Source organism: Lactuca virosa, chromosome 8 (assembly GCF_052849685.1).
Source record: "Lactuca virosa cultivar CGN04683 chromosome 8, Lactuca_virosa_CGN04683_v6, whole genome shotgun sequence".
Lineage (NCBI taxonomy): Eukaryota > Viridiplantae > Streptophyta > Magnoliopsida > Asterales > Asteraceae > Lactuca > Lactuca virosa.
The window spans coordinates 75,988,480-76,060,568 of record NC_136433.1 but is presented as its reverse complement, the minus strand read 5'-3'; the positions used below and the strand labels follow the sequence as shown (position 1 = coordinate 76,060,568).

At 35.6% G+C, this 72,089-nt stretch overlaps 3 protein-coding genes across 3 annotated transcripts; all 3 read right to left on the bottom strand.

Annotated features, from left to right (window-relative positions):
* Positions 1 to 13,567: 13,567 nt before the first annotated feature.
* On the bottom strand, positions 13,568 to 14,745 carry LOC145128969 (HMG-Y-related protein A-like). The gene is made up of 2 exons (XM_079063732.1): positions 14,640 to 14,745; positions 13,568 to 14,245 (listed from the first exon to the last, which is right to left on the bottom strand). Exons 1-2 carry the CDS (start codon positions 14,691 to 14,693, stop codon positions 13,769 to 13,771), a joined length of 531 nt encoding a protein of 176 aa, XP_078919858.1. The 5' UTR covers positions 14,694 to 14,745; the 3' UTR covers positions 13,568 to 13,768.
* A 16,807-nt stretch (positions 14,746 to 31,552) lies between these two features.
* LOC145133878 (cysteine-rich receptor-like protein kinase 43) lies at positions 31,553 to 34,683 on the bottom strand. Its single transcript, XM_079068834.1, has 6 exons — positions 34,406 to 34,683; positions 34,144 to 34,274; positions 33,631 to 33,838; positions 33,118 to 33,352; positions 32,335 to 32,485; positions 31,553 to 32,239 (listed from the first exon to the last, which is right to left on the bottom strand). Exons 1-6 carry the CDS (start codon positions 34,464 to 34,466, stop codon positions 31,802 to 31,804), a joined length of 1,224 nt encoding a protein of 407 aa, XP_078924960.1. The 5' UTR covers positions 34,467 to 34,683; the 3' UTR covers positions 31,553 to 31,801.
* Positions 34,684 to 60,152: 25,469 nt separating this feature from the next.
* LOC145129644 (myosin-binding protein (Protein of unknown function, DUF593)) lies at positions 60,153 to 63,814 on the bottom strand. Its single transcript, XM_079064419.1, has 4 exons — positions 62,612 to 63,814; positions 62,390 to 62,542; positions 61,128 to 62,290; positions 60,153 to 60,679 (listed from the first exon to the last, which is right to left on the bottom strand). Exons 1-3 carry the CDS (start codon positions 63,708 to 63,710, stop codon positions 61,149 to 61,151), a joined length of 2,394 nt encoding a protein of 797 aa, XP_078920545.1. The 5' UTR covers positions 63,711 to 63,814; the 3' UTR covers positions 60,153 to 60,679; positions 61,128 to 61,148.
* Between the last annotated feature and the right edge of the window lie 8,275 nt (positions 63,815 to 72,089).

Here is a 72,089-nt window from a genome sequence, read left to right as displayed (position 1 = left end):
TGAGTTCGGAAAATATTTGTATAGTTTCAAGAAAATCCGATATTTTCCTTAGCGAAAATGTAGTGTTACCAGTTCTGTAATAAACCATGAATATCTGTATGTTTCCAAGAAAATCCGATATTTTCTTTAGTGAAAAGGTAGCGTTATCGATTTCGTATAAGACCATGAATGTTCGTTACTGAAAACTGTAGTGATAAGCGAATATACTACCTCATGAGACTAGCTAAAGCTAATTATGAAGTATATTTTGAATGCATAGCCATAGCGTAAAATGGTTTTGTTTGAAAACCCTGGCCTGGCCAGTATACGTAGTGTGTTTTAGTTCTATTTAGTAAAAATAAAACCGTTGAAGAGTGTCAGATTTGTAAACTAAAGGTGATTTATACATAATGTGAGTCGTATAACCATGCTTGATATGACTAGTGACCTTTCCAACGTTCTTCAGGCGTCGAGTTAAATGACATTTGTACATCTCAGGCGTGCCCGCCTAACTGTAGCTAGCAGTCCAGATGTGGGATTGTCAGTCCCGAATAGATCTATTCACAAATCTCACGCTCTCCCTCCAGGAGACTCTGGTTATACAGTGGTAGGATTTATCCTTGTACACCTAAGGATACAGTAGTGAAGTAGCGCCTCACAGTATCGTACAATCTAGTTTACATGTAGTGTAGTAGCGTTCTACCGTAGTGAAAATCCGTATGTATACCGTATATAATGATAATTACAGTTATGAAAAAAAAACCATGATAAAGTGGTGATGTAACTGTAAACTATTTCTGTCTTCGTGCATATGGTTAATAGTGAAAGTTTCTGTACTCGTGATGTTTAGAAAATCCCAAACTATACCGATTATAGTTTGCATGAATAGTGAATAGCGTGTCCGAAAAACTATGCAAATTTTTGTGAAAACGTCCCTTATGCTCAACACAGTACAAAAGGGTTAAAGTATGAGATTTGCATAAGTTTTGAAAACATTTATGTTTAGCTTGTATTCCCCCCCTGAAAACATTGAAAATATGGAAAAATGTAGGGGTATGAACTCACAGTTCTTGTTGTGAAATCGTTGACTGAAATGAAGATCCTCGAGTTGTTGCACGCGACACTTAACGGAATCCTATTATCAAATAAATATGTATATGTATCTAAATTAGCGATTTCGTTAGATAACGTGTTAGAGGTACACTTGAATTCGGTTGAGGAATGTTACCGGGACTTGATCGAATCGAAGAAGGTGAGTTTTCAGTCAAAAACACCACTTGAAAGGTGCTTACGGTCGAAGAGGAGTTTACGGTTCTTGAAGGCTTGGACCGTAAACTCAAGAACAGAGTTTACGGTTTTTGAAGGCTTGGACCGTAAACTCAAGAACAGAGTTTACGGTTTCTGAAGGTTGGACCGTAAACTCAGGAAAAATGGTTCAGATTGCTGATTTCGAAGAGATAATCGTTTCCAGGCGTTCCCAAGTGACTCCAAACGTGGTTTCTCGATGATTTCCGAAGTTTGAAGGCGTTTTGAGTGTTTACGGTTAAGGTTCTTAGAGAGAGAATGAGAGAATTTTTGGCCAGATATGTTCTAATAAAGGTGGAGGCATCGTATTTATAGGGGTGTTGTGGGGGGTCCACTATTCACTGACCGTAAACAGGTTTACGGTCGTAAACGAGTTTACGGCCGTAAACACGTTTACGGTCGTAATCTCATTTAGACCGCAATTGCTTGATTTTTTTGAGATATTCGGGTTACCGCGCGATTTTTGGTTCCAACTCGTAAATAATTTAATTAAATATAACTAGATTATTTTCTAAACCAAAAAGTTTGACGGAAAAGTTAACAAATTCGAAATTTTATTAACGAAACTCGCGCAACGCAAACGGACAAAGTTTCGGGTTGTCACATCATCCCCCCGCTAGAGGGAATTTCGTCCCAAAATTTGAACGAAGAACACAAATCATGGATTAGGAAAGAGATGCGGATATTTCTGTTTCATATGATCTTCGCGCTCCCAAGTGAATTCGGGTCCCCGCTTGGCATTCCAGCGAACCTTCACTATCGGGATGCGACTTTGTTTCGTTCGTTTGACTTCCCGATCAATGATTTCGACAGGTTCTTCCACGAAGTTGAGGTTCTCGTTGATTTCAATCTCGTCGAGAGGCATCACAAGTGTCTCATCGGACAGACACTTCTTTAGGTTCGACACGTGGAAGACAGGATGGATGTTGCTGAGCTCTCGGGGTAACTGAAGTTTGTATGCCACGGGACCGATCCTAGCAAGGATTTCGAACGGTCCAATGTACCTTGGGTTTAGCTTTCCACGTTTCCCAAAACGTATCATGCCTTTCCAGGGTGAGACCTTTAGAAGGACGCGGTCACCAACATGGAACTCCAAGGGTTTTCGTCTCTTATCGGCGTAGCTCTTTTGTCTATCTCGTGAGGCTTTCAGTCGTTCTCGGATTTGTATAATTTTCTCAGTTGTTTCTCGGATGATCTCAGGACCAGTGAGAGTACTGTCGGGGGTTTGACCCCTGGCTAGCTGCGTGTCACCCACCTCAGCCCAGCACAGAGGGGATCTGCACTTACGCCCATAGAGGGCTTCAAATGGCGCAGCCTTGATGCTGGTATGGTAGCTGTTGTTGTAGGAAAATTCAACCAAAGGAAGATGAGTGTCCCATGACGCGCCGAAATCGATGACGCAGGCTCTCAACATGTCTTCCAAGGTCTGAATTGTTCTCTCACTCTGTCCATCAGTCTGCAGATGATAAGCCGTGCTCATATCCAATTTAGTTCCAAGAGCCTTCTGTAGTGATTGCCAGAATCTCGAGGTAAACCTGCTATCTCGGTCGGAGATAATAGATGCAGGTACCCCATGAAGGCGAACTATCTCTTGAATGTAGATTCGGGTGAGTCTCTCCATCTTGAAGTTTTATTTGATTGGCAGGAAGTGAGCGGACTTTGTTAATCGGTCGACAATTACCCAGATGGCATCGTGCCTACTCGGAGATCTGGGTAACTTGGTGATAAAATCCATGGTTATCCTTTCCCACTTCCACTCAGGTATTTCTGGCTGTTGAAGTAGACCTGAGAGCTTCTGATATTCGACCTTCACCTTGGCGCAAGTCAGGCACTTGCCCACGAAGGTAGCGATCCCTGCTTTCATGTTTGGCCACCAATAGAGCTGTTTGAGATCCAAGTACATCTTATCCAAACCTGGGTGAACGGAGTATTTCGTCTTGTGAGCCTCATTCATGACAACCTCTCTGTACCCGCCGAACTTTGGGGTCCAGATCCGGTTCATGAAATAGTACGCTCCGTCTCCTTTGACCTCCAAGTTCTTGTCCATTCCTCGCAGTGACTCATTTGCCACGTTCTCGGGTTTTAAGGCTTCCAGCTGAGCCTCTCTGATTTGCGCGGTTAAATGGGAATGGATGGTCATTGTTAGTGCCTTCACCTTACGTCCTGAATACTCCTTTCGACTGAGGGCATCTGCTACCACATTGGCCTTTCCGGGATGATAGCGAATTTCGCATTCGTAGTCAATGAGTAACTCTACCCATCGCCGTTGTCTCATGTTTAACTCCTTTTGATCGAAAATATGTTGCAAGCTCTTATGGTCGGTGAAGATAGTGCACTTGGTTCCATAGAGATAATGTCTCCAGATCTTTAACGCAAAGACCACTGCTCCCAACTCTAAATCGTGAGTTGTGTAATTGACTTCGTGTGTTTTCAACTGCCTCGAGGCATAGGCGATGACGTTTCCTCTCTGCATGAGCACACACCCTAGGCCCTGATTGGATGCATCACAGTAGACAACGAAGTCTTCTGTCCCTTCGGGCAGGGACAAGATAGGTGCGCTGCATAGGGCCTGCTTCAATGTTTGAAACGCAGTGTCTTGCTTGACTCCCCAACTAAAGGTTACCCCTTTTTGCGTCAGGGTAGTTAAGGGCTTAGCGATTCTGGAGAAGTTCTGGATGAACCTGCGATAATAGCCCGCGAGACCCAAGAATTGCCGGATTTCTGTGGGTGTATTTGGTGCAGACCAGTTCTCAATCGCCTTGATCTTGGAAGGGTCCATGTATATTCCTTCCTTGCTAATCACGTGTCCAAGGAAATTCACCTTCCTGATCCAGAATTCGCACTTCGAGAATTTCGCGTATAGTTTTTCTGCCCTTAATGTTTCCAACACTTGCCTTAAGTGCTGTCTATGGTCATCCTCACTCCGCGAATAGACAAGTATATCGTCGATGAACACAATCACAAACTTGTCTAAGAAAGGGTGGCACACCCGATTCATCAGGTCCATGAATATTGTCGGTGCGTTGGTTAGACCAAAGGGCATTACTACAAACTCGTAGTGTCCATAGCGAGTTCAGAATACTGTTTTGGGCACATCATTCTCATGAACTCGCAACTGATGGTACCCTGATCTTAGATCTATCTTTGAGAAATAACTGGCTCCCTGAAGTTGGTCGAAGAGATCGTTGATTCTGGGTAAGGGATATCGGTTCTTGATGGTAAGCTTATTCAGCTCTCGGTAGTCAATGCACATCCGAAAGGATCCATCTTTCTTTTTCACAAATAAGATCGGAGCTCCCCAGGGTGAGGAACTCGGCCTTATGAATCCTTTGCTGATCAGCTCATTGAGCTGACTGGATAATTCTTGCATTTCCGCTGGCGCTAAATGGTAAGGAGACTTAGCTACGGGAGTAGCTCCGGGGATCAAGTCGATACGAAACTCGACTTGGCGTTCGGGAGGGATTCCTGGAAGATCTTCGGGAAAAACATCAGGAAAGTTACAGACTTCGGGGATGCTCTCGAGGTCTCTAACTCCTTGCGTCACGTCTATAACGTGAGCTAGAAATGTCTGGCACTCCTTTCGCAGATACTTCTGGGCTTTGATGCACGAAATGATACGGAGGTTCGAGCCAGGCTTATCTCCGTAAATCATGAGAGCTTCGTCAGAGGGAAGATTGAGACGGATAGCCTTCTCGAAGCAAAGAATATCAGCACGATTGGAGCTTAGCCAGTCCATGCCGATAATGACGTCGAAACTCTTGATGGACACAGGCATAAGATTGATAGGAAAAGAATAATTGTCTAGGGTAAGAGTACAGCCTATGAATATGTCGTTAGTGCTCTCCTTCTTTCCGTTAGCCATCTCGACGGTAAATGTTTCGGTTAGAGGTTGGGATTTACATTTGATTAGATGTTTGAATGTATGACTAACAAAACTCCTCTCCGCACCAGAATCGAAGAGAATGCATGCATAAGAGTTGTCAAGGAGGAACGTACCCGTAACAACGGTAGGATCAACAACTGCTTCCTCCTGGCCCATCACCAGAACTCTTCCTGTATTGCCACCAGTTGTTGCCTTGGGGCAGTTTCTCCTGAAGTGCCCAGCCTCTCCACATCCATAACAAGTTTGACCAGCGCCCGCTCCCGGAGCCTGGTTGGTTGGTTGAGCTGGTGTCTTGCAGTATCGAGCTGTGTGTCCTTTCCTTCCACAGTTGTTGCAACTCAGCTCACGGCAGGGTCCGTGATGATGGAAGTTACACTTGTTGCACAGAGGTAGTTTTCCAGCATAACTACCGGTAGGAGATTGGGTGGTTGGAACAGCAGTGGGAGCAGCAGCAGGAGCAGTAACAGCATGAACTGCCACTATTTATTGTTTCTTGGAGGGCTCCTGCGAAGACTGACCCTTTCGTTTGCTACCAAACTTCTTCTTCTTCCCACCGCTTTCCTTTTGTGGTTCAGAGACAGCTGCCACTTCATCCAGATCGATTCCATGATCGATCAGAGTCTGTGCCAGATCCTTGGCGCTTTCAAATGTGGTCGGTCTCACAGCCAAGACATTTCCTTTTGTTGGTTGTGTCAGTCCCCAGATGTACCTATCGATTTTCTTGCTCTCCGGGGTGACCATTCCCGGACAGAGGAGGGCCAGATCACAAAATCTCGCGGTGTAGGCAGCGATGTCGGAACCCTTCATCTTCAAGTTCCAGAGTTCGTGCTCCAACTTTTGCACTTCGCCCCTCGGGCAGTACTCAGCGAGCATGAGCTCCTTCAATCTTTCCCAACCCATGACATTAGCCACTGGCAGGGTTAGGGTTTTGACCCGACCATTCCACCAGGTCAAGGCTCTGTCGGTGAAGGTACAGGCGGCGAACTTCACCTTGTTCGCTTCAGAACAAACGCAAATTTCGAAGATGGATTCGATCTTCTCGATCCATCGAGTTAGAGCGATGACACCTCCATTTCCGTCGAAGGACTTGGGTTTCGCAGTCATGAAGTCCTTGTAGGAACACTCCTTTTGATGTCCCTGACTTCCATATTGTCTCTGTGGGTCCGTTCCACCTCCAGCCCCACCAGCATTCACTTGTGCCATTGCTGCAGTCACGACGGCTGTAACTGCTGCCTGGAACATGACAGGGTCGAACTGAGGGGGTGGTGGTGGTGGCGGAGTGTCGTCGTTCCTTCTGATGGGTCTTGGTCGAGGAGGCATCTTGTTCTAGAAACAATTAGGAAGAAGAGGATGGTAAGTCCTCGAGATATAAAAACAAAATACCTCTCATCCTGATAATGAAAGTATTCTACCGAGCGATAAACACAGAAAGGTTACTAATACAAGTAAGTTATCGCTTAAGGAAGGAGAGGTAGCAACACTTAGAGTGAATCTGTATACTGAGTTTGATTCTAGCGAAAATACTCCTATAATATTTTATGTGAGATGATTTTGGTAAGTTTTAGGCCTGCTGTAGCACCACAGTCACTCCCAAACACATGTCGGTCATGTCTCGACTGAATATAGTTGATCAGGCTATATTCACCCTAGACATGATTACATAACTGCCCAGGTTTAACCGCAGTGTTCCAGCATCCAAATACTTTTGTTATTTTCTACTAGCGACATGAATTTTGTTATGTATTCATGCTCGTATACTTTTTACAAAAATACTTTATATTTTGAAAGTATACTTTTAGCGTAGAGCACTTAGGCCCCTTAGTGTTTATAGTTGTATACCACGTAAGGTTCGGTATACTAGTTCGCTATAAACAAGGGCTCTGATACCAATCTGTCACACCCCGAAACCGATGGCGGAAACGTTCCGGGGCGGAGGACGTCATGTGTAGCATCACAACCAATGAATAATAGCAACCATAGCAACACAACCAGTACAGTGCATACTAAAATAAAAATGTTTACATCAGTTCTGAAACTTGTTTGAATTACATCATATAACTTGTATGAATATAAACATTAAACTCTTATTGCTTCAACTCTTCAAAAACCCAGCAGGTACCTGTCTACTGATTTCCTGAGAATACAAGCAGTTTAAAAGAGTATCAACATAAAGCTGGTGAGTTCATAAGCGGTGGTTTGTAGTGAAAATCATTGATGAGTTCGGAAAATATTTGTATAGTTTCAAGAAAATCCGATATTTTCCTTAGCGAAAATGTAGTGTTACCAGTTCTGTAATAAACCATGAATATCTGTATGTTTCCAAGAAAATCCGATATTTTCTTTAGTGAAAAGGTAGCGTTATCGATTTCGTATAAGACCATGAATGTTCGTTACTGAAAACTGTAGTGATAAGCGAATATACTACCTCATGAGACTAGCTAAAGCTAATTATGAAGTATATTTTGAATGCATAGCCATAGCGTAAAATGGTTTTGTTTGAAAACCCTGGCCTGGCCAGTATACGTAGTGTGTTTTAGTTCTATTTAGTAAAAATAAAACCGTTGAAGAGTGTCAGATTTGTAAACTAAAGGTGATTTATACATAATGTGAGTCGTATAACCATGCTTGATATGACTAGTGACCTTTCCAACGTTCTTCAGGCGTCGAGTTAAATGACATTTGTACATCTCAGGCGTGCCCGCCTAACTGTAGCTAGCAGTCCAGATGTGGGATTGTCAGTCCCGAATAGATCTATTCACAAATCTCACGCTCTCCCTCCAGGAGACTCTGGTTATACAGTGGTAGGATTTATCCTTGTACACCTAAGGATACAGTAGTGAAGTAGCGCCTCACAGTATCGTACAATCTAGTTTACATGTAGTGTAGTAGCGTTCTACCGTAGTGAAAATCCGTATGTATACCGTATATAATGATAATTACAGTTATGAAAAAAAAACCATGATAAAGTGGTGATGTAACTGTAAACTATTTCTGTCTTCGTGCATATGGTTAATAGTGAAAGTTTCTGTACTCGTGATGTTTAGAAAATCCCAAACTATACCGATTATAGTTTGCATGAATAGTGAATAGCGTGTCCGAAAAACTATGCAAATTTTTGTGAAAACGTCCCTTATGCTCAACACAGTACAAAAGGGTTAAAGTATGAGATTTGCATAAATTTTGAAAACATTTATGTTTAGCTTGTATTCCCCCCCCCCCCCCCCTGAAAACATTGAAAATATGGAAAAATGTAGGGGTATGAACTCACAGTTCTTGTTGTGAAATCGTTGACTGAAATGAAGATCCTCGAGTTGTTGCACGCGACACTTAACGGAATCCTATTATCAAATAAATACGTATATGTATCTAAATTAGCGATTTCGTTAGATAACGTGTTAGAGGTACACTTGAATTCGGTTGAGGAATGTTACCGGGACTTGATTGAATCGAAGAAGGTGAGTTTTCAGTCAAAAACACCACTTGAAAGGTGTTTACGGTCGAAGAGGAGTTTACGGTTCTTGAAGGCTTGGACCGTAAACTCAAGAACAGAGTTTACGGTTTCTGAAGGCTTGGACCGTAAACTCAAGAACAGAGTTTACGGTTTCTGAAGGTTGGACCGTAAACTCAAGAACAGAGTTTACGGTTTCTGAAGGTTGGACCGTAAACTCAAGAAAAATGGTTCAGATTGCTGATTTCGAAGAGATAATCGTTTCCAGGCATTCCCAAGTGACTCCAAACGTGGTTTCTCGATGATTTCCGAAGTTTGAAGGCGTTTTGAGTGTTTACGGTTAAGGTTCTTAGAGAGAGAAGGAGAGAGTTTTTGGCCAGAAATGTTCTAATGAAGGTGGAGGCATCGTATTTATAGGGGTGTTGTGGGGAGTCCACTCTTCACTGACCGTAAACAGGTTTACGGTCGTAAACGAGTTTACGTCCGTAAACACGTTTACGGTCGTAATCTCATTTAGACCGCAATTGCTTATTTTTTTGAGATATTCGGGTTACCGCGCGATTTTTGGTTCTAACTCATAAATAATTTAATTAAATATAACTAGATTATTTTCTAAACCAAAAAGTTTGACGGAAAAGTTAACAAATTCGAAATTTAATTAACGAAACTCGCGCAACGGAAACGGACAAAGTTTCGGGTTGTCACACCAACAATAACTTTTATGAAGAGGAACTAGCTATATCAATATTCTAAAACATGTACTTTTAGTAGAAAGAATTATATATAGCAAAATTAGAGCATGAGATACATCCTCATGACGCGGATTTCACCGTTGTCGAGTGGTAACCAGAGTCTCCTGGAGGGAGAGCGGGCATTGTGTGTATAGATCTATACGGGACAGACCATCCCACATCCCGACTGCTAGCTACAGTCCCGGCCGACCAAGCCAAGGGGTGACAAATGTCACATTTATTTCGACGCCAGCAGGTCGTCGTGTTTACATCAGTCAATCAGTATGGTTACGAGTATCTTCACATTTACCTTATAATTCATGGCCTTAAGGTAATTAGTACCCCGATAGTTTCTACATATAAAACTACGGTACTATAATATTTTCCCTAATACATTAAACTTAGAACGTTTTTGATATAAAACGATAATGTAAAACTATATTTTGATAATGATAGTAACATTTGGGAAAATGCTCTTTAAACATGAAACAGTCGGGTCTTGGTAGAAGAGTGCTTTTAGTAGAGAAACTCTTTCTTTAAACATGAAACAGTCGGGTCTTGGTAGAAGACTGCTTTTAGTAGAGAAACTCTTTCTTTAAACATGAAACAGTCGGGTCTTGGTAGAAGAGTGCTTTTAGTAGAGAAACTCTTTCTTTAAACATGAAACAGTCGGGTCTTGGTAGAAGACTGCTTTTAGTAGAGAAACTCTTTCTTTAAACATGAAACAGTCGAGTCTTGGTAGAAGACTGCTTTTAGTAGAGAAACTCTTTCTTTAAACATGAAACAGTCGGGTCTTGGTAGAAGACTGCTTTTAGTAGAGAAACTCTTTCTTTTAAACATGAAACAGTCGAGTCTTGATAGAAGACTACTTTTAACAGAAAATATAGGATTTTCTGGAAGGAATTCAAATACTCTATAAACTTTTGTGAGATTATTTTGAGGAAAAACATGTATTTATATCAATGTCATTAAAATACTTATGAACTCACCAGCATTAAAATGTTGATCCTCTCTTTCAAAATAACTTGTATTCTCAGGTCGTCAGTAGACAGGTACACTCCGGGAGCTTTTGCGAAGTCAGCCTTGTACCGAGCTGCATCTTATGTTATTCTCTATATCTATTTTTGATGTTGTTGCTAAATGTAACCTATGTAAAAACTTATACTATTAATGCAATGGTTGTTGTACTTTGATTACTATACTGCACGTGTTGTGATACTTGACATGACGTCCTCCACCCCAGAACGTTTCCGCCGTTCCGGTTTTGGGGTGTGATAGACTCCATTATAGAGGCGAGCTCCGCATGCGAGGTTCAACACCCTTGCCTTGAGTCGCCTGACTTCTCAGCCCGACTTCATTATAGCGGCGAGCTCCGCATGCGAGGTCCAGTACCCTCGCCTCGAGTCGCCTGACTTCTCAGTCTGACTCCATTATAGCGGCACACTCCGCATACGAGGTTCAGTACCCTCGCCTCGAGTCGCCTGGCTTCTCAGCCCGACTCCATTATAGCGGCGAGCTCCGCATGCGAGGTCCAGTACCCTCGCCTCAAGTCCCCTGGCTTCTCAGCCCGACTCCATTATAGCGGCGAGCTCCGCATGCGAGGTTCAGTACCCTCACCTCGAGTCGCCTGGCTTCTCAGCCTGACTCCATTATAGCGGCACGCTCCGCATGCGAGGTTCAACACCCTTGCCTTGAGTCGCCTGACTTCTCAGCTCGGCTCCACCATAGCGGCATGCTCCGCCAACGAGGCTCAAAGGCTCGCAACCTGCCTATATGAATCCACGCGATGCTTTCCCGTGTGATGTACTTACGATCGCTGGCAGCCAAGCCCGATCCATTCCGCGCGATGCTCTCCTACGTAACTTCTCCATGATCGTTGGCTGCTAAGCCCAAGCTATTCTTCAAAGTTGCGCAACATAAGTCGCGCATCGTCGCGCACCATAAGTCGCGCATCAGAAGCCTATTCCACGCCTAACACCGCGCTCTCGGTGGTTCCTCTCTCATAATCATCATGGTTCTCTTGTGCTCCGACGATTGATGAAGCGTTTCCCACACTACATCCTGCTATAGCGAGGTTATTCTCCAACAAGAAGGTTATCAAGACAGCATCCCTGCAACCTACAACCTCTCAGCATCTCTGTTGCCTGGCCCTCGGTAATGGCCTCGTTGCGCAACCCTTACCTGTAGCCTCGTCACGTATCCCTCAGCATCTTCGTTGCCTGGCTCTCGGCAACAGCCTTGCTGCGCAACCCTTATCTTTAGCCTCGACGCGTATCCCTCAGCATCTTCACTACCTGGCTCTCGGCAACAGTCTCGTTGTATATTTCCTACCAATAGCCTCACTGCCTACCCTCAACAATTCTATTGTCTGGTTATCGGCAATAGTCTCACTGCGTGACCCTCGCTAGCAATTGCACAGCTCTTAGAATCTCTGCCACTTATATTATGGTCAACAACCTTACGGTTTATTGGTTTGACAACATAGTCTGATGCGGCTACCTATGCTACCCACATCAGACCGGGGGGAATCTAGCTAGGTGTAGCCCAAGCAAGAAATACCTTCAAGACGGTTATTAATACAGACTATGTATATGGATATCGGTGACATTCCATATGCGCATGACTACCACAACAATCGTGTCGAATAACAGTCTCAGAGACTGAATGGCGAGCTTACGCTCCTTAGCTACCCCGGCCCGACACTTTATCGACATCAGTGCCACGTAACACTCTTTAGCAGCCTCGGTCCGCATGATCACATCAACAGTTACGTCGCATCGCGTCGATCTACTCGCACTCAAATCAAAAAAGGAGTATCAAGTCAGTTCAAGCTGCATAAGTAATGCTTGGCTCTTCGCACAACCCCACGACTCTCGTGGGCGAGGTTCGGTCATTTCTCTTTATTATTTATTGTATTGGTGCTTTATCTAGTCTGACCCGATTGGCAGCAACCCAATCACATCAGACTAGGGGGACTTGACGACGCACAATTTATTTGACTAAGTCCAGTCCGATATCATTGGCCGCATACCAATAACACCGGACTGGGGGGACTTGATGATGTATGGTCCATTAGCATGACCTAGATAGCTCTGGCACGCCAGCCTCGCCTGGCGCTCCTTTGCCAGCCTTGCTGGGGACTCCCTTGCCAGTATCGCTGGGGACTCTCCTGCTGGTTTATATGACTTAGTCCAGTCCAATGTCATTGGCCGCGTACCAATAACATCGGACTGGGGGGACTTGATGATGTATGGTCTATTAGCATGACCTAGGCCACTCTAGCGTGCCAGCCCTGCCTGGTGCGCTCCCGCTAGCATCGCTGGGGACTCCCGTGCCAGCCTTGCTGGGGACTCCCCCGCCGGCCCGTCCTGGCGCTCCCTGGCCTGGCTCTCCCTTGCCAGCCTTGCTGGGGACTCCCTTGCCAGCCTCGTTGGGGACTCTCCTGCCGACCCAGCCTGGCGCTCCCTTACCAGCCTTTCCTGGTGCGCGCCCGCCAGCCTTGCTTCGTGCACGCTCGCCAGCCTTGCCCGACGCCTCCGGGCGGCCTCGCCCAGCTCCTTGCTAGCTGGGCCTGAATTGGGCTGGCCCAAGGCCTGACCTAATTCCCATTGACCTAATTGTCCCCTATATAATGAACAGTACCTCCTCCATGGAGAGGGATCTTCCCCTTGGCTCAGCCGCAGCCCTATACTCCGCCCGGGTGGCTCAGCCGCCACACGCCGCCGACAGCCACCATACACCACCACCAGCACCAAGATGGTCATCTCTAGCTAAAGAGAACCATCTCAGATCTACCAAATGATCTAACTTGACCGTCGGAGTCCGCTCCCGGGGCACAGTCCCTGGGGTGGCTCTAACGGACTTGTCTGTTGTAACCTTGCAGATCCGTCTCCGGCGTAGAAGCACCCGTTCAGGGCAAGTGGTCGGAGCCGAAGTCGCATCAATATATATATATATATATATATATATATATATATATATAATCACCTCAAAGCTTCTTAAACTTTAATCTTATTAACGAACCAATTACAAAGATTATTTTGTAAATTTTTACTGGTTTCAATGGTTAAATTGCAAAGAAAAAATTAGGGATAATTTTTTTTATCATAGAACCAAAATATAAAGGGTTTTTTATAGATTTTTTTATATATAATGTCACCAATTAAATAGTAATAAAGACAAAAAAAGTAAATTAACTTAGCCAAACAAACATGTTAGTAATTTACGCCAAACTTAAATTTTAATTTAAACATCTCAAAATATTACATAAAATAGCTTGTAAAACCTTAAAACAGTTACCACTAAACAATTTACACACACACATAATAATAATAATAATAATAATAATAATAATAATAATAAATTCAAAAATCAAAAGAACAATTAGCACTAAAATCCCCTAAAATTAATTTTGTATTTCAATCAAGCCCCAACCGGAGCAGCTACCAGTGCTTTCACCTTAGGTGGACGTCCTCTTCCCGCTCGTTGACCACTCGCCGAAGGTGTAGCCTTCACAGTTGAGCTCCCTAGCTTCGGTGGACGTCCACGTTTCCGACCGCTTACGGACGGAGTAACTGTCATCGGAGCAAGAGGGTCTCTCGGTTTTGGTGGACGACCTCTGGGTTTTACCGGAGAAAGGACGGTATCTGGCGGAAGAGGTTCCTTGGCTTTCGGCGGCCGGCCTCGGCCTCGGCGGAGGGAGGCGTCTGCTTCGGGCTTAATGTAGTTGTTCTTAACCATGATGAGTTGACCGGCGGCTTTCATTTTGTGGAGGTGGTGGGTGAGGAGAGTTGAGTGCGCCGCCGGGAGGTTGCCGTAGGTTGCTTCGATGTGCTTCGAAATCGCCGATTTGTTAGCTCCGTTCTTCTTGTCTATAACCTCGATCGCAGCAACGATTAACTGAAATTTTGTGAAATTAAGACGAATTAATAGGTACCCAGATCATAAATCAAGCTTAATTTTGACCAAATCTGTTGAAATCAACGAATTTCGAGAAACAATCATGTATAGAACAAAACCCAAATAGATAATCAAGTTCAATTTCATGATCAGAAACCAAAATGCTGCATTTAGTTGGTAAAAAGAGTGTTAAACGAAAAATGAAGCTTAAATTTAGAAAATAAAACCAAATTTCATCAGATACAATCAAAAGGAAAGTGTGATATTAAGTTCCATAAGCTTATAACTCATGAAGATTGTTGGATAATCAACAAAACCCAAGTTGACATTTGAAAATTAAGCATAAATACGATTTGCATCAGTAAAAATGCAACAGATGTTTCGATTATATAACCTCAGGGTACTGAGGAAGAGACAAGGGAGGAGCAGCAAGTTCTTGAGTAGCCATGGCGGTTTTGTTTGGGAAGAAAAAGACGGTGAATTGAAAGACTAGGGTGGGAAGGTATATAACAGAGTGAAAAGAGAAAATTAATTAAAAAAAATTAAAAAAAGTTAATTTAATACATTTTTTTTATAATTATTAAATATATTTTTAAGAACATGAACATATAATTGAATTGAAGAGTTAAATAAAATGAAAGTTTTAGTTGACATGATTAAATCCAATAATTATGGGATGTAACGTTGAAGTTCCAAGGATATATAGCCCAATGCTAATTGCACTTTTCAATTGTAATAACATAACATTTTAATTTTAAAATAAATGTTATGAATTAGGTTTTATAACAATAATTATTTTTTTAATCAGATTTATTTAACTATATAAAATTTAATGGATTATAGGGAAAATAAATAATAGATCTGAATGAAAAATAGAATCATAATGTAACAATTCCTTAAGAAATACATATTTAGTAGACCATCCATTATATCCACCACTAACTATTATAGTGGTGGGTGTCATATCAGTACTACTAACTACCACTAAACTTAAAGGATACTCACCACTATCACTCCACTCCACATCGTCTTTTTAATTAAAAAAAACAATAAAATTATATTTTTAAAAATAAAAATAATATTGAATTTTTTTTAACTAGTTTTTTATTAATTGTAAAAATAAAAATACAACTTCAAACCACATTACTTAATTAACCTAAAATTAAAAAAAAAACATTATATTACTTAAATAACCTATAGTTTAAAAAACAAACAAATATAAGTAGAAAAATTAATCTTCGTTAATGTTGAGTTGATACAAATGCTCTGTGACATCTTCTCGAAAATTGAAACACGTTTCACTGTTATGAATTTCAACAACTCGTGTTATAAATTCAGTCATTCTAAATACGAACTCTTCAATCGGGATGATGACGTCGTTTGGATCATACGTGCAGATCGTTCGACCTTGATCTTCAGTGATCATATTATGCATTATAATACATGCTTCGACCATTCGTTTAATTCTATCTTTATCCCAGAGTCGTGTAACGTATTTCATTACATGTCATGTCTGCTTGAGGACTCCAAATGCCATCTCGATATCCTTTCTCGTTGATTCTTGCCCTTTTGTGAACAACTTTGTCTTTTTACTTCGAGGAACCGAGTATGCTTTCATAAATGTTGAATAATCATGGTATATCCCATTATAAAGGTAGTAACCCTATTTTTACGAATGCTCGTTCACCGTGTACAACATATTATATACTTTCTCGGTCCAAATATCATTGAAAATAGGAGACTGGCCAAGAACATTAATGTCGATGCTAGACCCCACAACTCCAAAAAACACGAATGTCATATCCACAAATCCTGAGATGCAACAACTTCTAGTATTATAGTTGGCTCACCTATATCACCTCACGTAAATTGACCGCGCCACGCATTTGGACATTTTTCCCAAGCCACATCCGTACAATCTAGACTACCAAGCTTACCCGGAAATCCAGGCCTCTCTTCATCAGCCAAATATAATCTCTCAATATCACGTGGAGTAGGTTTACACAAAAATTCTTTGTGAAAAACCTCATACACACATGCACAAAACCGATCTACACAATCAATAGCGGTCCTCTCGGATACCTTTAAGTACTCGTCGGATGCGTTAAATGTTATACCGTATCCCAAAAATCTAAGCGCAGCCGCACATTTTTGTATACTAGAAAAACTTATTCTTCCTCTAGCATCGGGTTTTTGTTTGAAAAAATCATAACGGACCTCTAAAGCATTACTAATACGTAAAAATATAGCCTTATTTAGACGGAAATGACGTTCGAACTGTTAGTGTAAGGACTTCGTTTTCCTCTTGAAAGTTTCCTGTAAAGAAAAGGTTAGTAGCAAAACGTGGATCCCTTAAAAAGATTCGTCGTCTGTTCCCAGGGTACAACAACCTTAACAGTGGTGTACTACTACAGAGAAGGAGGAGAAAGAAGAGTATTTTCATTTGTGTGTTGAATGAAATGGTAAGTGCCCGAGTTTTCGGAGCTGCATTCGTGTCCGTAGGTCGCGCTCATGCACACGTTTGGTGTTTTTGTTCTACGAAATCCAAGATTTGCACCCCCCCCTGCGCGCGGGTAGGAATTGTAGTAAAACCATATACACAAGCTTGTAAGCCTTTCATGCATTCAAGCTTATAAACTTTGTTGAGTTTGGTCTTTCTACCAATGTGGGATTCATTCCCACATTCATCCCTTTTTGCTAAACTTATTCTCAAATACCCTTCTTTGAGTATCGATATCTCATTCACATATACTCCATTTTGGACATATAATATATCGTTTCGAAGTCCTCGTGGAGGAGACCACACAAACCCACTTAGAGTTAGTTATATATACAACATATGTATATATTTATATATGTCCAAAGTTAGTAAAAATCTAAATATTTATACTAAATTTTCCAACACGAACGAGTCCTCATTGTAAAGACAATTATCGACAAAGTAATCACGTACCAATAAGTCATGTGCGGCTTGGCGATCACGATTGACGACCACTCTCGAACGCGCAACATTCGAACTTTCTTCATCGTGAAAGTGTTGCACAATGTTGAAGAAGGTCGAGATGAATTCTCCGTCATCATCTGAGTCAAAATCTTTAAAGAAATCTATGTGTTTTTTGGTTTAGAGAATAAGAGTGTAAAATTTGATGAAAAGTGAGGGTTTTATTGTGTTTATATAGGTATTGAGTTTGAAAAAAAAAACTACAAAAAATGACCGTTGAATCCAAGCCTCGAAATTCAATTGGTCGTCCGTCTCCGTCGTAGCCATCACGAATAGCCACAAGCACGATGACACATCAGGACGGTGTGCACGATCGTGATTCGTGGCCATGTATACCACGGATCGTTTCGTGCTTTGTATACCGTTTGACAATGTCCTACAATGAAACTAGAATTATATATAACAACAGTTAATGTTAGTAATATTTCATCAAATGGAATTAAAGAAATTTTATTATCATATTTAATGTATTATTAAATAGAAAACATAAAAGATTGTTGATTAACCCCAACTGATTCAGCCAAATATTATAAATTTAAAAGGTTTGTGTTCTCATGATTTTAACGAACTAAAAGGGAAAAGGGAAAATTTTAAAAATACATAAAAAAAACTTTTATGTAATTTATGTTTTCAAACTACCGAAAGAAAAATCATTTCTATTAATGTCACAAGTTGGAGGGGAAAAATGCTAATAGCTTGACAATTTTAATTTACTGCATAACTATTTTGATAATTGTAAGTGATATAAACACAAATAAAATATGATGAATTTTTTTTACTATTATGTTTTTGACATTGTAATTTGAAAAATTAACCCATTTATAAGAGAAAAATATGCTATATATTTGGATGATATTGAGACAGCTGGATAAAATTTTCAAAATAAATTATTTTAACAAAAGACATAAAAGTAGTATGCTATAATAACAATACAAGAATAACAAATAAAAATCATGTTGTTATTTCTTGCATTATGGCACAACGAGAACTTGAAGCAATACAAGAATAACAATCTACTCTAATAAATAAAAGTTTTTTTGCCACATGTCCTCTTCTCCTTCATTTGAACACATGACATTTTCTAAAATTTTTAAATTTTCTATTTTCCACTTGTCATTTTATTGTATTTTTCATTTTATTAAATTAAAATTTCACATTTAATATGTAAAGTAATATATATGTAAGGTATTTATTAGAAAGGTTTATATATGTAATGTATTCAATAAATTAAAGTCTCATTAATTTTAATAATTCAAAAAATTTCTCATTTTTCTTATAAATTCAAACTTTTCAAATTGTTAAAATTTTATATTTAATTGTTTTTAAATAAACCCATGTAATACATGTGATGAGATGTCAAGTCCACCAAGCAAATTACACCCTTTGTTTGCAAATAAAACGTAATATAATGGTAAAAAGGGGTATCGATCCTCGGGGAAATGGTTGTATTCAATCACCAATGCAATCTAAAAGAACTATTGTAAATAAACTAACTAACTACAATTAAACTAAAAAGGGGGGGGGGGGGGTGTTATGATTGCTTGAAAACGAAAAGACTTGAATAACTAAAAACTTGCAATTAAGCAAGATAGTGAGATGCTCAAATGTTGGGAACAATTGGTTAACCAAGGCAATTCAACACAATGAACATTTGTGTGTTTATCATTAGGATTCAACATGAAGCTTATCATTCATCCCAAATTGGTTATAACAATCATGAAGCATGATATGCCAAGATTCCTCTTAGATAGTATGGAGGTTGGGGAAGCCCACAACACACCTTCTTAATCAAGATCAAGGGTTTAATTGAAGCAATTGAACCCAAGAAGTTAATTAGCCTTAAGAAAGAAGGAATCCCCAATTCCTAGAGGATGTCAATGCTTACACATCCATAAAGGAGCTATGATTCATAAACTAGAGATGATTTTTACCATCATAAAGCCCTTGTTCTAAGTTAATTCAATGATTCAATGCAAAACCAAAGAAATAAACTAACAATAGCTCATTCAAGTGCGAAGCTCATGATCAAAGCATTAAACAAGCATAAGAAATATGATCTAGAACCATAAACATAAGATAATTGATAATCTAGCATGAATCCTTCAAAAACCCACAAACATTCAAAGGTTTTAACCAAAGTTAACCAATATAAAGAGTTTAGCCACTCATGGCAATAGAACAACAATCACAAAAGTCTAATTGCATAAAGAAACTACCAAAAATCTTGGAAAGATGAAGAGAAATGAGTCTTGAGCTTCAAAAATCGCCTCCTCTAGGTCTCCAATGGTGTCAAATCGAAGTTATGGCTGCTAGATCTGATCCCCCAAGGTTATGGTGAGCTAAATGACCAAAATGCCCAAACTGGGCAGTTGCGCGGGTACCCGCGCGACGAAAATTTCACCCGCGCAAATGTTGTTGTAATGCTATTGGTCCTTCATTCCACCACTCCACCCTTCCACTACCAAAGATTCCTTTGGTCCCCTCCATATCCATGTGATTCAAATCAACCAATCATCTTTTAGCTTCAAATGTGGATGCTCCAAACCCAAAATTAATTATCCATGATCCATCTTCACAAGCCCACTTCATCCAAGCCTTTATCTTTTTAAGCCCAAATCTTCTTTGGTGGATTCGCCAAGCCCAATAGTGCCTCATGAGCCCACAAGTCCGTCTTCACTCTAATCCATAATCGCGATAAGCTCCAAAACCCTGCAAAATTCCTCTTGCAACATAAAAAACACCGGTACGATCCATACTAAAGAAAAATATATAAAATACAATGCAATAATGATAAAAAGATCTAAAAATCTAAAATAAACTAATAAAAATAAGGAAATAAAATAAGCTATCAAATCACCCCAAGCTTAAACCTAACTTGTCCTCAAGTTAGAACAAGACTAAAATGAGCTCGGGATGAGCTAAACTAAAAAGGAAAAAGAAAGGTACCATAGAACTTGGTCAACATCAGTCAACATGGTCAGAATTAGTCCTTCATGGACCCTAAGCATCCTCAAAAATGTTCCCCGCTTTAGAGCCATAAACCACATTCTCAACCACTTGATGGGCGAATAGATCACGGCTGGATGTAGTCGCGGTGTGCAAGACAAAGGAAACAGAGATGAGCCCAGTGGGGGAACTTTAAATCACCAATGTAGACCATAATGCACGAAGGAAAGGCGCCTCTTCACACACTATGATTCCTACATTTGTCAGGATAAAGTGTATAGTACGAAATAGGGCTTTGCAGCGCGGCCTCCGGGCAAACATCCGGTTTCAGAAGTTTCTCCCTTGTACTGTCCTTTACAGTTTACCGTCTCATCGTCGGGGCCTTTTCTCACCAAAAATCAAAAATAAAATAAAATAATAAAAATTCTACTTAACCTAAATCTAAACCTAACAACCTAAATCTTCAATCTTGAACTTCTTTTATTTGGTCTTCAGTCTTCTTTGCTGCCTGATATTCAGCTTTCTCGTTTTTTTTTGCATGAATCTTGAACTTGGATTCTTGTTCTTCTTTTTGTGTTGCTCTTTTTCTTCATTTTTCTTCTTTGTTTTTGTTGCTTTTCTTGAATCTTTTTCATTGTTTCTTTTTGTCTTCACTTTTCCAATTTCTTCATTTTTCTGTGTTTTCTTCTTGGAAGGTCTAAGGAATTTCACCGTGTAACATAGGATGGAGGCTAACATGAGCACCTAATGATCATTGACAATGTGCCAAGGTCAACTAAAAAGGGTGGGAAATGACTAAAAATGGGTGTTACCGAAAAGACTTGGTCCCAAAAGATGTGAATTGGGGGACCCACTTCAAAGTTCATCAAGCACCTTAATGCAAGGTGTGATAAACAAAATCTATCTAACTATCTACTCTAGACTCCTAAAAAAATAACCTATCTTAAAAAGGTGGTGAGAATCTAACTAAGTAAGGCTCGGACGAGACTCGGGAGTACTAAGGGGTACTCCCCCCAAGACCAAGATGCGAGTCTTCAATATCTTCAATGTCTTCAAAATACCTTACCGGGCTAATCTTTGCTCACACACATTGGCTTGACCAACCACATCCCTCCGCACCTAGACCCAATCAAGCTACCTGCATCTGAACCCCACACAAGCGGTCTTAAAATGGTCTGTGAGGCTCAAAACGTATCCCACTTATCAAACACAAGGAATTCCATATCAAGACCCGAGACCAATCTATGATTCAATACTTATGACTCGGCGCTATGGTACCTGTAGGGATGAGAAGACAAGAGAGAACAAAAATGCATGAACTTAAACTAGGATGCATCTAAAAAGCATGAAAATTAGAAAAGAAAGAAACAAAATATGCAATATTTTTGAATTTTTATGCAATTTTTATGAATGACCTAAATGAGTTACTCTAAATGCAACTATATACAACCTAAATGCAATAAAAATAAAATATAAGAATACCTCACCCCAAGCTTAAAATTAAGCATTGTCCTCAATGCTTAGGATGAGAGTAAAGAAGGATCATACCGGGATCAAGATGGAGGAGGCCCGCGAGGACGGTATGGAAGCAACACATGGGTCGTACAATGATGTGTGGATGGAGTTCTTGGATGCCTAAATACACATGGATGAAAGCTTGGTCGCGCAAAGGAAGCATATGAAATGACTCAAAATTTTCTTATGAAGTTGCAAATTTGCGCGGGTACCCTCGCAAACTTTGCGCAGGCGATGGCTGGGTCGCGCAAATAAAGAATTAGCAGCATTGGTCTCGCAAAGAAGGGGAAGGATTTGGTCTTGGCCGCGCAAAAATCTGCGAGGGTGGAAGGCAGCCGCGCAAGTAGGTTGCGAGGGTGGCAGCCAGTCGCGCAAACATTTACGCGGGTGAGGAACCGGCCGCGCCCAGCAATCAGATGGCATCCCATGTGGGGGTAATTTAGTACTCGGAATCTGCGCGGCTGGGGGTCGGTCGCGCAACGGCTGCACGGGCACCCGCGCAAGTTGCAGATTTTGACATTTTTTTTCAAACTTCACCAAGATCATTGCTAAACCTCAAGATGCTTATTTTTAACCAACTTCAAGCTTAGAAACACCAAAACTTCAAGCAAGATTATTTATTTACAATGCATTTATTTAACGTCTTTGCCAAGACATAGTCCCGCTTCCGTCAATCTTCATAAATCGGGATTTCCAATGTTACGTTGTCGAATTCTCCCGTGTCAAAGCTTTCATAAAATGGTTTCAAACATTTTCCATTCACTTTGAAGATTTGATTCGTTTCCAAACTCTTGATTTCAACCGCACCATGATCAAACACTTTTAAAACAATGAAAGGTCTGTGCCATCGAGATCGCAATTTTCCCGGGAATAACTTTAAACGCGAATGATAAAGAAGAACTTTTTGACCCGAAACAAAGTGCTTTTGGGTTATGTGCTTGTCATGAAACGCTTTTGTCTTCTCTTTGCACCTTTTAAACCTTTTAATTATATTCTTCTTGACCACTTCCATCATTGGAGGATTCAATCTTCTTTGAGCCTCTCTCCTAGGCTTGCAATAATCTTCCATAAGAATCTTGTGTGTGCATACATTAGGGCTTATCCCGTTTATTGGCTCAATCACATCAACCCGGTACAATGGAGAAATGTTGCTAGGGTACCTCATTGACTCAAAGATGTTGAAGTGAATGATCTCTCCATCAAACTCCATAGTAATTTTCCCTTTATGGACATCAATGATCGTGTGAGCGGTATTCATGAAAGGTCTTCCAAGGAGGATCATAGATGATGTGGAAGGAGTCTTCTCTTCAAGATCAATGACATAAAAATCCGCGGGGAAAACAAGGTGATTAACTTGTACTAACACATCCTCCAACACTCCTCTTGGAGACACACTTGACTTGTCCGCTAATTGAATGATTACTCCGGTTTCTTCTAAAGGTCCAACATTGAGAGATTTAAAAACCGAATATGGCATCACATTAATCGAGGCTCCAAGATCTAACATGGCACTTTCGACATGTAAATCACCAATTGTACAAGGGATAACAAATATTCCCGGATCCTTGCATTTGGGAGGTAGCTTCTTTTGGATAACTGTAGATACGTTTGCATTGACTTGAATATTTTCATTTGCCTTGAATTTCCTCTTCTTGGTGCACAAATCCTTGAGAAATTTTGCATAACTTGGAATTTGCTTAATAGCATTCAATAGTGGAATGTTGATTTGGACCTTGCGGAAAATTTCAAATAATTCATTTTCTTCCTCTATCTTCTTGGAAAAGGCTAACCGGGAAGGGAAAGGTGGTGGTATGACCAATGGCTTGATAGGCTTGTTGGAATATTCGGTTTGCTCAATGTTTGGAACAACCAGTTCCTTTGGAGGAACTACAACCTTTGAAGGCTCAACAACAATAACCTCATCTTCTTCTTCTCTTGAAACTCTTTTGGGGTTGCTTTCTCCAAGGGTTTTCCCACTTCTTAAGGTTATTGCACTCACATTGGGGTTCTTCTCGGTTTGAGATGGAAGTTTAACCCTTTGTTCCATCTTGTTGAGAGCGATGGCCAAGTCTCCAATTTGTGCTTGAATGTTGGAGAAAGTGTTCTTGGTCTCCTGTTGAAATTGGGTTTGGCTTTGAACAAGAGAAGTGACGAGTTCTTGAAGGCTCATTTGATGGTTACCACTTGATTGGCCTTGTTGTGGAGGTTGTTGGTAATTTGGAGGGTTATAAGAAGTTTGTGGATATGGAGATTTTTGGGATGGATATTGCGGATGTTGGGGTCTCATCAAAATGCTTGGTGGATTTTGCTTTGGTGGTTATGGGTTGTTTGGGTCATTTCTCCAATTTGGGTTGAAATTGTTTTGAAATCCCATGGGTCTTGGTTGACCTTGATATCCGCCCATTGCATTCACATCCTCCGGTTCACTTCCAAGTGTGGGACACTTATCCGTATAATGCCCCGTCATTGCACAAATACCGCATACCATCAATTGTTGACCACTTCCCACCACCATTTGACTTAATACATTAGTCAAATCTAAGAGCTTTGATTCCAAGTGTTGAGTGTTGCTAACTTCACCAACCACTTGTGGAGAATTTCTCTTCATTTCATTTCGAGTCCCAAAGTTCCTTTGATTTTGAGAAATGGTTCCAAAAAGTGATCTTATCTCTTGAGGTGTCTTGTTGAAGATGTCACCACCACTTGAAGCATCAATCATCCTTCGATCCTTTTCATTCATACCCTCATAAAATTGTTGAAGAAGTAGTTGTTCGGGTATATTGTGTTGAGGACAACTTGTACATAAGTTGTTGAATCGCTCCCAAAAATCATGAAAAGTCTCATTCTCCCCTTGACGAATCCCCAAAATGTCACTTCTTTGGCTTGAAATTCGGGAGGTGGGATAGAACTTGCTATTGAAGGCTTTGAGTAACTCTTCCCATGTGTGAATAGATCCCGGTGGTAAGTTGAATAACCACTCTCTAGCTTTATCTTCCAAGGTGAGCGGGAAGGCGGTTAGCTTGAAATCATCCAATGTCACATTTTTGGGCAACATGCTAACACATATCATATGAAAGGACTTCAAATGCCTTTGAGGATCTTCTCTATCCAAACCATGGAACTTGGTGAGTTGATGTATGAAACTTGACTTCAATTCAATCCCTCGACGGTTTGCGGGATAAACAATACCAAGAGGTGTATGAGTAACATCCGTCTCCATCATTTGCCGAAGTGTCAACTCTTGAGGGGGATTGGGTGGATTGGGGTTATTGGGATATTGTTGCAAGTAATTGGGTGGTTGTTGGTAAGGTGGGTATGGGTATTGTTGGGGATTGTAGATTGGTTGTAGGAAGGTTGTTTGTGGTGGGTACATCGGGTTTTGGTACATTGGAGGGTGTTGGTAATTGGGTTGATTTAGGTAATGTACTTGTTGTTGTACTTGAAAAGCATTGGTTTGAGGTTGGTTGTTTTGGTGGAATTGTTGGTTTTGTGGTTGTTGATAATTGGGTTGGTTTTGAGGAGGGGCTTGATTCCAAGGTGGCATATCAATGAGAGGTTCTGTTATTGTTGTCTTGGTTGTTGGGGTGGGGTATTGGCATCTTGATTGTTTGGGTTTCGGTTGGGATTGTAAGGTGGAGTGTGATTCATGGCTATGTAGTTTTCAAACGGAATGTCTTCAAAGGAATGACCAACAATTGGAGAACTCGACTCGGTGTCGGTATCACTTGAAGTGTGAACTTGGTCTTCTATGTTGATTAGTGGAGAAGAGGAAGAAGCTTGAACTAGTTGTTGTTGCTTTGCTTGTTTGGCTAACTTTTTCAACCTTTTTGCTTCTTTTTCAATTTCCGGATTGTAGAGTAGTTCACCGGTTCTTGTAGACCTAGGCATAAACAATCAAATAACAATAACCAATTTCCCCGGCAACGGCGCCAAAACTTGATGGGATGTCAAGTCCACCAAGCAAATTACACCCTTTGTTTGCAAATAAAACGTAATATAATGGTAAAAAGGGGTATCGATCATCGGGGAAATGGTTGTATTCAATCACCAATGCAATCTAAAAGAACTATTGTAAATAAACTAACTAACTACAATTAAACTAAAAAGGGGGGGGGGGGGTGTTATGATTGCTTGAAAACTAAAAGACTTGAATAACTAAAAACTTGCAATTAAGGAAGATAGTGAGATGCTCAAATATTGGGAACAATTGGTTAACCAAGACAATTCAACACAATGAACATTTGTGTGTTTATCATTAGGATTCAACATGAAACTTATCATTCATCCCAAATTGGTTATAGCAATCATGAAGCATGATATGCCAAGATTCCTCTTAGATAGTATGGAGGTTGGGGAAGCCCACAACACACCTTCTTAATCAAGATCAAGGGTTTAATTGAAGCAATTGAACCCAAGAAGTTAATTAGCCTTAAGAAAGAAGGAATCCCCAATTCCTAGAGGATGTCAATGCTTACACATCCATAAAGGAGCTATGATTCATAAACTAGAGATGATTTTTACCATCATAAAGCCCTTGTTCTAAGTTAATTCAATGATTCAATGCAAAACCAAAGAAATAAACTAACAATAGCTCATTCAAGTGCGAAGCTCATGATCAAAGCATTAAACAAGCATAAGAAATATGATCTAGAACCATAAACATAAGATAATTGATAATCTAGCATGAATCCTTCAAAAACCCACAAACATTCAAAGGTTTTAACCAAAGTTAACCAATATAAAGAGTTTAGCCACTCATGGCAATAGAACAACAATCACAAAAGTCTAATTGCATAAAGAAACTACCAAAAATCTTGGAAAGATGAAGAGAAATGAGTCTTGAGCTTCAAAAATCGCCTCCTCTAGGTCTCCAACGGTGTCAAATCGAAGTTATGGCTGCTAGATCTGATCCCCAAAGGTTATGGTGAGCTAAATGACCAAAATGCCCAAACTGGGCAGTTGCGCGGGTACCCGCGCGACAAAAATTCCACCCGCGCAAATGTTGCTGTAATGCTATTGGTCCTTCATTCCACCACTCCACCCTTCCACTACCAAAGATTCCTTTGGTCCCCTCCATATCCATGTGATTCAAATCAACCAATCATCTTTTAGCTTCAAATGTGGATGCTCCAAACCCAAAATTAATTATCCATGATCCATCTTCACAAGCCCACTTCATCCAAGCCTTTATCTTTTTAAGCCCAAATCTTCTTTGGTGGATCCGCCAAGCCCAATAGCGCCTCGAGAGCCCACAAGTCCGTCTTCACTCTAATCCACAATCGCGATAAGCTCCAAAACCCTGCAAAATTCCTCATGCAACATAAAAAACACCCGGTACGATCCATACTAAAGAAAAAAAAATAAAAAAAAAATGCAATAATGATAAAAAGATCTAAAAATCTAAAATAAACTAATAAAAATAAGGAAATAAAATAAGCTATCAACATGGGTCTCACACTTAGTATATTACCAAATGAAAAGAGCATAAGAAAAATGACATACAAACGTCTTTAAAAAACAAAGTTTTACTCTAAAATAATTTTTAAGTGCATTATAAATTATAATTAAATGAGAACCATTATGAAAAATAGGAAAAAGAGAAATGAAGAAATAGATGGAGGTGAAAATTCAAGGACAATGACAATTGAAGACATCACTTGCTATAAGTGTAGAGAAAAGGGAAACTTTTTCAATGCGTGTTCCAATGAGAAAAAACTTTTGAACTGTCATATTTAAGTATGTTCTCTAAAGCAAAAAGGATTCCAAAGGAAGTTGTAATAACTAGAATGTGAAGTCGAAGACAAAAGAAGGCCGTATTTGTTTTAAATATAAGAACGAAGGGCATTTGTCAGTTAACTCCCAAGAGTTTCTCCAACCACATAACATAAAAATAGTGATGAATTAACACCAAAATGGTGATTCAACTCCGACCAACCTTTAAATTTGTGTTTTTTAAAGGTCTCTATATTTGGCCTTCATATTTGGTGTTAAAATGAAGCCAACACAAAAATGATGTTAAATTTAAAGGTTGGTTGGAGGATTCTTGGTCTCCAAAAAACAAAAATGATGGTAAATGAAGGATCAGAGTCAAAGAAAAAGGGCCCCTATCACTATTATAAGTTTTGTATTTTTAAATAAATAAATATATATATATATATATATATATATATATATATATATATATATATATAATATTAATAATAAAAGTTAGGTCATATGCAGCTGCCCACTTTGCCCCCACGTGGAGGATGGTTGGAGTTGCTCTTAAATGGGGTACAATCATTAAACGACCAAACCAAATGTTCCAAGTTCCCAAATAAGAAGAGTAAATTTGATATTAGTCTTATTACATCAAACGATCACCAGAAGATATCATCTCTTGCTATTCTCTTCATCTCACATTTAAGGTTTGGAATACTCTCCAAATCCGAAAATGTATGATGATTTATTGTTACATCAGTTGTCTATATTAGATTCTAGTAATGATTCACTAACTTATCAACAACGCTCCTTGTGGTTTCTTGAATTGGAGCTTATAGTTGCTTAGAAGCTTAGAAGCTTATGAACCCTAGATTTGGTTAACCTCTATGAAAAAAGATGTTGCGACGCTATTTCACAACTAAATATTACTAATGCCAGCTGCCACAAAGACATAATTATACATATTCATGTGTAAAAAATCTTGATTGTCCCAAAAGAAATGCAGTTTCCAATGCCTAACAAGATCATCAGACTCTACTACTATCATAGCCTCCCCAATCCTTATTAGGAAAGTGAATTAGTCAATATTGACTCAAAGGAGAAAGAAAACAACAAATAAGGACACCTACATACTAGTATACAAACTACGACATAGAAACTCAAAGTCAACCACTTGAAAGCACAACTAGGAGTAAGAAAAAAGCATGAAGATGATAGTATAGTTGTATAAACACCTACTTTTCCTATTAGTGCCACAATAACATTAGCAATCGTCATAGAGATTACAACACTATCGATGATTAGAAAAATGTATTTAACTAAGTCAAGAAGTTCCACCTCCATCATGAAAAATGCAATCCCACGATGAGAGAACAAAATGTTTTCCATGAGTCATGGTAATAGAATTAGGGGTGTCAATCTCAATCCAAACTCAAACCCAAACCAATAAATAACATGTTGGGTTGAGATTTTGAACCCATTTAATTAAATTGGACAACTCATCTAACCCGTTTAATTAAATGGGTTAGGTTAAGTTGAAATTCTTAACCCGTTTACACCCGCCAACCAGTTTAAAAAAAATTAATATTTTTTAATTTGTAGTTATTTAGAATTATTATTTAGGCTGTGTTTGATAAGTGTCTCACCGAGTCGAGTCAGACAATTTTGGCTGACTCGGTCAGCTGAAGGTGTTTGATAATTCAATTTCGGGTGTCTTTCTCGGAAAGAAACGTCTGAGTGGGTTAGAAGATAAAAACTTGCTGAGTGAGAAAGGCATATGCGGTTTCCAAAATTACCCTTGTGACCTAACGTTCCCATTCTTTCTTCTCTTCCAGCAGCGCCTCCATTCTTTCTTCTTCTTTCAGCGCCTCCTTCGTTCTTTCTTTCTTCTTCTTTCAGCGTCGGCAGAAATCTCTTCCTCTCCCACCGATTGAATCGTCCTTCATCTTCTCTCATCAGGTAAGCTTCTACCTTTTTCTTCCTTCTAATCACTTCCTTTGTTCTTTCTTCTTATTTGCTGAAACAATTGTTGTTCTGTTGCTGTTATGTTGTTATAATCTTGTTTTATAACTGAATATTGTTGTTATGTTGCTGTTATGTTGTTGTGATGTTGTTGTTTGCTGTGATGTTGTTGTTTGATGTGATGTTGTTGTTTGCTGTTTTGTTGTTGTTTAAAGTTCCGATTTTTATTGTTATGTTCCAATTCAATTCCGATTTTTGATGTTATGTTCTTGCTTGCTGTTTGATTTTTTAACATTTATGTTTTGTTTCTGAGATGAAGAAGATGAAGAACCCGCAAATTGATGAAGAAAATCTGGATGTGGTATACTTAATTGAGACCGATTAGATAATTTGAGAGGTGAATTGAATTGGGGTTTTGATGAAATGAGAAGTTGGAGTCTGAAATTGCTGGGAGTCAAGAAATGTGAAGTCATTACTGAAAGTCAAACTCTTAACAAAGAAGATACAATCTTTTTTTTTCTGGGCCTTTAATGAAATGTGAATATTAGTTTGAGGGTGTGGACATGAATTTGACAATTGGCACAATTTTAATATTACAATTCATCACAGTTCATATTTCATGTGAATTTTAGATTTTGTGTTTAAATTCCGAGTTTATATATTCCAATGATTATTAGTTCACTTACCTTGGTAATTTTTAATGTTTTTGCATCACAAATTGTATTAGAAAGCTTATTTTTGTCAAAGTTTAATCCTCTGTGTAAAACAATTTCATCTTTCATTGTATAAAACATCAGGGGTAAAATGGTCATTTTGCATCGGTCAACACATTCAGTCAGATGTACAATCAAACAACATGGTTTCTTACTCGGTCAGAACTTATTACTCAGACAGACCTTTCCCAGTCAGTAATTTTTCAATCAACAACTATCAAACGAGACCTTAGTTGATCATTATATTTTGATTATTTTTTATTTATCAAAAACCATGGGTTAGTAACCGTTATTAGAATTCGAGTTGGTAAAAGTGATAGTTAAGTTGCATAGAATTTAAAAATTAAATATTTATAATATTTTATGGTTGTAAACACTTATTTATGTTTGTGTTATGGGCCTATAAAGTTATTGTTGTATAATTTTCAAATTTAAACAATTATTATAGCTTTTTAAATTGCATGTAATTTTATTTGATGGATTATTTTACCTTTAAGGGTTTTTTTATGAAAATTTAAACAGGTCAACCCGGTTTGACATGTTTAGTAAGGTTGGAAAAACAATAAACAGAGCAACCCGATTTCAACCCAGTTACTAAAAAGTTTAGGTTGCGTTGGGTAGAGATTTTCAACTCATTTATGAAAATTCTCAACCCGTTTACTTAAACTCGTTGCATTGGGTAGAGATTTTCAACTCATTTAATTAAACAGGTCAACCAGTTTATGATCCAACCTAACCCATTGTCACCCCTAAATGGAATACAATCGATACGATAAAATGCCGAAGACAACCAAGCGAAAGAAAAGACAGCATCAAGAATAAGAAAAAGAACAAGAAGGTAACTTGTGGACAGATTACGATGGAAACATAAGTAACGAGTAAGGAAAATGAACAGAAACAAAAAATCACGCAACTATATCCGTTTACCAAAAATACTCTAACTGAGTGTCCGACATTTAAGTTAACGAACGAATATTATATGTGGCCGACTCATACACAAGAAACGTACATAAAATGAAACAAGAAAACGTAAAAAAAAAATACATCGAAACGTAGACAAACTCAAATTTAAACCGACACGAACATAAAAAAACACGTAAGTTTTAAAAAAAAAAAAAAATCACGAACGGAAGTTCTAAATTCACGTCAAAACATTGACCATGTTAAATTTATACCGACATATATAAAAAAATAAAATTTTTTATGTTAACGAATAAAAGTTATTAAAAAAAATCAAATTATATATACCATAAGGGTTAAACACAAAAGTAACAGGGTAGAAAAGTCACAAACTAACAAACATAAAATATAGATAAAATTACATAAATGGTCTCTATGGTTTACCTATGGTCACAAACTCCGTCCCTACTACATTAAAATACCAAATTACCCTCACACTAACACTGTTAGGAAAAAAGACCATCCACGCAAGTCTTGGAAACCACAAGAACCATGTTCGTAAAAAAAAAAAAAAAAAAATTTGTGATCTTTGGTAAACCACATGACCATTTACATAATACACATATACATACACATCCTATGACACAGTTGAGTTTGCTGAAATAATTGAAACATAATCAAAGTAATCCTAACAGATTTGAATTCGAAGCTCAAAACTTTTCTCAATATCACATCCTCCTTCCTAAAATTTACATTTAATCACTTCTATACAAAAAAGACAAACTCCAACAATCTAATCTACAACACTAAAACCAATCTTTAACCTTCCATAGGTCGTTTTCCATAAGGATCCGATACAGAATTCACAAATCTTGAATCGGTTTGATTAGGATTTGAAGTTGAGGCCACATTCCCCCAAGTGCTAGCGGCACCTGTGGCGGCAGTGGTGGTGGTGGTGGTGGTGGTGGACTTAGAAGAACGAGAATTTGTGGCGGTGGAAGAAGATGAAGCAGAGTATCTTTGTGGTCTTCTATCCATTGTCCCATGGTACCCAGGTTTTGTAGGTTCATCAAGAACACCCGATTTCTTGGATAACATCACCACCACATGGCGCATGGTGGGCCGTAGTTTAGGGTCAGATTGAGTGCATAGTAGTCCGATGCGTGTACATGTTGCCACCTGGTCAGGGTCTGCTGACGTGGCAAGTGTTGAATCCATAATTTCCATGCCTTTGCCCTTCTCGTAGAGCTTATATGCCTACAAGAATCTTGAATTTTAAGCCACAAATCAAGAATTTATCCTAGTTGATTTTTGAAAACTTTTAAAACAATATAAGATAAATAAATACTTACCCAATCAAGTAGATTTTGGCATTCGGGATCTAGATTGAATGTAGAGTTTTTTTGACCACTAATGAGCTCTAGAACCACTACACCAAAACTATATACATCCGCCTTTACTGATAAATTACCATGCATCACATACTCCGGTGCCAAATATCCACTATATACACAAAAAAAAAGGAAAAAAAAAACGTTACACCTTGTTCGGTTAACATAAAATAAAAAGACTACATTATATAAGATTATACTGTGTTTGGCATGCATTAGACTTAAACCATAACTAAAAATTTAAAGTTTTTCTACTTTTAGTATGTGAGTATGTGACCCTTTATAATAAGAAGTAACAAAATGACAAAAAAAAAAAAAAAAAAAAGTGGTTACGTTAATAAGTTGACCATCTTTTTCACCCTTGTTGACCCTTTTAACTTTTTAACCACCTATTTAGCAATGGGCCCGACAAGAAAACTTAAAATACATATATTTTTTTTTTACGAAATGCAATCATGCTTATTTCGCAAAATATTGATTATTTTTTTCAAAATTTTAAGGTTTTTGACGGTGGAGAAGAACATTGAAAAAGCAATTTTATAATTTGCAAAATGCAAAATTGATGGTTGTTTTGCTAAAAGAGTAAAAAAAATTGTCACTTTGTTAAATGGACCACACCATTTTTGGTCATTTTTGTCGTTAATCAAATTTATTATTATATATGTACAACTTAAAAACATGTTTTTGATTAAAGAATCCGAAAAAGGCATAAACTTTATTAAATTAAAAATGTGAAAAACATACTTGGTACCAGCTACACGAGTGTTAACATGAGTTTTATCTTCAGGGTATAATCTTGCCATTCCAAAATCAGCAATTTTTGGTCTCCATTTTTCATTTAATAAAATATTGCTAGCCTTTATATCTCTATGAATGATGCGATCATGTGAGTCTTCATGAAGATAAAGCAATCCTTGTGCTACACCATTAATTATGGAATATCTTCGCTTCCAATCGAGTACATCTCTCTTTGCAGATTCTAAAACGATAAAATCAAAATACCATTAAAATAAATACTTATCGTTTTGGTAAAGTTTAATGGAAATGACGTATTTGCCCATAATTGTGTTACAAAAGATGGCATTGATTTCTTTCCTAATTCCATCGAACCAAAACACTACCTTAACATACTCTAGAAATCATTTCCATAATTTGGTTTTCGAAATAAGAGCAAATTTATCGATAATTTTCAACCAAATGATAACAAATTTCTTATTTAAGACACATGTAAATGATATAAAGGAGAAGAGAACATACTGAAAAGAAGCTTGTCGAGGCTCTCATTAGCTACGTATTCATACACCAAAAGCTTTTCAGGAAATGCACAATATCCCAATAAGCTTACAACATTTCTATGTTGTATTCTTGCTAATAATTTGGCTTCATTTGTAAATTCCCTTTTTCCTTGTTTTGAGGTTTGCGAAAGTTTCTTCACAGCAATCTCCCTTCCATCATCCAACTTCCCCTATACATCCAAACAACCAATTCATTACAATAATCAAAGATTTGATCATTTTGAAAATCTCAAAACCATTGAAGTTAGACTGAAATTACCAAATTGAATCGGTAAGAACCCCTAATTCACTACAATAATTATAGATCGATCATTATCAAAGTCTCAATCATTCATTTAATCATTGAAGTTGAAGAGACACAAGTTACTTGCTTTCGATTTTTTTTGTTCTTTGTTCGAAAGAAATTTCAAAATCGAGTGTTTATCTTCAGACTTCAAATTATGAATTCAATAAATAATTAAGTGAAAGATCGAACCTTGAAAACAGGGCCAAACCCCCCTTGACCAAGCTTATGTTCGAAATTGTTTGTTGCGGAAATTAGGGTTTGAAATGTGAAAATCTTCTGTTCTTGAGGAGCACCAACCTTTTCCGGATATTCTTCTACACCTTCTCATTACCAATTACAAAACCCAGAAAAATTAGCAGACGAAAACACAAATTAATCAAAACCCTTTTGAGGAAACGCCTAAAAATGCAAATCTTGATGCTGGTTTCAAATGGGTATTACGGAATTTTACCTTTGGCATCGGAGTGACAGGGTTTGGTGATTTCGCGAAAGCAGTTCTTGATCTTGATCATACTGTTTACTAATAACTATTGAATGAATAAATGAAATGAAAAAATAATTTGAGATTATGTAGCTTTTTGATCTTTAAAGGCTCATTCTTTCGCATTATTTTAGTCATTGACTTTCACAAATGCCAGCTCGGAGTGTTCAGCAGTTCAAGAATTGACGAAGTGAACACGTTCGACCTTCTTGACTATTTCCACTGTTGGATGCTCACACGCCTAATTACGCCCATTGTTTTTCATATTGTGGTTTGTCTAAAAAAGAACTTCTAAGAAAACTAATACTATTATACACTATTTATAGAATAATTTTAATATTCGATTTGCATTTTCTTTATAGATTGAACATGTAACATCCCTAAATTTTATCTACCAAATTGTTCGATTATTTAAAAATCTAAGTTTAGTAGTACATTTTTGGTAAACTCACATCTCTATACGTCTATCTTGTTAGACATAATATGCAGATGAGTAAATTACATGAATGGTCCTTATGGTTTGGATAATTTATACGTTTGGTCTCTAACTTATTTTTTTTAACTCGGAAGGTCCCTACAGTTTGTTTTTGTTGCACGCTTGGTCCCTATCTTACCTAAAAAGACTATTTTGTTCTTGGTTTTTTAATTTATTCAAATAAGGTGAGATAGGTAAGCTAAGGTAAGGTGAAGTGGAAGTAGGGTTGGGGGAGTGTTTATTTAAATAAATTAAAAAATCAAGGGCAAAATAGTTTTTTTAGGTAAGTCAGGGACCAAGTGTGCAACAAAAACAAACAGTAGGGACTTTCCGAGTTAAAAAACTAAGTTAAGGACCAAACGTACAAATTACCTCAAACCATAGGGACCATTCGTGTAATTTACTCTATGCAGATTGCATATCATTTGCATGGGGTTTGAATCTTCACTATGCCTAGAGGTTGTTTCATTGTTTGCACTCTTCATAGTTCACATTTCACAGGCCTCGACTCTTGAGCACATTGTAGGACTTCTTGAACTTAAGCCCAAAGGTCTTGTCTTGATAGTTAATATCTTCATAGATGATTTGTGTAAGGCCTTTGATTGTTTTACTTTTCTTTCTCAATAATACATTGTTTCTTACATATCATATGTGCTGATTTTTTTCTACGAAGACAATATTTATTGTAATGGTCTAAGACAGATTTACCTTTATCATTCGATCTTAAAATATTACAAATGTAGTCCAAACCTCCATGGGTAAACTATACTAAAAAATAGATGAGTAAGGGAATTTTGTTCAATGATACAAAAAGGTAAAATAGTCAAAGTATGTTAGTTCTAAAATTTGTTAAGGGATTTGATGATGACAGCCTATAATAATTATCCCAATGTAAAAACCAATAATCTATAAGTAACCAAATATATGTATCAATATTAGATTTTGGTAACAAACATGAAACTCTAATCTTATTGTTTTACGAACCTTTTTATGTAGTGTATGGATATTTAGTAAAATATATTTTGGATAACCCGACAAATGGGAGATTCACTTCGAGATTGGATTGCATTTGGACGTGCTTTCATAGGGTCTTCGTCGAATAAGTGATCATGAAGATTGACAATGAATATTTTCATTCTAGTTAAAGATTTTTCAAGATTGAATATCATCTCCGGAAGCATGCCAAAGCATCATTATTCATACCACACATAATTCCATAAACTATTTAAGTATTTATTGAAGTTTTTAAGTATAGTTACTAATACAAAAATGGGAAATTGTTATAAAATCGTAATGGAAATTTTTTATATCAATTATCAAAGTTCATTATAATTTGTTATGATTTTTGAAAAAAGAAATATTTATGAGTGTTGTTAAGGTTTCACATTTTATTTATAAAATAGTGATTTTTATAAACGATGGAAGTTTTATAAAAAGTTTGTCCGGAATATTTTGGGAATAAATTTTAACTGAATCCATGATCTTAAAAGTCAAAAGGCCTATTTTGGTGTAAATATATCATCCAATTGACTAAAAGTTATGTAGAAATACTGCCGAATGTGATATAGTTAACTGAATTTGGACTATTTTGGTAAACTCGATCAACCAAAAATCATATACTGTAAAATATTATATTGTGACTCGGTACAACTTTGGTAGGATATATTCCAATCTCTTGCTCATTTTTCAGTTGAGAACCTTTCGGAAATAGTACTTTAAGCTATAAAACTTTTGGTTTTTCAACTTCTATAATCTCTATCATATCACCACTAACCCGGATGATTCTATATCTTGTTTTTGGTGCGACTCCATTCAACGATATTATAGATATGTTGGTGAGAGAATGGCAATGCTCCCTTGGTGGGAGATCCTTGCTCCTAAATGCGCTAGTATGGTTCTTTTGGGGAGTTGTTGAATGTGACAATGTGCATGACAGGTGGTCATATACATCCACCAAGGTTGAAGGTTCTAGAAACAACTCAATGATTTGTTGGTTCCATTTAGAGCTTAATTTTGACCCATCAGAATTAAGGTATCCACATGTTTGCCTATAAATTGGGACGCCCATCTCCATCAACAGTTGTGAGTGTGATTGCAAGATATGTGTGTATGAGTGCAGCGATTTCAAGAGAACAATCAATGTGAGGTTGAAAGCGTATCTTTTAGAGTATTTTGTTAGCAAGAGAGATTTCTTTTGTTTGAAAGCTCAAGTGAGGTGCAAAATTTGTGAGTGATTGTAATTGTTTTGAAATTTTAATAAATCCTCTCTCTCTCTCTCTCTCTCTCTCTCTCTCTCTACGTAGGTTACATTGACTGAATAATGTTAAATATGGTGTTCAGTTCTACAATTTTCGAATACTGTTTTTTTCATAAGTTTATTATGTGTGTTTTATAGAAATCGTTTATTGTTTTTCTGAAGTTGTTTAACTTGTTTTGTTGATTCCTAACAAACTGGTATCAAAACTATGGCTGAAGATGAGTCCCCCTATGGTGAACAAAAATATGGACCCTACAGCAAATAACATGGGTGTTTTGTGCCCCTCCTTACGTTACTTTAATTCGATGGGGAGGATGGGAGTAAGGAGCGGGTACGGGAGCTTGACGTGGTAAGTTAAGCTCGACAAATTCGAATATCACGATTTCGGATTCTAAATAATACAAATCGAAGACTATCTATACCAAGATTAATCCATTAGAAAATTGATATGACAAAAGTTAATGAGACAACGAGTTAAGTCGTTAACCGATCCAATTGCGCATGAAGCATAACGTAACTATTGTTTTGTTTTAATTTAGCAATAAATTTACGAAAAAAAAGCACCAAAGAGAATACGATAAGAAAACCAAATAAAATAAAAGGAAAGTGTCATCGTATCTTGTCAATTGTTATTATATACTGTAATAAATATCTCTATCTCTATATAGAATAAAACAATAGTATTTTTAAATAAGTATATTTTAAAAGTCTTAAAACCACGTCAGTTTTATGAGGTAAGAACGAAGAACATAAAACTGTCTCTTGCCAATTTCCATTTATGATTTATCTTATTTCACCTTGTTGTGTTCTTTTTTGACTTTTTTTCCTACATCTTCATGTACATTAAAAAAAATCTGTTTTTTTTTCGTTGCTTTTGTCTTAAATTGAATACAACTGAACATCAGTTTCAAATAAAATTAAGTAATATTTTTGTCAAGATAAAACGGCTAAATCATCGTGTCATATTTCTCAGTTTGCCATTTCATTAGATTTTTATTTTTTGAACCACAAAAAAAAAAAGAAAAGAAAAGAAAAGAAAAGAAAAGAAAGATATTTGATTAGATATTAAGGTTTATTGTGATTTCGGCTTCTCTAGTTAAATTTATTAAAATTAGCTAAGATTTTTGATCATTAATTATCTATAGTAAAATATATGACAATTGAGTTTTAAGTCAATAAATATATTATTACTTTTTTTTTTGTATTTTTTCTCTAAACAACGGAAACACATGAAAATGGAATCTTTAAAGAATGAAATTCAACGGAATAATGACGTAATCCAAAAAAGTAAAAGGTGTTTTATGTTGAAATATCTATATATAAGTCAATCAAATGTTAAAAACAACCAGTTCCAATGTTAGCAATGGATGCACGCCTTCTTATATTACTATAAAAATAGTTGAAAAAAAAATATTATATAAATGGTCAATGTAGTTAGTCTCCATAATATTTTTTGTTGATTATATTTTTTGGACATGATCTTTATAGAGAAATTAAATATCATTCTACATTTTAGTTTTATTATCTTTCTACCATATCAATTGTTGACATGTGTCATATTTAATGACTAATTTAATGAAAATGATAATATTTTAGCCCATTTATTACCATTTAATGTGGGTAGGAACTAGGAAGATAAAATATAGGAATATTTTTAATTTTTTACTTGGTTGGTCTCTATTATTTTATCTCTATTTATTTTTTTATTACCTTTTATTTTTCTATTGTGTAATTTAAAATAACATGTCCCTTCATAAATTCTTTTTCCAGCTTTATCTATCCATCGATCGTTGTTTTTTTTTGTAAATAACGTTCATATACAGTGCTTAATCACTTGAAACAAAGCCCAACCAAAAATGGACAAACTTAAAATAAGGAGAATAATATTTGAAACATAACCCAAATCATAACATTTTATCCAAAAATGTCATATTCGGAACTTAAAACTCTTTAAACCACCACAAAACAAGTTCAATCGAATCTAGATGATGTTAGTGGATACGCCGAGGAATGTAATTTTAAGAATTTTGAGGTTTACAAGGTAATATTTCATAGTAGAAACTAAAAGAGAACTTAAAATTGGAGAAATTATTTGAAAAGTTAGGTTGTGTTTGCGCGTCACAAATATACCTTTAATTAAATATAAAACATACACGCAGCGGAAACACACTATCACACACACACAAACTCACGAAAATAAAGCAAGAAGAACACAAGGATTTTACGTGGTTCGGATTCGGTGCAAATCCTACATCCACGGGCTGCAACTAGAGAATTTTATTAAAACTCACAAGATTACAATTGGCTTGACACTCTACACTTGATGTTCTCTCAAGTTTTTGCACACAAAATATGCAAAACATACATGCATATATATAGGTGAGAGAGCCGCAATTTGCACATGAAATTGAGTCGTCGTAACAATAGTACTCAAATGTGAAAACCGCAAATGTTGAGTCGTCGTAACAATAGTACTCAAATGTGAAAGCCGCAAATGTTGAGTCGTCGTAACAATAGTACTCAAATGTGAAAGCCGCATGTTTTCAACCTTTCATATTTTACCTAACAATCTCCCACTTGAAAGTTTGAACAACATGGTCCGTCTCTGTCATCCAACTCCAGTAATCTTAAAACAACCAAGTCTTCCAAGCCTCCAGTTCCTAAGAACAAGCTAAACTTAGTCCCATTTCTCTAATTGCAGCCGCCCCTCATCTTCAAGTACTAGAAGGGACAGTTGAAGCTCCCACTAGCTCCAACTCAGTCGTGGCTAATCCCACCACCGACTCATCCTCTGTCTCAACCGGTTTGGACACTCCACCAGATCCCGAGATACACCGAGGACCACTAACACTCTCCCAACTTTGCAAACTTTCAACAGGAGAGACATTTTCAGTCTTAGTCTTCAAAACCCAACGGCTCTTTGTAACTGTACCCGAAACACACCCCGTGCTCCCACTGTCACAGAATCCCCTGAATGGTTTAGAATTTCTGACTCGTTCAGCTAACATCCCCTTGGCTCCAGAATTCATGTTTGCAAAATGAACTCTCTTAGCCGTAGATTTAGCGAACCAGATTTTGTCTTGCTTAACAGGGACGGTCATACTTCCCTCAGCAGATACCTCAACCATATACAATGACCCACACTTCATACCATGAGCAATCACTAGATTATCATTGATCACCCTCCATTTACCACCACCAAACCTTACTTCCAGTCCTTGTTTATCCAGCTGACCAACAGAAATCAATTTCTTCTTCAGCTCCGGAATCACCCTGACATCCTTCAGGCTCCATGTAGTTCCCAATGAAGTAACCAAATCAATATCTCCCATGCCCGTTACCTGAAGCATCTCGTCATTTGCCAAACGTACCTTTCCAAAATCTCCTTCTTTTAGATTCACCATCGTTTCCCCGTTGTCCATGGCGTGAAACGAAACCCCTGAATCCATGACCCAAGAGTCCACAGAACTTTCCATACTGAGTATCAATGCATCATCCTCAGACACACTCTCAGCACCGGCAATGTTCAATTCTTTCTTTGGACATTGACTCTTAACATGTCCCACCTCCTGGCAGTTCCAGCACTTCACATTCTTCTTAGTTCTAGATGAACTTCTTCCCCGACTCCCACTGCTTCCACTATTCCTGCTATTCCCTCTACCTCTTCCGACATTTAATAAATCAGAAGAGGAAGATCCACCTTGATTCTTGCGTCTGATATCCTCGCCTAGAACCAAATCTCTAACCCCTTCAAAAGTCATACCACTGGTCCCCACGGAACTCGTAACAGCAGTAACTGTTCCGGACCAGCTATCAGGTAGAGAAGCTAGTAGCAGTGATGCTTGAGTCTCGTTATCAAATTTAATTCCCACAGATGATAATCTGGACAGAATTGAATTTAGATTGTTAATGTGAACCGTAACTGAGCCTTCCTCATTCATCCTTGTAGTGAACAGCTCCTTCATCAAGAACACCTTGTTAGCCGCCGATGGTTTCTCATACATATTTGACAGAGCCTCCATCATACCACGTGCCGTGGTTTCATTCATGATGTTGAAAGCAACGCTCTTCGTCAACGACAATGTAATAACCGCCTTGGCTTTCTTGTCCTTTGAGTTCCACGCATCTTCAGCAGCTTTTTCCATTTTCTCCGGTTTGTCTCCGAGTACCACGTCCAAGTCTTTCTGACATAGCAATGCTTCTAGTTGCATTTTCCACCAGCTAAAATCAGAACCGTTGAACTTTTCGATTACAACCTTGTCTTCAGCCATTACGACAAACAAGATACAAATCAGGTACACTCGTGCGTGATAAAAAAAATGATTGTACCCTCCAAACCTCGCTAATCTGGCTCTGATACCAGTTGTTAGGAACCGGACCGGGTACACGCAGCGGAAACACACTATCACACACACACAAACTCACGAAAATAAAGCAAGAAGAACACAAGGATTTTACGTGGTTCGGATTCGGTGCAAATCCTACATCCACGGGCTGCAACTAGAGAATTTTATTAAAACTCACAAGATTACAATTGGCTTGACACTCTACACTTGATGTTCTCTCAAGTTTTTGCACACAAAATATGCAAAACATACATGCATATATATAGGTGAGAGAGCCGCAATTTGCACATGAAATTGAGTCGTCGTAACAATAGTACTCAAATGTGAAAACCGCAAATGTTAAGTCGTCGTAACAATAGTACTCAAATGTGAAAGCCGCAAATGTTGAGTCGTCGTAACAATAGTACTCAAATGTGAAAGCCGCATGTTTTCAACCTTTCATATTTTACCTAACAATATTTCATAGTAGAAACTAAAAGAGAACTTAAAATTGGAGAAATTATTTGAAAAGTTAGGTTGTGTTTGCGCGCCACAAATATACCTTTAATTAATTATAAAACATATACCCATCTAAATGCCGTTTGTTATGTCTTTTTATATATTTCAACTATCTTATCAATTAGTTTTTATCAAACATCAATTTTTATCGGTTAATTTTCCGGTTAATAGTTAGTTTTGAACTATTGTCAAGCATAATCATGAGTAAGATCAAGAAGATAATGTATATGACTAAAAAAACACCCATAATCAGACATTTAAGATAAACGTAAATACAGCTTAATACTTTAAACTACTTTTCGTAAAGTTAAAATTAAAGAATTGAAGCTGTTTTTTTACCCATCATTTTAGACTTTTAGTAATTTATTCGAATAAACAATTAGATTCGAGATTCAAATTCAGAACAGCTGAATTATTCCATTATTCGAGAGTCAGCCCAAACTTTCTCTATGGAAACGAAACTTGGGCCTATTGTCATCATGTCATTGTCACATGTGCCTAAACATGTTATCCCATGTCAAAGTTGCAATGATCTTTTATGTTGAAATTAGAAGGGTTACCTTTTCCAAATTAGAAATTAAAATAACAAAATTTATTTTATCGATGATTGGAAATGTACACCCAATTGAGCACATGGTACAACTATTTTAGCACTTTATGACTACTCGTCATAGAGGATATGAATTATTTGTCGGTCATTTACTAATTTATATTATATAACTCATCTCAATGCCTTTTATGTCTTTTTATATATTTCAATTAGTTTATCAACTAATTTTTATCAGACGCTATTTTTTATTAGTTTTTATCAGTTAGTTTTTCGGCTAATATTTATTTTTCAACTATCAGTTAGAATGTCAAACATTATCATAAGTAACATCAAGAAGACGATGTATAATATGACTAACAAAAACACCTATTATCACGCATTTAAGATAAACGTAAATCTTAATATATATTAAAACATAAACATTATGACATCATCTTTAACAATTTGGGCTTTTGATTGTATTTCAATCTTATTTTTCTACCTTTAGATCAAATTGCTGATATCATCTTCCCAAAATGAAATGTATTTAATTCCAATAAAAGTTTTCCATATTTTAAAATTTGAATTTCTGGTTATAAAGATTTTAATATGGTTAACTTTAAAAACATATTACTAAAAACCATTTCAGTTAAGACATTAAATATCAACTATTAATTTAAATTTGTTTATATTAGTAAATCATTAATATAAAAACCGTTTTTATTAGGAACCCAATAATACCAAAAAATTATATTCAAATTATCACATACATATACGATTTATCCTTGAATCTGCGGCTTACACTTATTTTCAGTCGTTGCTTTTCATCAAACATTTTCCTACAACATCAATCTTATTTCTTATAACTTCCATCATCATTCTCTGCTTCAAACTTTCGTTGTTGTACACTAGAATGTCAATACTTTCTTTCGTTTTTTATATTTTTTTCGATTATTTTTTTTGTTCATGTATCAAATATATGTATTCATATATTTCGATGTTCTTTGTCACAAATTACATGAAACTGGTTAACTACTTTTCTAAAACTTTTCAAATAAACAGGAAAAGATATTACGTACCTTGAATCCAGAAAAAAAAATAATGCATTTTTGATGGAAACCAGTTAAAACACATTATAGCAAAGTACTTTGATGGAATGACAAATGCACCCCTACCCATTTTCATGTTCACGATAATCAATTTATTTTTTTGTATTCGTTTAGCATGATACTTCCATTTTTTATCCGAAGGGTAATCATTAATTTAGTATGTACAATATTCATCAGAAGGGTAAATTAGTAATTTAATTTAAACATGGATCAAATCGTGAGTTGTTTCTATTTCTATTTGTTTGATTATCTCAACCTGATTACTGTTTTTGATTGTATATAATATCTTAAATTGTTGTGTGAATTACATGGATTGGAATCTTGATATAGAACTCAAATAATCTGTTAAGATAAATATATGGTAATATCAAATGGAAAATTAAGGATAAGGGTATAATAGGAATAAAAATATTTTTTTTAGTGTTTGAATATAAATTAATATCCTAAAATGATGGTTGAATTACAATAGTTTTAACTTTAAATTCAAATCATAACTAAAAGTTATTAATATTGTTGGATGAATTTTTTCTCAAATGTTAAGTATGATTTTAAGGTTTAGGGGCAGAAAGATAATTTTATTTGAGATAGAATAAAGAAGTAATATTCGAATTTACATTTTGAAGGTATTAATAAACTCCTAAATTTATGTGGATTGTTTTAATTTGATTGCAAAATAGATGCGGGAAACCATTAAGTAAGGAAATATAATGGCAAAAGGGAAATCCGACTTAGGAAACTAAAAAAGCATTGGGCTGGAAAAGCAATTCAACAATATATATTGAGATGACACGTGTACAAAAATGATTATTTTAGCATGATATTTCTATTTTTTATCTGAATGGTAAATCATTAATTTAGATGGATAATGTTCATCAGAAGGGTAAATCAGTAATTTAATTTAAAAATGGATCAAATCGGTTGCTACTACTATTTCTGTTTGTTTGATTATCTCAACTTGATTACTGTTTCTGACATTATTTTCAAATATAATGACTTCATATTATACTATTTTTAGGAATGTACTTTTAAAATACATTATTATATCATTTTTAACAGTAACCTATTGTGATTTTTTCGTGTTTTAAATGTCTCTTTTAATTTATCTTTTATTCACTATTAAAGGGGTGGATTTTATAAACAAGTCAATCTAAAAAGGGTTAAACTATAATTATTCTAATTTGTAAATGTTTCTATATAGTAAATACGACCTTTCAAATATTACTTCATGTGACTACAAAAACTATATATTCAAATAATAAAAATTAAATGGAACATATACGATGGTAATAATGCGAAAAATAATCTTCAAATTTGGTCTGATACAAAAAATAGTCCAAAACTTATTTCTAAAAACAACAATAAATAACAACGAACATTCAAAAAGAAATGAGAAATTGCAACGAACTTTTAAAACTATCAAAAAATGTATAATATAGGATGATAATAATGTTAAAAAACACCGAATTTGGTCTGATGCGAGAACAAATAATTTTACATGAAAGTAGAATTGCAGTAATACTAAAACAACCTATATGTTTTTTATCTGATGCAAAAATGGTCGAAACATACTTCTAAACTAACAAGAAATAGCATCTGTGTTTTGACATTTTCAATGAGTTACAGGCAATATCTAAATCGAGCAAACATAATTGTTTTTATATTTATTGGTTAGAGTTTCTTTAATACTTAATATTAGGGGGGGGGGGGTATAACCATAAAATAACAATGTATTTTGAAAGTACATTGACAAATATTGGATTATACTTCCGTAGATCCGTTTTCACGCATGGTTAGCTCATATGTGACAATGAAGGTCGTTCAACTAATAAAACAAAAAATGTTGTCTACAAAGAGGTCCTTCAACGACTATATATATTTACCGAATTTAGTGTATTTTCTATACATTTCAATAATACTAATAACCCTGATTTTTTTATAATTATTCTGCAATATTTATATACATCTGTATTTGATTTATGTGTTCCCCGCGTTTAAAGTGGGTCATAATCTAGTAAAACTTACTCCTTCGTAAAGTTAAAATTAAAGAATTGAAGGCTGTTTTTTTACCCATCATTTTAGACTTTTAGTAATTTATCGAATAACAATTAAATTCGAGATTCAAATTCAGAACAGCGGAATTATTTCGTTAATCCAGAGTCAGCCCAAACTTTCTCTATGGAAACTAAACTTGGGCCTATTGTCATCACAACATGTTATCGCATCAAAGTTGCAATGATCTTTTATGTTGAAATTAGAAGGGCTACCTTTTCAAAATTAGAAATTAAAATAACTAAATTTATTTTATCGATGATTGGAAATGTACACCCAATTGAGCACATGGTACAACTATTTATAGCACTTTATGACTACTCGTCATAGAGGATATGAATTATTTGTCAGTCATTTACTCACAATCACTTGTTACTCACAATCTTTAATTGGTACATATTTCATTGGTGTCTTGTTTATAAAGATTACAACACACTTATCACTTATTAAAAAACATTTATATAAATAGAAATCACGTACACAGTATATTGAAACAAAGAAAGATAATTTAATCAACACTAAAAAAAAGACTTGAAATGGTTTTAGAAAAACCCATAAAAGCACACCCTCTAAAATAAACTGCAAAAAAAAAACTATTAGTACTAAAACCCCTTCAATGTTCAAACCAGATAAAACACAAACTGTAAATCTAATTTCATCGTTTCAAATGAGTAGAAGAAGCGGAATTGGAGAAAACTAAGTTTGAGCAAAACTCAAAAGCAAAATCACATACACTACAACCCAAAAAAACGAGCAACTAAATTTATTGAGAGTGTTTGACTCCTCCATTTAGTTAGCGACATTAGCTTCCAACCAAATACTAGTTTACATCTAGATTTAATCGAACAAGTGAAAATCTTACCACATCAAATATCTTCCCAAAATATTCAAATAACTAGTATTACCTACCTTGATAACAAACACCTAAAGAGCGTTAGACTAGAAAAAAAAAATCATCAACGCCCTTTGTAATGCAACATTTGGTTGAAAGCATAATCGACTTTGTAAACATTCCAACAAAATAATAATTTTTCCAGAGTTCGATATAGTGACAAGTAGTATATACGGAGGCTTCCAATTACAACTTTTAATAGGGTAATTCTTCCTCCGATCGAAAGTGCCTTAACTTTCTAATTAGAAATTTCATAAGTAACTTGTCGGTGATTGATTTCCATCCTTTTACATTGACATCTTACTTCCCATCAAATATCCTAGATATATAAAAGGTATCCAAGATGTGCAAAACCTAATAATAGATGCTATTTATTTTACTTTAAATCCGACCCACAACCCCATTAATTTGTTTTTTTTTTGTCAAATTAATATGAGTCCTGAGGCTAAGCAAAAACACCCTAGAACGTGAAGAATACTTCTTTCATTTTTTTGCTACTAGTTCCAAGGAACATCTTATCATCCGCAATAAAGGAATGTGAAAAATACTAGCCCTTCATTACTCATTTTATCTTTAAGATTTTTCTATTATAGTCTCTTAAAACGTGACATGAAATCCTTCCATAATAATTTAAAAGGAGATATAAAGTAATTCACTCACATAATCCACGATTAATATAATATTTCAAAAGTCGGGAACCATTCACTAAAATCGAAGCCCTAGACGAGTCCCATAATCTTCATTTTTCTCCAAATCTCATCATACTTAGCACTCCATCCAAGTAATCCCACCTCAATAAATTATATATTTTCTCCAAAATCCACTTTAAATACCATCGACGCTTTTTGAACCTCCTTATGCTAATCAGAAATTTCATTAAGAATCAAAGGACCATATGCTAACCAGAAATTTCATTAAGAATCAAAGGACCATAAAGTACTTGACGATCTTTGATAAAACCATAATTGTTTGATGGTAACCATCTTCCTAATAACCTTTGATAGACGATTAACCAAAACTTTTGTAATAAATTTATATTCACGGATTATGAGACTTATAGGCCAATAACCTTTCTCAAAGAATGAGTTTTATTTTTATTTTTTCGGAATAGGGGTTTTTAAATGACAAATTAAAACCCTTAAAATGAAACATAACATTAGGAATTGCATCTCAAGGTCTACCAAATCAGCATCTAATGTATCCTAGTATCGTTATATAAAATCAAAATTAAACTCATCTATACCTTATCACTAGAGAATTATTTAAAAAATAACTTACATGGGTAGGCCAATTATTGCCAACTTAACCGAATTTAGTCTAAAAAGACTTGAATTTGGCTGTGACATCATTGTGGTTTAGTCATTCACTGCCTATTCCCCATCATGCCATAAATAGCTACTTGATGACGCTTTTGGTTCAACATCGTGTGACTGAATCGAGAATTTTAATCTCCCTCCACACCTTACATTGAATTTTTATCTTTTAAGCCATCACAATGGATTTAGTTTTCTTAATTTCCCAAAACTCTATTAGAATATTATATCTAGGCTCAATCTCATCATTAGAGATGCAATTCCACTATCTATTTGGTTGCCAAACTCAACCACCCTCCTTTGTATCTCCATGTAATTTTTCGCTTGCAATTTCCTCTTATATGCATGTTAACCTTTTAGATTGCTTTTAAATAGTTCCAACTTCTTTTGGAAAAATGCTATTTTATTTTGTTTTACCACCACCCCTAAATTCCAAGTATCATTGACCTCATCCTTGAAAGTTGAAGCCTTCAATTAGGAACCATGAATGAAAAGATTAAAAGGAAAATGTCCAAAATCTATCACCAATTCTTTTAAGTTGAGGATATGATTTCTTCAAGTCAAGAATGGCTTAGAGTATTGGGTATGGGCAACGGTGTTATGAAGCCTGTTGTAAAATACGACGGATCCAAATTGACTTAAATAATATTAGCTCAATGCGGAATGGGATCAAAAATTATCAAAGCGTAATAATCACAACGTAATACGAATAAAATAAATAGAATAGAGACACAGGAATTTACGTGGAAACCCAAATCGGGAAAAAACCAAGGGCGGAGGAAGCCGAGAAACAATTCACTATAATTTGCAGTGTTTACAGGGATTATGAAAGAGATTACAAATAGAGTGGGAGAGCTAAAATATACGGTGGTGTATAAGTATATATATTTAATGCTTTTCTATATATACTTTGATTTTGGTTCGTGTGTTTATGATGAAAATGGCTTAGGCTATTTATAGCCAAAGGGAATGTAATATGAAAGGAAAAGAAAAAAAAAATTTCGTCCAAAAATTGCTGCGCCTTCTAATTTGACTTGAAAAGGATGCGCCTAATATTTACCAAACAAGTTGCCAATCCATATTACCGTCCATTCTCATTTTCAAACATTTCACACTTATATTACTATTCATAGTCAAACTATGAATAGTAAATGATAAGTTACAGAAATAACCCCTGAACTATTTGCCACTTGCTAATTTTGGAGGCAACATTTTCCACAATCTCCACCTTGACATCAAAATTAAGCAAGTCATGCTTTACGATTAGTCAAAACCTATAGCTCATCAAACTCTAAAACTTCCATAAGAACCTGCAAAATTATATAGAGAAAAATTGTTTCCGAAAAATAAATAATACTTCCTCCACCTACGAGCCTTCAGGCTCAACTGCGATCAGAAACACCCACCATGTCCAAACATAATTTGAACTTGGCTATAGGAAGACTTTTAGTGAACATATCAGCGGGATTATAATCTATATGAATCTTGTCCACAACACAATCGCCTTTTTCAATGATATCCCACACAAAATGATAACGAATATCAATATGCTTAGTTCGGTCATGAAACATTTGATCTTTACTCAAGAAGATAGCACTCTGGTTGTCACAGAAAACTGTGGTCACCTTTATTCTATCATCGAGTTCTCCAAATAACCCCTTCAACCAGATATCTTCCTTAACTGCTTCTGTAATCGCCATATACTCTGCCTCGGTAGAAGACAGGGCAACTGTAGACTGTAACTGGGCTTTCCAACTAACAGCACAACCATTTAGAGTAAACACATATCCTGTAATTGATCTTCGTTTATCCAAATCATTGCCATAATCTGAATCAACATATCCGAACACCCCAGTGTTAGATTTACCAAAACTTAAACACATAGAAGACGTACCGCGTAAATAACGAAAAATCCACTGTACTGCTTTCCAGTGTTCTTCCCCCGGGTTCGCCATGTATCTACTAACCATGCTAACAGTATAAGCCAAATCAGGGCGCGTGCAGATCATAGCATACATCAAAGATCCAACAGCACTAGAGTATGGAACACGTGCCATGTAAGCCATATCAGTCTCATTAGTAGGACTCAAAGCGGATGATAGCTTGAAATGAGCTGCAAAAGGTGTGTTGACAGACTTTGCTTTGTGCATACTGAAGCGTCTTAGGACTTTCTCAATATAACTTTTCTGAGAAAGATGCAAGATCCTAGACTTCCTGTCACGAATAATTTCCATACCTAAAATCTTTTTGGCAGCTCCTAAGTCCTTCATTTCAAATTCAGCTTTCAACTGGTCTTTTAACTTCTGAATCTCCTTCATATCTTTTGCTGCAATCAACATGTCATCCACGTACAAGAGTAAGTAGATCTTTGAACCATTGTCACCTTTCTTAAAATAAACGCAGCTATCATAGGTGCACCTGCTGAATTTGTGACTGGTCATGAAAGAATCGAACCTCTTGTACCATTGTCTAGGAGACTGCTTGAGGCCATAAAGAGATTTGTTCAACTTGCATACGTAGTTCTCCTTTCCAGGAACTACAAAACCTTCAGGTTGTTGCATAAAAATCTCTTCCTCAAGCTCACCATTTAGGAAAGCTGTAGTGACATCAAGTTGTTCTAACTCAAAATCGTTAGAAGCAACCAACCCCAACAATACACGAATGGAAGTATGTTTGACAACTGGGGAATAAATGTCAGTGTAATCAATACCAGGAATCTGACTGTAGCCTTTAGCTACTAACCGAGCTTTGTATCTTGGTTTATCATTTGGGTTGACAGGTTCCTTGAGCTTGTAGACCCACTTGCATTTAGCTGGTCTCTTCCCTTTCGGAATAGGAACTAAATTCCAAGTACTGTTTCGCTGCAAGGATTCCATCTCATTTTGCATAGCGAGCATCCAATCATTTGAGTCTTCAGATTTGATAGCCTCGTCATAATTTGCAGGCTCCGTTGCAGACTCAATATTATCAGCAACAATAAAAGCATAGGCAACCAAATCAGATTCAGCATACCTCTTCGGAGGAATAATCTGTCTTCTCGGTCTATCTCTTGCAATGCTTGGAGTAGTAGCTTGTGGTTGTGAAGGTGTTGAATCTTCACCAACAACATGCTCATCTGACGAAGAAGAATCTTGATGCTGATTTGTACTCTGATTAGTGGTAGGTGAAGTAGGAAGCTCCACCTCCATTTGAGCATTCTCTTTATTTGCTTCGGATGATACATCTGATGCATCTGTTCTTTTAGAAGAGTCGGCAATTGGTTGAAATATAGCAGACTCATCAAAAGTAACATCTCTTGAGATGATAATTTTCTTCAAATCAAAGCTCCATAACTTGTAACCCTTTACACCTTGATTGTACCCAAGAAAAACGCATTTGATTGCTCTTGGTACTAGCTTCCCATTGTCAACTCGTGCATACGCTGGACATCCGAATGGTTTTAAATCTGAATAATTTGCAGGTTTACCGGACCATAATTCAAACGGAGTTTTCTTCTCGATTGCTCGTGACGGTGATCGGTTGATAACATAGCAAGCAGTCGAAGCAGCCTCCGCCCAAAAAGACTTTGGCAATTTGGAATTAGAAAGCATACACCGGACCTTCTCCATAATGGTGCGATTCATCCTTTCAGCTACACCATTTTGTTGAGGTGAATGGACTACTGTGCGATGTCGAGTAATGCCTTCCTTTTGACAATAGACATTAAACTCTTCTGAGCAAAACTCAAGTCCATTATCCGTACGAAGATACTTTACCACCAGACCTGATTGCTTTTCAACCTGAACTTTCCAATTTCTGAAGGTAGAGAAAACGTCTCCTTTATTTTTTAAGAAGAAAGACCACACCTTCCTGGAGAAATCATCAATAATAGTGAGCATATAAATAGCTCCACCTTTTGAAGCAACTCGAGCCGGTCCCCACAAATCCGAGTGAACATAATCAAGTGGTCCTTTCGTTGTATGGATACCACTTGCAAACCTCACTCGTTTTGCCTTGCCATATACACAGTCTTCACAGAAATCCAAATCAACAATCTTTTGTTGACCAAGTAAACCTCTTCGACTCAATTCTGACATGCCTTGAAAACTCATATGGCCGAGTCGAAGGTGCCAAAGACGGGACTGATCTGGATCAGAAAAAGACTTTGACACAACAGCAGCATCACTCGAAATTGTTTGCCCGTCAAGAAAGTAAAGATCTGAGGTTTTTCGTTCGGCTCTCAGTTTGTCGGAACCGTCTTTGAATACCCTGAGAACTCCACCTTTACCAGCAAACTCGTATCCTTTTTTGTCAAAGGAACTGAGAGATAACAAGTTTCTTCTGAGGTCAGGAACATATCTAACATCCCCCATGGTTCGAATAACTCCGTCAAACATACGGATCCTGACTGAACCATGTCCAAGAACTGGACATGTAGTATTGTTACCCATCAACACATAGCCCTGGTTAACCTTTTCAAATGTGTAAAACCAACTTTTGTTGTGACACATATGAAAAGTACAACCAGAGTCGAGTACCCAATCACCAGTGGAATCCAGTTTATCTGAATAAACTGTCAAAAGTTCTCCAATACCTTCGACCTCAGCTAGATCGGCTTCACCCGAAGTGCTAGCTTGTTTACCATTTGCTGCCGTCTTCTCTTTTTCTTTGTTCTTCAACTTGAAGCATTCTTCAAGCACATGTCCCTTCTTGTGACAATAGTTGCAAAACTTTCGTTTGCCTTTTGACTTGGATCTGGTTCTGTTGGAAGATTGAGAAGTTCTATTTCTCTATGTTGTTCTTCCTCTGGCATTCAAACCTTCGGCTTTAGCATCACTTGAACCACCACCAGTAATATGCTTCATCTTCTCTTTGGAATCCAAAGCTGTATAGACTTCATCTAAAACTAGAGTGTCACGGCTATAGATAATAGTATCACGAAAATGGCTATAGGATTCTGGCAACGACGATAGTAAGAATAGAGCCAAGTCTTCATCTTCATACTGAACATCCATATTCTCTAAGTCATTTACTAACTCTTTAAATGTGGATATATGTTCAGTTAAAGAGCCTCCTTCAATCATCTTGAGATTGAACAATCGTTGCTTCAAATGCAACTTGTTTGGTAAGCTCTTGGTCATCAACAGTTGCTCCAACTTTAGCCATAAAGAAGCCGCTGACGTTTCTTTTAGAACATCTTGCAAAACATCATTTGACAAGTGCAAACGAATCTGGGATAAAGCCTTCAGATCTTTCATATCCTTTTCTTCTTCGGTCCATGTATCGGGCATCTTATTGAAACCCAATAGCGCCTTGTGTAAATCCATCTGAATGAGAATGTCTCTCAACTTTACTTGCCACAACGGAAATCGGGTGTTACGATCCAGTAGTGGAATATCGTATTTTACCGAAGACATGATTAATTACTTGATAAAATGATCCCAATGAGCTAATATCACAACTCGGATGCTCTGATACCAATTGTTGTAAAATACGACGGATCCAAATTGACTTAAATAATATTAGCTCAATGCGGAATGGGATCAAAAATTATCAAAGCGTAATAATCACAACGTAATACGAATAAAATAAATAGAATAGAGACACAGGAATTTACGTGGAAACCCAAATCGGGAAAAAACCACGGGCGGAGGAAGCCGAGAAACAATTCACTATAATTTGCAGTGTTTACAGGGATTATGAAAGAGATTACAAATAGAGTGGGAGAGCTAAAATACACGGTGGTGTATAAGTATATATATTTAATGCTTTTCTATATATACTTTGATTTTGGTTCGTGTGTTTATGATGAAAATGGCTTAGGCTATTTATAGCCAAAGGGAATGTAATATGAAAGGAAAAGAAAAAAAAATTTCGTCCAAAAATTGCTGCGCCTTCTAATTTGACTTGAAAAGGATGCGCCTAATATTTACCAAACAAGTTGCCAATCCATATTACCGTCCATTCTCATTTTCAAACATTTCACACTTATATTACTATTCATAGTCAAACTATGAATAGTAAATGATAAGTTACAGAAATAACCCCTGAATTATTTGCCACTTGCTAATTTTGGAGGCAACATTTTCCACAAAGCCAACTATTGTCACCTCACGTTTTAACATGTTATAACAAGAAGTGGGGGTGATGTTTCCATGTTATAACATGGTGTTAAGAAGAGAGAGAAGAAAAAAGAAAAAATTTTGATTGGTAGATCAAGGAATAGCCAATCAAAGTAAATGTTTTATCTCGTCTTCGTTACAACAAGATATGCCATAACACCCCCTTAACGAGAAGGGGGGGGGGGGTGATGTTCACTGGGTCAAGACGGCGTTATGGTCGCCACCTCAGTCATAACACGACCAAATGGCCCATACCGTATAGTCTTAAGGATTGCAAGATGTCACACGAGAAACGATTTATTACGAGGATGCTTTTTCTAGGTCCTCAACATGATGAAAAAATTTCATAAGTTAAAAAAAGAGAATATAGTAAAATCGATTCACACATAAAAATAGCATTAAGTGAATATAATGAGTTTTTGAGTTTAAATAGTTGAAGAAGATGAATCTACTATAATAAAAAAAGATCATTTTTATCAAATGTTAACTTCTCATTAACTAAAGATTTTATCAGATGTCAACTTCTCATTAATTTTGACACATGTCATTATTTGGAAAAAAAAATTAAATTTTACTTGTCATTTTTGTGATTTTTTGCTTTTTTATTAAAATGTTACTTACTAAATGTCATCTCATAATAATTAATTTTATTAATATATTAATTAATGTATATTAATGTAGATAGTAACCTTCCATTTATGAATTATTATATTTTAGGTTCGGAACAAAAAGGAAAAGGGGTTCTTTAAAATACATATTTAAACTGTAATAAAAATATACATACATATATATATATATATATATATATATATATATATATATATATATATATATATATATATATATATATATATATATATATATATATATATATATATTTGTCGATTTTGAAATCAAAACTCTTAAATAAACAACTAGCTAAATTTCTAATGTTGATTTGTTTTTTATTATTGAGGTTTGAATCGAAACTTGCAAGTCACACTCATGAATTAAACATCTTTAATAATACTTTGTAAACAAAACCTTCTAATTATTATCTTTCTGACGATATGTTTTTAAAACAATGATTCTCTCTCTCTCTCTCTCTCTATATATATATATATATATATATATATATATATATATATATATATATATATATATATATATATATATATATATAAGTTATACATTTTGACATTAACTCGTTTCTCTATGGGTCATATTGACAAGCTTTGATTTGTGTCCATCAATATGTGATTTATTAAAATTTAGTTATCCATGTAAACATAAATTTGAATTAAGGCTCTATTTTTTTAATATATATATATATATATATATATATATATATATATATATATATATATATATATATATATAAGTTACACATTTTGACATTAACTCGTTTCTCTATGGGTCATATTGACAAGCGTTGATTTGTGTCCATCAATATGTGATTTATTAAAATTTAGTTATCCATGTAAACATAAATTTGAATTAAGGCTCTATTTTTTTAATATATATATATATATATATATATATATATATATATATATATATATATATATATATATATATATAAAAGTTACACATTTTGACATTAACTCGTTTCTCTATGGGTCATATTGACAAGCGTTGATTTGTGTCCATCAATATGTGATTTATTAAAATTTAGTTATCCATGTAAACATAAATTTGAATTAAGGCTCTATTTTTTTAATATATATATATATATATATATATATATATATATATATATTAAAGTAATAACAACAAAACATAATATGTTATTTTTATAAAATTTTAATTATATAAACTATTATTTTAAATTTTTTTAGTTATTGAATTAATTTAATATCAACAAAACATACTATATTATATTTATAAATTTTGATTATATATAATGACATTTTGTTTGAATCAATATAAATTAAACATTTATATAATGTTGGTTGTTTTACTTTAAAAACTAAAGAATAGCCACTCAATCAAAAAGAATATGAAGTGGTTTTACGTTAAAAACTAAAGAATAACTACTATAAAGATGTGAAAATGAAATCTGTTAAAGTGCAATGTATATATGGAGCTTTCCCTTGATATCTAAGTTGGTGAAATTTTTGAAAAATCTTGGCTTATATGTTGATCTTTGAAGACTTTTTGCTACATTTATGGATCTTGGATGAGTGTTAGTGAATTCTAAAAAAATCACGGGTCATGGTGGTTGCTTTATTATCAAGTTTATTAATGTTTAAGTATTTTCTTGGGGGCTAGGCTATTGTACTATTAAGCATTAGCATGGTGGCTTGAACTCATCATAAGTTGCTTCAATAGGTAGTGTGAGTTCCTTGAGTTTTAGCTATTTAAATTTTGTCTCCCTTTGTTGCATTGTGTTAAAGGGTATAAGGGTCATTATGATCAACTAATGGGTTTTGAATATGAATTACTTACTTATTCATCATTTTATTTGTACTTATTTCAAAATTTTACTTTAAAAAATGTTTAATTTTTGCACCTTGATATGTAATTTTTTTAATTAATTCATATAGTACACGAGTCTAAACCTATTAGAAATGATAAATAACATTATTTATAATGTACCCTTGAGTGAAATGGATCAAGAGCCAAATGACAAACCGACATATCGTAAATGCAACCCGATGACATGTTAGAAAAAAGGTACTGAAGTGGAAACCAACAAACCAAAGACATAATGTCTTCATGAGTTAGGAGATAGGTGGTCCCTAACGATTTTATTTTGAAAATATATAGTGAAATAGTTTAATTGAAGAATGGACACGTGTTAACACATGGCTCCAATGAAAAACTATTAGATATGTTGATACCGTTACAAAAATATGAAAAGTCCATTTAATTTTCCTGATAAATATTTAATTGGTTTCAATCATTTAGCAATAATCTTTCCATTTATTTCTTACCATATGTGACATGTACCTAAAGTGCAAGAGTTGAGACTTCATTCATAACACTTGCGAACAATTAGCTATTACTACAAACTTTGCCTCCACGATATATATTGATACTCAGTTCTTCTTCTTTAAATACTAACTAATAAGTTTGTCACCAAGGAACTAACATCCTTTAAAGTTACTTTTCATATCAATCTTCCACCCTGTATGGCCTATGTTCATAAAGTCTTGCAAGAGGAAGTCACTTTTGGTTGGGTACCTGATGCCCAAAAATGAGGTTCCCCAAAGATATCATAAATTTTGCTTCACTATGAGTAGATTAATTTCTTCATTTTTGCTTGGTACTTGGCACACAGAAAAGTAGAGAACACAATAACACGTCTCAGGTAAAGGAGTGAACCGATTATGCTTTGTTTATGCTTATGGTCAACTAAGTCTCTGTCATCAGGTTAAAATTCATCGTCTGCCTACTTTTGTTGAAGTCTAAAGAAGGAGTTCACCTCGCCTATTATGCTTAATTCAAACTTGCTTACCATAAGATTCGGAAAGTCTGTATACACAGTCTCCTCCATAGACCTAAAATTTATGACATCCAAGTAGATTTTCACAATCATAAGAAGCTTATTATGAGATATTCGGAAAAGAGTGGGGTTAACATCTCCTTGTTTAAATCTAGAGTCTTTTAAGATATTTTGACAAGGTTTCATACCAATCCCTCGATGTCAACTTTAAGTCGTACATAACCTTTTCCAACTTGTATTAATAATGTGGAATTTTAGGATTCTCAAACCACTAAGATTGTTGTATATAAACATCTTCCTCCAGTTCTTCGTTAATTAATGCATATTTAACACCCATTTTGATGGAATTTAAAGTTCTTGTGCATCAATTATGTAAGGAAAGTATGTATGACCTTGAATCATGCAATGGGTGCAAGTTTTTCTTTACATTAAAATACAGGACTGTCATCTTTGCTTGCATTGTCCACTTATATAGACTGATGCTCCCTAATTCAACCTAATAGCTTTGATGATAGTTATTAGATTTTGTAAATCATTTTAAGAGATTAATCCATACACTTTCAAAGGAAAAACTCACATTTGAACTTAAAATATCATCTCCACTTACTTGTTTCCTTCATACTTGGTGGTGTGAATCCATTCAAGATCATTATTGTGTAAGTGTGTAAGAGTATTATGTGTTAGTGATATATTATCCTCTTGAAAAGAGTTTGAGAGTACTTGATAAACAAATATTGTAAAAGGTTTTAAGACTACGTAAAAGTATTAAATTGTTATTTAAGTGGACCAACTATCAATTTTGTATCAAGATGGGGATGGATTCTCCATCGAAGTGGAGTAAAACTCTCAGTTAGAGGCCAAACACTACAAATACTACTGTTAAAATATTCTTCCTTAAACGTTGTGTATTCCACATTTACATATTGTTGTATCTTTGTATTGCTATTGGAAGAAAATATTGTTTTCTTGAGTTACTATGTATCTTGTTGTTATATAAATCAAAGTATGTTGTTCATCTTTATAAACCTTGTTCAGGGAGTTCAATAACTTGTTAAAATATTTTAAAATTTTCATTAGCACATCCTCAACGGTACACTTATATAGCACTTGTGTCCGATTATAATATGTTACTCTCTCATTCGTTTTTTACGGATGATGTAATTTTTCTCGGTGAATAGTCCTAAGAAACTGCTAGGAATATTATATGAATTTCCTGTTTTGTATTTTTTTTGAGTTTGAAAATAGCCAAAGGCAATTTAATGGGAGTTGGCGTTTCATTTGAGGAGAAATCGAACACGGTGAAATTTTGGGTCGTGCAACATTAAAATTTCCATTCATTTATCTTTCTCTTCCGATTGCATGTAACATGTAGCAAATGGAAGGTTGGAAACATATTGTGATATTTACTACAAAAATTTCTACTTGGAAAATTAAAACTTAAAACATTATCTACGAGTGTCATCTTATTATCTTAAAGATGGTTCTCGGGACATGGGAGGTTTATTTCTTTTCGTTAGTTAGATCTATGGTATGGGCTTTGAATTTATTAAAGTCAATGCGTGAAAATTGTATTTTGTATGATAAAGTAGGAGAGCATAAAATTTGTTGCATGATGTGGAAAATGATTCTTGCTTTAAAAGAAGATGACATCTTTTGGATTGAGAGTCTTTTTGCGACCAAGCTATTTAGTAAAATGGAGATGAAGATTTTTAATGGAGCAAAGTTGGTTTTGGTTTTTAGTTGTTTTGGTTATTCATGGTCCAAAAGTATATTCTAGCATGGAGAAAGGATGTGCAAATTTAAAGACAATTTGAGTAACATTGTTGCTTCTTTGAAACATATTCAATCAAAAGAACTTAGACTTGGATGTTTATTTTGAAAAAAAAAAGGGCAAAGGTAACCATACTTATTTTGGAGAAGACAATTGGTTAGGAGAGTATTTGTTTAGTATAAGATTTCCTAGACTTCATGTTCTTGAAGTGAATACAAAATATATGATGAATTTACATATTGTTCATGGCGTAGAGAGTTAGGAACGGTGACATCGAGAACCAGGGGTGAATTTTTGAAATTATCAAAGCTTAAATACTACCTTGAAGCTTTTAATCGAACCGAGGTTGATGATAAGTGGGAAATTCGACCCTTTATCAATGCTAATAAACCGTGAAAGGACACTCTAATTGACTCTATTGTGTCAATATTTTATTTTATTTTTGGTTTTCAAGTAGATACGAAAGTTAATTGGTTACACTGGATCAAGAATCTAACTTCGATTTTATGAATTTTTGTACTTCTTTTTAGCGTCATTCTAATTTCTTAATAAATTTTGCTTGTTCAAAAAAAAAAAAAAAACCATTTAAAATACGATGATATCATTAAAAAGACAGCATAGACATTTAAGATCAAATCTTGTACCTTTTTGTCACAAAGGGTGAACATGAATACCCCTTGTAGAGTCAATTATTGCTCATAGTATTCCTACTTAATGGTCATCCAAATGTGTGTGGGTGGGTGGGTGGGGGGGGGGGGGGGATCAATAAGTGAAAATTTGCATGTACTGCTCATCATGAATGAACCCATCAAATTGTGAATATCAGTAGTAAATGAACATAAGATCATACCTTAATAATAAGTAACTTAAATTTATACTGTTACTTTTAATAGCTGATCTATTCTTTATAAGATTTTAATGATTTAAAATAAATAAACAAGTAAAACAAATAAATAACTACACACATAACATTTAACTCTAATTAAAATACCAATTTTACATACTTAGAAGTAATGAAGAATAGGGTCCCTTCCCTTTCTTATCACTCCTAAACAATTTCATAAAAAATGAAAAATAAAAAATAAAAGAAAAATCCTACACCTAACTACCTACAAAGAAACACACATATAAGTTCACCTTCCACCTTTTTCCCTCAAAAGATGGAGATGATTTTACACCTACCCCACAAGAAAAAAAAATGGGTTTTTAAAATTTTCAAGTTTTTCTCAAAACAAGTTTATCAAATTCAGAATACACAACATATACTAGAGATAGTAATATTTGTATATTACTCTGAATTTAATTTTTTTAGCTTCAAAAATATGTTGCTTTGAAAACAAAATAATGAAAAAGGAAATAAAAAAAAATCAAACCAAGAAAAGAACAAAAGTTTGGTGGCTTAGCCTTCCAAATATGACCTCTTCATTCAATTGATGGATACCCACTCAATTTCTCTAAGCTGTGGCCCCATTTTCACCTATAGAATGTGCCAAAAAAAATGAACAAGAAATTACATAAATGGACCTACAAGAAAATATATACTTTTACTAGGGAATCACATTTTCCATATGATAGTAAATTGCATTTTATCAAGTATATCGAGGCAATATATGTATACATGATGGAAATTCTATGATTGATTTGATGAATATAAAAGAACATAAAAAAACGAGTTAGATTCGTATACATAACAATTTTTGTTTCAGAATGTTCTATTTTATGACTTTTTAGGAATCAAGAAAAAATGTGTGTACAAATCATTTATCATAACAAAACATATTATTTTTACTAGGGAATCAAAATTTCCATTTAACATTAAATTGCCTCTTTATCGACTATATCGAAGCAATATATGTGCATATGATGAAAATTTTGATGTTTGAGTGATTGATTTGATGAATATAAAGAATAGTTTATTATGTTACCTTATAAAATCTTGTAGTCGATCATGTAAGAGTTTCATCAGTGAAATTTTTCGCTCTTAAATCCATGCTTTTAAGATCACGTAAATGTTGCAAGATTTCTTGAAGAAGTTCCATCCCTTTATCGCCTTTTTTCAACGAACCAAGACAATGTTTTAAGAACTCTCTATCTGCTTCTAAGGCTTGTAACCTTACATAAAGTTGATCAACCTCTTCTTCAATGTCGATTCTCTTCTTTTGTAGCTCGAATCTTGTAACCGCAATGTTTTCCATCTTGTCGGAATGGAATCCGTTTCCATTCCCGTTTGATGTAATTACACCGTCTTCACTCTCGGTATCGAGTGCATCAAAAAGAGGTAAAAGTCTCTTTCCCGTTAAACCATCCGATCTCCGATCTTGATAATGTGATTCCATCGGGAACACGTTCGTGATTCCATTCCCGTTTATATGCTTTCCGTTCTCTTCGAAGTAATCCTCTATTTGACCTATATCGTTAAAGTGTCGATCTTCTTCATCGCTCAAAGTGAAAAGCTTCTCTTCTAAAACCTTGAGTTGTTCAAGAATCGACAACCTTTCGTCCTCGAACTCCACAAACGAGTCTAGATTAAGTACGGTTTCAACCGGTGTATTCCGATTCCGGCTTTCGTGATTCCCATTATCTTCTTTGGAATCGGAATTCACATCGACCCACATTCCATCTCCATCCTCGGAATGACTACACGAAGCCGAACACGTCCCGCTCTTCAAACTACTCGCCAAAAACCGCATTCTTTCCTTCGCCTCGTATTCCGACACTTTCTTTCGACACGATTCCAATTCCTTTTCCTTCTTCATCATCAAATCGTTTAACAATTGCAAAGCTTCTTGATCGTATTCCGATTGTTCTTCCATCATTCTTTGATATTGCAATGCCTCCATTTGCATTGCCGCCTTCTCTTCTTGAAGCCGATTTATCATCGCCATTGTCTCACTTGCAGCAACTGCTGAAGCACTTCGTTCTTCTTCTAACTCGGTGTACAATGCTTGTAATGCTTTCCTTTCTGCTCTCAAAGCCGATTTAAGCTTCTCTGTTGTGTTAATTGGATCACCATTATCCATTTCACTTATCGATTCGGTTGTTGTTGTCAATTCCCATGTTTTTTCTTCTTCTCGAGCTTCATCGAAACCTAGGTACAAACAAAAAGACAAACAATATGGTCTCATTTCTTGAAATTTGACATTAATATGAATATATAATGTACACGTTAAGCAAGTTACAAGATTACCATATTCCAGATTGAAATCCAAATCGTGAGAACTTGTTGAAGGTTCTTCATGTGATAAAGAATATAAAGTGAAGTTATCTTGAGCTTTGATCTCATCACATGAATCTAAAACTGGAATCTCTGTTCCGATAGAAACCTCTGCTTCTTCATTGTCTGCATGATTATATTTTATTTAATACAAATCGATATTAAAAATAAAAGTTATAAGTGTTAATTTCTTGCCTGAATGATTTTCCTCCGTTTCTTTAAGTTCTTCACTATCCAATGGAGTTTGATTTTCTTCAGACATTGCAGGTTTTTCATTTGAAAAAGCACTTAAATTTGCATGAAAAACAAGTGAATTTTCAGTTTCTTCGAATTCCATTGAATCAAGCTCTGCGAGTTTCGATGATTCCAATTCCTTTGAATTCTGAAGAACAGAAAGTGTTTCTTCGGTCGCCTTTACTAATTCCTGGGTTACTGTTTCTATTGTTGATTCTGACGTAACTTGAGCTTTCTGGAAATCCCCGAATTCATGATCTTCATGAACCTCTGAATTGTTTCGAAATTCTATAGTGGTTGCGTCGATTGATTCGATTGGAACTAACTGATGCCCACTATAATCTAAGAAGAATTCGAGATCTTGTGCGGGTGTTTCTGAATTTGAGTCGTCTTTTTTCTCAAATTGAATCAAATCATCCTTAATCGATTCAATCTCCGTAGCCTCTGTTTCTTTCATCTGTACTTGAATTTCCTGTTTTTCCCCAAAATTATCAGTCTCTAAATCCGATCCGATTAGATCCATAATCGAACTTCCTTTTTTGGAAAACCCCAAAAAATCCCAGGAAGGATTAATCACGAAGTAAGAAGAATCATCAAAGCTTTTCCTCTCAAAATCGACACCACAGCAAGAACACTTCAAACAAACCTCCTCTTCTCCATCACTCTGAACCAAATCAATCTGTTTCACTTTCGAAAACATAAAGTTCCTCGATTTTTCTCGAAACCCAGATGAGCAATCCTCACACATATCATGGGATTCAGCTAACTTTCGATGATTCGAACAGAACCCCAACTGGGAAACCTCCTTAGCATGGAGCTCACATAGAAGATCTCTATGTGAATTCTTGTTTTGGGGTTCGAAAAAGCATTCCAGACGAACACACCAGAGGCAGGGTGGTTTTAGGCCAAAGAATTGGGCGAATTGGATGATGAGATAGGAGAAGATTGAGTTGAGGAGGAGGAGAATTATGAGTATCCATTCTAGAACAGCATAGATTAGAACAAGTGTGATCTTGTTTGTGTTGTTATGCACCATTGTGGCAAATTTGTTCGCAGCCATGGCTATTGATGATGCTCTGTTTTGCTGTGTGCATTTACACACACATACAGAGAGAGAGAGAGAGAGAGAGAGAGAGAATGTTTTTGACAGAGGTTTAAAGCAAGATTATCAATGGGAAAGAGCGTAGACTGTTATTAATATTTTATTGGTTTAATTTATTAAGCTAATTATCAACTAATTAGGTTAACAAATCAATAGAAATTGCTAGATTGTTCTCTCTTTTTTTTAATTATTTATTTTTTTCTTAAAGTTAATTATTGTTTTTTTATTCGAAGATGTTTATATTCAATCAACAAAAATTATTAAAGAAAAATGTATCTAATTTTCAATACCATGTTTTATGTTATTTAATATGAGGTTGAATGATTATTTATTTTAACTTTTTAAACCAAAATTATATGTTAGTATCATTATAACTAACGTTGTAATTAATACTTAATTACCTTGTAACATACACTTAGATAAATTCTTGTGTTTTATTTTCTTATCAATGTAATAAATAATATTTTGATTTTTTATTAATTTATATATTAACATAAATTATTCAATCGCATTTCAACTATTAAATTATTATCAATTTGATAAATATTATTTTGTTTTTTTTATTAATTCATATAATTGACATACATTGCAATTCTTTATGGGATCGAAAGGTGATCACATATTTGTCCAAAACCATTGTATCACATAAAATAAAAGAGTAAAAACATTATAGAATAAACAAAATTTCAACCATTTTTATAAACTTCTTTTCTTTGTTTTTTTACAAAAAGTTTATCATTACATTGTTTTTAATAGATATTATGTTGTCAATACTTAACACAAATTAGCTGTGTTACTAAGTAAGTTAAAAATCGTTAACAATATATATTTTACTGTATTAGTATGTTAAAGTGTTTAACTTTATACAGACAAAATTATTCTGGAAATGAAATTAGTCTTAAAAAGATGCAACAATAGTTCATTCATATTAAGTATTTAAGTTTATGTACGCCTAGTCTTTTCTTTTCTTTTGATGTCTACACAAAGCAATATTTCTAAATTAAATTCAAAACAAGTAATAGTATTAAAGATATGTTTTTACAACGGTTTTTTGTATTTCAAGAAAGCATTGAAGTTAAAAAAAAATTTAAAAAAAAAAAACTTTCTTTTTCTGTAAAAGTATGTAACTTAAAACTTAAAAGTTTTTATTTAAAAAATCCTTCATAATCCAAAAACTACGAGTTTTTACAAGCTTTTAATCTTTTGGTTTTACATCATCTGATATATTTTAATGATATATTTTAAAATTTTATAGTTATTTTTATCGAATATTTTAGAAAAATAAAAACTTACAACTTTCAGATTACAATTTACAATATTCAGGTACCAACTAGTTTCGTCAACCATACTATTTATTCTTTTATTTTGCACTTCTTGATTCTCTTTTTCTATCATAAATGAATAGAAATATAACATAAATAAACACTATGATTTACTCAATCCAAATAATTTTTTTTGAAAGAGAAGGATGTGGTTAAACCCCAACTAAGCCTTATGATTTTATATTGTTTGGTTGTTTTATTTTTCGTCGATGGGCATCAAATGGAGGGTCCAAGAAACAACACAATATAAGTAGGTGGACCACATACAAAGTAAGGTATGGGTTCCACCATGGATGGCATATGTTGGACCTAATCATGCTTCTCCATCTTTTTCTTTTCTTATTTTTGGTCAATAATCACCATGGTGTGTGCATACCTTTTCTTTCATTTTTTATTGTAAAATTATGTTTATACCCTTTTCATATTTTTTAAATTTTAAAGAAAAAAAATATGAATTGCTTTGTTATTTATTAACTTCAAGAACAGGATTTTAATTTTAATATGGGCCTTTTATGACTATTAGGACATGCCAAACAGAACTGAAAATAATACAACAAAGTAATGAAAAAAAAAATTGAACGACAAAAAAAGGCGAAATATATACATAAAAGAAAACTAACAACAAGCTAGCCAAAACAAAAGAGTACCAAAATAAATGAGAACAAGCAGATAAACAAGAAAATAAATAGAACATCATAAGCAACCAAAAGGCTCGATGCACCATTTCTCCCGGCAAATAGAGTTTTTCTTTCTCTTATGTTTTATCCACGTAAAAACTATCGCCATAGTTTGATCTATTACTTTCATAGGACAAGGTTTCGCCTTTTTGAAATTACTTCGTTCCTTGATCTACAAAGAATCCATAAAGTCGTCGTTACAATCGTATGAATGAGTTTAGTTGCCTTTTTTGGTTTTGCTAATAAAATTGTTTCCATTGAATGAAGATCTAATGTTCCTTGGGTTTATACAAGTGAAACCGCACCGGATGTGAATTCTATTCCAAACCTCAGTTATAAAATTACATTCCAAGAATAAGTGCAAACTAGATCTTTTCGTGTATGACAAAAAATACACGTGGCTTGTATCAATGTCATACCCCTTTTGATAAAATTTAGTGTTGTGGGTAATCTATCTTGCCAAAGCTTCCAACAAAAGTTGTTGATTTTTAGCGGAACCAATTTCAACCAAGAAAAATGCATTGCTTCCGAATTTAAGAACATGTTAGATGTTAAATAGCGTAGGGACTCTACTGTGAACTTATTCGATTTTTCACCTTTCCGGTCCCATGAGTCAGCGGAATCACTTAAAACAGTGTTCGACATCAAGCAGAGCATCGTATAAAATTGTTGGATTTCGAGTGACGTCCTTGGTTTTCGGATCCAATCTCATCTCCAAGTCACTCTCCATTGTCCACCAATGAGTATCCGTCACTAAAAACACAAAATTTTGCATATTCAAATGCAAAAAGGTTAGGAAATAACTTCTTGAATGGTTGGTTGCATCTCTACTTGTCGAGCCAAAAATGACACTTTATTCTATTCTCGTTTCTTCTAGTGATTGAAGCATGCAAACCGATATTAAATGATTTAAAAACGAACTTAATTTTTGTAATTTTTTTCCAATTTTCAGAGTAGCTCGATCTTGCCATTATTGAAGAGTCATGTCTCTCCTATTTATGAATGGAGCTAACAGCATTGCACTATAAGGCATTCGTATCTGTTTGTAGACGCCACCACTATTTGGCAAGTAATGATAGATTCATAATTTTTGGGCAAGATACACCAAGACGGCAAGAGAACATCTACTTTTTGGAGCTAAAATTTTATTCCATGAGACCCAACATATTTTCTTACAATTTCATTTTCCGCTCCAAAGAAATTGTCTTCTTATTTTTTCAAGATTTTCAATGACTCTCAAAGGGGTTTTATATAGGGAAAAATAATAAAGTGGTAGGCTACTTAGGACGGAATTGAGCAAAGTGAGCCTCCCACCAAATGAGAGGTTTCCTGCCTTTCAAACATTAAGTTTTTTTTTCATTACCGGATTTGAAGATTTTATCATACTCATGTTAGCCCCAACCGAAATGCAATTTGTTATTTCAATTTATTTGTTTTTCTTTCCAAAAAAAGCTCCCAAGAGACGATCATTGAGTCGTTTACTATCTACCATCATGGTTAGACTTTATTTTTCAACTTATTTCGTTATAGGAGGGCACTGATCATTTCAAGACTCCAAAAAATAGGAGTATTGAAGGAAAATGTTGTTTTGGGTTACTTTCTTGGTATCTTTATTGCATTATGGTGCCAACAATGTTAATTGTTGCATGGTCTAGTATTAATCACCAACCTCCTGAATGGAATGAGGAATAAACAAAAGGAAGAAGTCGTTCGCATATGATATCAAAGTCGATGGCAAAGGGTTTAGACCAGATGAAAAACAAAAAACCCTAATGTACAATCACTAGATAAAAAAAAATCTCAGTTACATACTATATCATGAATTTTCTTTCTTGGAATCAATGTGCAAAGAACAAAAAAAAAATATGTTATTCATATGTAAATCACTAGGGTCACACACTTAAATGAACAAGAATTATAATATTTATAGTGTATAAATGTTTCATAATTTATCAATTAGTAATAAACAAGAATTAAAAGTTAGTTTGTTATTTATTACGTTTAACGAAACAAATAAGCAGTTAATTAATTAAAATGTTTTATTAACTAAATTGTTTATTATTAAGAGTTAGGGGGTGTTTGGGATTGCTTTTTAGCCTAAAAAGTCATTTTCAAGAAAAGGATTTTTTTTGTTATAGCTTTTTGCAAAAGAAGGCTTTAAAATGTGTTTGGATTATCTTTTGAGGGAGCAAACGCTAAAAAGCCAAAAGTCACAAAAAGTCATAATTTCTGGCTTTTAAAATCACTCATTTTTCTTCTTGCCAAAAAGTCATTCTAAAAGGACTTTTAGAATTGCCAAACACCTTTCAAACTTTTAACTTTTTGGAAAAGGTAAAAGTTCAAAAAGTCATTTTGAAAAGTAATCCCAAACACCCTCTTAATAGTAAAGAGAGTTATGGGTTTTACTTATCGAGATGAATAACGTTTATAAAAAGCTCATCATTGTCATAAATAAAAAGGATGCATTGTTAGGCCATTTACACAACAGACAATAAAATCTCAAAACCTTAACTACTCTGTCTAAAGCAGCTCTAGTCGTCGCATCCTCCCCGCGGCTCTCTCTTTGCGTCAAATTCAACAATGAGGAAAAAGAGAAGTGTTTGATCAAGTTGGAAGTCTAGAAGTTTGTGTTTCCTACCATGCATGGATCAACCATTAAGATATCTGATTTGATAATTTGTCATCATTATTGATATAGTATTCTAAAACACTCTATAGTTAAATGATTGTTAATTTATTATATTCTAACTAGATCCATGAGCCTTTAACCCTTGTGTGTTTATTATCAGCTCTCGTTTTGAGCCTAGAATATGAGAGGTCACCGTCTGAATGGTGACTGGGTTGAGTTCCGACGAGAAGAAAAAATGGCGAATAAGGCATGGAATAGCAATCAATTAACAAACATATATGTTGCAGGATTCCCAAGTGGGATCAAGAAATCGGAACTGTGGCAGCCTTTCAGAAAGTTTGGCAAGGTGGTTGATGTTTACTTTGGGGGTAAGAAAGATAATAAGCAAATGAACTTTGCCTTCGTACCATTCAAGGATGTAGTGGACGAGAAAGCTCTAGAAGATAAGTTACAAGGAATAAAATGCAGAGAGGTGCACCTCACCATTAATCTCTCTATACATGACATAAAAACTCAGCCCCTATCCATCGTTATAAGACAAGCAAACTCGTTGTGATTCCTACGCCTCCCCTACTCCACAACTGAGGATCGAAAGACCGGTGCTCTTTCGCTCGGGTAATCACCGATTCGGATACGGCTCCGCTCCGACATCTGATTAGTCTGAAATCAAATATTATGATGAAGGAATGGATGGAAAAGATTGATCGGTGAAGCCCATAGTTTTGACCATATTGGCAGCCTCCAAGCATCACTGCTTATGAATGAAGACACCAAATACCTGGGTGCTTTAAACATCATGTTGGGGTTAAATGTGACATCCCCAAATTCACGGTCATTTTATAAATTTTATTTATGCTTATTTGAAAATCAAAGTATTCATTTTAAATAATAATATTGCGGAATTTGTTCCTAGAAAACATGATGAATATATTATCAAAGCATTTCCGAAGAAATGTATTTTGTTTATATTAAAACTTTGGGATATCATCGTCAATACAGACACATAAGCATAAACAGACCTTACATTCATTTACACTCGTGATTTACATCACCTTTAATCTCTCAGTGTAATGTAGCTTCGTATCGACACTCGTGATACAAATAAACTGAGTGGGTCAGGTTGGGAAACCTGGTGAGTACATAAGGAGTTCAATCCCACAATGTTGTATCATATATATATATATATATATATATATATATATATATATATATATATATATGTGTGTGTGTGTGTGTGTGTGTGTGTCTTAGAACTCTCAATATATATAATTTCTCCTTATATAAGCAATTTTACCCCACCCCGTCGATCCTCACAACAACACGATCTATACTCTCCGATCTAAAATTAACCTCTTTACCTAATCCATACTCCCGGATTCGGTATGTTTAATCCATGCTCTCGGATCAATAACTATGTCATTCCATACTCTCGGACTAGGGACAATTGACTATGTCTAATCCATGCTCCCGGATTAATAACAAATAACTATGTCCTCTCCATACTCTTGGACTAAGGACAAATGACTAAGTCTAATCCATGCTCCCGGATCAATGACAAGTTTTAAAGTTCTACCATCCGTGTATATTTCACTCGTACTCATAAGGAGATACTACCCAATATTCCTCTTAATTAATTTGGGTTTACTCTGTATCCTAAATCATCATCTATTATCAGATATGCTCTTAACACGTATTTCAGGCAATATCAAATATATCACACACAAACATATATTTAATACTTTAATCAATACTTGTATTAAAATCATGTTCATGAAGGGGACAATGCACTCACTTGTTAAAGTGACGATTCCAAACTCGGGCAGCGCTTCGCTTCTAACAATTCTATTTTCCTTTGACGAAACCTAGTATTATTACCGCTAGATTTTAGTCTAATATTTATTGCAACTATTTACGAGCGATATGGTTTTATAAGTGTTAAACAATACTTTTCAATCATTATGTACAGACAGGGGCCGGATATGAAACACCGGAGGGCACGACCATTTTGGCATTATAGCACTTCAGAAATCCAACAACCCTATGCGGCCCTTCAAACCAAATTCTCCGTACCGCGAGTAGTTAAAAGATATTATTATAACACTTTGTATATTATATTTTATAATATATTTATTGTTTATAAGTTCATAATAACGATATTGAATTTAAACATAAGCTATACTTAAAGTAGGGTAAGCATAACTTACTTACTAGGAGGTTTGGCTAGGAACCGAGCTCTGCGGGGGAAGAACTTCCGAGCCGAAAGCTCTTCTTCTTGGATCCTTCTGGCGCTCCTGGACTCGCCTCTAGAACTCGGGAAGTGCTAGGGTTTGGGAGGTGTTTAAAGAGATGTTTGAGAGAGAAAGAATGGGAGAGGTGTGAAGGAAATGGAAGATTTTCGCCTCTATTTATAGGTTGGGAAATGGCCCAAATCGGCGAGTTCTGAGCCTCCAACTCGTCAAGTTGAGTGCCAAGTGTCACCATCTGGTGGCAAGGCGTGGGGAGGAAGCAATGATCAGGATTGTGCCACGTGTCACTCGCAGATTACTCCAAAAACTAATTATCTTCTAAAATCCGTAACTTTTGCATACGAGCTCCGTTTGACGTTCTTCATACCCACGAGTAGGCAGAAACATGATCTACAACTTTCTTTTAGACTTTGTCGGCTAATTTTGACTTTATTTTTAAATTTATATTTTAACAGGCTTAGACATATAAAGTCCGTTAAAAATTCATAACTTTGTCATCCGACGTCTGTTTTCGTCTGTATTTATATCTTTGAGCTCCTATTAATGAGATATTAAATTCTCATATAGGTTGTGTCAGCTAGAAATCGATTGATCTAAAATTCGAATTCCAGGATGCATACTGCTATGCTAAATCTTAGAAAAATCATAACTTCCTCGTACGAAGTCAGATTTGGACGTTCTTTTTATGCACGCTCTCGGTTTAACGTATACTACGACTTTGGTTTAGATCTCTAAGGCTAAAAATTATTTTATCGTAAAATCACTTTTTACGTCACACAGCGTCGTGCCGGTTTAGCCGTAAAACTTTGACAGGTCATAACTTCTTCGTTATAACTCGGATTCCAGCGTTCTTTATATGTACGGAACCTTTGTGACATATACTATAACTTGGTTAAGATTTTTCATTCTAAATAATATTCTATTAAAAAGTCATTTTTGACACTTATTTTCTCTAAATTGACTAGCCCGAATATGTGGGCGTTACATTAAAGAGCTCTGGGGAGGTGTATCCACGGAGGAAGATGAAGATGAAGTTATTTTTGAGACCTGGATGGAGGACAAGGTGGAGGAATTAGAAGAAGGTGAAATTCTAAAGGACGGTAAAGATGGAGCCTGTCACGACGATAATGATGAACCGGTAGAAAACTTGGAGACAACACAACTGTTACCGGAGACGGTGGCCGCCCATGGGGATATTAGGAATGATCAATGTAATAGGGTTCCGGTTGTCGGTGAAAACACAGTAAATGTGTTGTTGGAGATTAAAGATTATAATAATGATAGGAGGTTTCCCAATAACTTGGAATCCATTGAGATTCTCAATCTGAATTCTATTGAGGCATCTGTTGGCTTTTGAGCATTCTAACACTCCTAAGGTGTGCATGCAACCCTAAATACCTTGGATCTATGGTTTCTCTATTATACATGCAAACTTGAACATTCGAAGGTATTACCCTAACTAG

Coding starts and splice junctions, on each gene's coding strand:
- LOC145128969 (XM_079063732.1), bottom strand. CDS start 14,693: ATGGCTACTCAAGAACTTGCTGCTCCTCCCTTGTCTCTTCCTCAGTAC. Junction 14,246..14,639: donor CTCTTCCTCAGTACCCTGAG/GTTATATAATCG, acceptor ACAAAATTTCAG/TTAATCGTTGCTGCGATCGA.
- LOC145133878 (XM_079068834.1), bottom strand. CDS start 34,466: ATGATCAAGATCAAGAACTGCTTTCGCGAAATCACCAAACCCTGTCAC. Junction 33,839..34,143: donor GGTTTGGCCCTGTTTTCAAG/GTTCGATCTTTC, acceptor TTGGATGTATAG/GGGAAGTTGGATGATGGAAG. Junction 33,353..33,630: donor CCTCGACAAGCTTCTTTTCA/GTATGTTCTCTT, acceptor TTATCGTTTTAG/AATCTGCAAAGAGAGATGTA.
- LOC145129644 (XM_079064419.1), bottom strand. CDS start 63,710: ATGGCTGCGAACAAATTTGCCACAATGGTGCATAACAACACAAACAAG. Junction 62,543..62,611: donor AACGGAGGAAAATCATTCAG/GCAAGAAATTAA, acceptor ATAATCATGCAG/ACAATGAAGAAGCAGAGGTT. Junction 62,291..62,389: donor GGATTTCAATCTGGAATATG/GTAATCTTGTAA, acceptor GTTTGTACCTAG/GTTTCGATGAAGCTCGAGAA.